Here is a 72,089-nt window from a genome sequence, read left to right on the forward strand (position 1 = left end):
TCAAATTCTAAAACTTACCAAATTGGTCAAATCAAGTCTTTTCATTGATTACACTTTTTAATTGTAGAACTCAATTGCACTTCATGACAACTTTTAGGACTCCATTGTACTTTTTAAAAGATTTAGGACTTAATTATACTTTTTGAAAATTTTAAAACTCAATCATATTTTCATAATAAGTTTTAGAACTTAATTACACTTTTTGAAATTTTTAAGACTCAATTGTATTTTCATAATAAGTTTTAGGACTTCCAATATATTTATTCCTAATTCCGAAGGCCCCTCTAAAAAAATAATTTTTTTTCCTTCCTTTTTTGTAACTCATGCACTTATATAATTGGGACGCTAAAATTGGAAATCGATTGTGCCAAGAAGATTCACAATGTGTATCAATTCAAATGCGCGTTAGATAAAAGATTGGAAAAGCTATGAACAAAAAGGAAGATTGGACATTTCAAATCGCTAACTCAGCTGCCATCTTTGAATTGTGAAAGACAGAAGTCGCTCAGAAATTGTCTAAATAGGTCGTTTGCCGACTCTTAGCAGAAAATGTCCATGAAAAGCTAATTGTTTAAAAAATTCAGACCAAAAGTAGGGGGACATTTTGGCAGTACTTTTTTTTTTTTTTTTGAGCAAATGGCAGTACTTCATGAAGCGGAAACGAGTTCCTTATAAAAAGTAAGAACTTATTTTTTGCTTTCCCACCAAAGCTTGAAGTGCTAATTAAATTTTAGAAAGTTATGAAAAATATGTAGGCGAACGTACGTGCCAATATTTTTAGAAGAATGCAATCATTACCTTTTTTTTGGGGGGTCAGAAAAATAATTACTCAAGATTAAAGAAAGTCAAAGGGCGACAGTAAAAAATACAACAAAGTAAAAGATAAGGTCTGTTTGATCTAGGAAACGATTAGCTAATAAACGTGAAAATTTACTATTTGAGTTAAAGAAATCTAATCATAAATCCATTTAAAAAATATCACCTATATTTGAAATCAGTATCTGAAAAAACCTAGAGTTAAGGAAGTAAAACAAAACTATAATCTCGATTTGTTTGTGCCCATCAAAAAAAAAAAAAAAAAGAGCATAGCGGGGACCAAAAATGGAATATTGGGAATACCAAGGACTAATACCATAGTTTCTGACCCAACCACAGGCAGCGCAGTTGGTGTGAGTTTTCTTCCTCATCGCAAAGGTCGAGGGTTTGAACCCTCTTGTTGCTAAAGTGTTTGAAGTTGGAAGTCCTGGTGTTGGGATCCTGAGCTAGCCTCCCCCAAGGTTTATGTCTAAATAGCAGCTTGCAATGAAGCCTGATGGTGCCACCGGGTACTAGAGGATCGTGTGATCCCCAAAAGATGATCTCCGGCGATTCCTCAATCAAAAAAAAAAAAAATACCGTAGTTTTCTGAATATTTTATATCCATTTAGAAGGAGTTGCATATTGTGAGTTTGTCAAAAGTCAAGTTTACCATAAGGTTCGACCCAAAAAAAAAAAAACAAAAACAGTTGTTTTAGGGTTGACGTAGACTCGACTAGAAAATTCGGTTTTGGTTAGTGCTATCCAAAGATCATTCGACTAGGGAATGTTCTAGGAATAGATATCTTAACTCTTAAGTCAAGCGTAATACATACGAAATTCAGTGGGGGATACTCAGCCTACTTTTTATGCTCCGACAGAGAAACCCTCAGGCGAAAATAACTAAAGTGCGAGTAAAATAAAATCCGAGCCTCATCCGATAAAATAAAATAGGCCTCGGGACATGACCCAGGGAGTGGTAAATGGAAAGTCCGTGGAAGTTTTCTAAAATGACCCTGTTTTTAAGGATACATAAATATGCAGATGTAACTTGCGAAGCTCCTTAAAATGAAAAATTGGCATAATGTAATTTAAATGGAACACAACACTCGAAGAATAATACAAATATAATGCAAATAAATCTAACTATCCCCAAAGGGACCCCTAAACATATTTTTTATGATATTTTTTAAGAAGAAACAAGCCAAATTACTGACATGCAAGAAGTAATTTTTATTTTTTGGGTACTTTTTATTACATTTCATTCATGCAAGATAGCAATAAAAACTACAAAAAAAATGCGATTTTAATGTCCTAAAATATGCATCTACATTTGTGCAGACATTAGATCTTGAGAAATGATATAAAAGAATGCATTTACTAGAAAATCATGTACTAAGTTAACTTAGGCTTCATTTTTATCACGGAAAATTAATGATGAGAAAGCTTTTTAGAAAAAAATTGATTGCTTGTATTGTTTGAAACAATTAGCCAATAAAAAATGTTATCATCATCGCTAACAATTTATTATTAAATATTTTCATGAATGATGAAAATATTTTTCGTATATTCATTTATATAGATAATAGAAATAATAATTAAAAATATTTTTCAAATTATCTAGTTCTCCAAAATAAATGGAGCCTTAAACATGAAAACAACCAACCAAATATCTGGACCTTCCCCTCAATCAACTATTACGTGGGAGCATAAATATCCCTGCCTTTATTTATTTATTTATTTATCTATTTATTTATTTATTTATTTATTTATTTATTTATTTATTTATTTATTTATTTATTTATTTATTTATTTATTTATTTATTTATTTATTTATTTATTTATTTATTTATTTATTATTATTATTATTATTATTATTATTATTATTATTATTTTCTATTATTATATTTTTTTAATGCAATGACACCTTGGATAAACCATGGTGCCGGCATAGAGCACGCCATATTGTCAGCATTTTGTTTTGAGGTAAATCAAAGTCATTCTTAATTGTCTTGCTATTCCCGAAATAATAAGAAATGCTATGCAAAGATAGCCACCCACTCCTAGACCGAGCATTGGTAGGTGAAAGAAAATTGCAATTCATTTTTCACAGTATATTCAAAAGTTCTTCAAAGGAGTAATCAGGATAATCCAAGTGTCGGAGTCTTGTCATATATCAAAAAATATTTTCTAATGTTTAAGGAATTTATTATATTAAATTTGTGTATGAGTTTTCCATTGACCATGAGAATATTTTTATTGAGTCATATACCAAAGCGATCCAAACACCAAAAATTATGGAGAATATTTTCCGATAGAAATTTTTTTCACGTAACAAACAGGTCCTAAGAAATGTATTATGGTAATAATAGTTCAAAAGTTAATGTCAAAAGGAAGATTAAAATTTGTTTAACTATTTTATTTGGTTGATAACAATTAATTACAAACCAATGTATAGGAAATCAATTCAACTTACCATTGAGATACATGATTTGGATTCATTTTGGTGGATCAATTAAGCTGACTTTGAAATTTTGAGGTAAATTTATTGTAAGTGTATCATTTTGAGTTTTTTTCATGGTATTAACCATTTTCTCTATTCTCGTGCTTTCATGGGTTGCATGGCAGGCTGTTTTGGTCTCCCTCGTTCTTTCCTTTTAAATTTTTAATTATTTATTTTTCTCCAGACATTTATATAAAAAAAAAATGCATTGAATAGAAAACCAAGTACTAAGTTAACTTAATTAAACATGAAAACGGGAAACCAAATATCCATGCCCCACCGAGCACGAGCATCGCTCGGCATCTTTTACACACCGAGTGTTCTGCCATTTCCTCTCTGTTGCTCTGCTTTTATGCGCCCCATGCCAGGCTGTTTTGGTCTGCCAATTCCCTTTTCTCTGTTTTTGTCATTTTTATTCGTTTAATTATTTTTTGTTTTTTTTTTTTTGTAAGTGATGACTGACAGTTATGAAAAATTTTGGTATCAAATATGGCTAGCGATGAGGAAAAATTATTCAAAAAGTCTAAATTTATAGCTTAGCAACAAATTCAATTTTAAATATTTTAATTATATTAATTTAATTATAAAATTTTTGACAACTTACCAATTTTAATCGTGTCAATTTAATCTTAAAATTTTTGATGAATTATTAATTTAATCCTAAATCTTTTAAAGACTTCTAAACATTATCGGCAACCTTATGCAATACAACCATGCTAAGGTGGACATTTTTTATAATTTGTAAATTTTTTGAACTTTTCTCTTTTTATCTTATCTTTCCTCTTTATTTTTTTCTTTCCATTTTCCCTTTTTCCCCGCTGCTTTCGCCGGTTTGTCCTTTTGACGCGTGCCCTCTTTTTTTCTCTGTTATTGTGCTTTTATGCGTACATGCCAAGCTGTTTTTGCCTGCCAATTCCTTTTCTTTAATTTTTTAATTAATTAAATAATTATTATTATTATTATTATTATTATTATTATTATTATTATTATTATTATTATTATTATTATTATTATTATTTATGATAATTTTTTATTGCAGGTGACACTTGAAAGAATCTAGTTGCCCACTTATAGCACATTATGTTGTCAATATTTTGTTATGAGATAAATCAAAGTCACTCTGAAATTCTCTCGGATGTTCCAAAAAAGAGTATAAAATGCTACGCAAAAGTAGCCATCCTCTCTTAGACCGAGCATCAGTAGGGGCAAGATAGTCGCAATTCATTTTTCAGTACAACCAAAAGTATCTCAAAGGAATAATCGGGATACTCTGAGTGCCGAAGTCTTGTCATATTTACAAAAAGAAAAAAAATTCTAAGTTTTTAAATAATTTATTTACTAAATTTGAGTATAAGTTTTTACTAATCATGATAATTGTTTTTATTGACTCATTTTCCTATACGAAAAATGACAAAAATTATGAAGAATGCTTTCCAAAAGGAAAAAATTTTGCGAAATAAATGGACCCAAAGTGATGTATTATGATAGTAAAATTTCAAAAATTAATGTCAAAAAGAAAATTAAAATTTGTTTGACTGTTTTATTTAGTCAAAGTTTATTACAAAACAATGTGCAGGAAATCAAATAAACTTACCATTGATATACATGGTTTGGTTTCGTTTAGATAGATTGATTAAGCTAACTTTGAAATTTTGCTTTTGCTAATAAAAAAGATATCAACGCGGCTTCTTAGATTTGATATTGAGTTCTTCTACAAGAGCTTACTTTAACTTTTCGTAAATGGAGAATATTGCGATCATTTAAAAAGCAAAAGTATCCATTAAAGCAACGACAGAAAAAAAAGGAAAGCTTGTTAACCCAACATTCGAGCCAGAGAGAAAGAGAGATTGGCGGCTAAGCGTAATCCCTGGTGAACGTCAAATAAAAAAAAAGACGAGTTACATGCTCCACTGTCAAATAAGTACAATTAAAAATAGGGGTAAACGTCAGTGCCGTCTCAACCATAATAATTAATTCTGTTCCCATTGTATTATGCTAAACTCACGGTTCTGCCTGAGAACCGGTGGTCGAAAGTAGAATCGGACGGAACTAGTGGAGACTTTTCTCTTTCCTTTGTGAGTACTTTTTTTTTTTTTTTGGTCGAATTTGTGAGTACTTGATTCGCTCAGTGATTCCTTCTTTTTTCTTTGTATGTTGCTTGCGGTGGACTCATATAGTGTGCAATTTGGTGGATCTATTTCTGTCCTGCGCATTTCAAGGTTGATAATGGGCATTTTCGTGCCCCTTTTTAGAAAATTGATGGTCTAACTTGTACTGGAATTGCAAATGTTAGTTAATTTCTTGCTGTTTTTACGATTTTTTTTTTTTTTTTTTTGTGTTGTGAGTGTGGTTGCAAAACTCGGAATGCTTAATAAAAGGCCTGGAACCAATCACTAAGCACAAAAGGGAAATAAAAAACTTAACTTTCACATCTGAATTGAAAGAGTTGAATCCATAAAAGAACCTACAGATCAGGGTCTATTTGTTTGGCCTTATAAAAAGTAAGAACAACTTTTTGCTTTCCCATCAAATTTATTATTATTGTAATTTAAATTTTAGAGAATTATGAAAAAACTTTAGGTGAATGTACATGTCAACATTTTTATGAGAAAGTTTCGATTGCTTAATACTAAAGAAAGCCAAAGAGTGAGTGCCACAAAAAATACAAAAACAAAAGTCACTCCAAATATATCTAGGAAAGGAATTAGCTATAAATCAAGAAGTTTACTGTTCGAGTGGAAATCTACTCATAAATTTATTTTACAAAAAAATCATCTTTCTAAAGGTGGGATTTGAGAAGCCCTAGAGTTAAAGGAAATAAAATAAAAATTGCAATCTCGATTTTTTCTGTGTTGCGTTAAAAAATAAAAGTAAATACCACAAAAATTCTCAAATTGATACATCCGTGTCATATTTACTCTAAATTAAAATTCGTGTATAGAAATAGGGCTCTCAAGCATAATATAAACGAAAATTCAGTGGTGGCTAGTCAATCTACTTCTTATGCAAATGCAAAGTGAACGAGCCTTTCATTGATCAGGCAAAATAAAAAATCAATAATCAAAGCAGTTAAAATAAATAAAGTTGGAGTAAAATAAAAACCCAAGCCGCATCTAATAAAATAACATAAGGCCTCGATGTTGAGCTTCAAGGTAAGACCCAGTGAGTGGTGAATGGGAAGTCTGTGCAAGACTTCTGAGATGTATAATGTGTCGAGGGATATATATATATGCGAAATTGCGGATGCAACTTGTCAAAATAAGTTGCTTTCCTAAAAATCCTTCTTATAATTACGAAAATTTAGCATAATGCACTCTAAATGGAAATGAATCTAAATTTCCCTAAATAAACCCCTAAACATATTTTTTTGTGATTTTTTACAATGAAGACACGATCTAAATTACTAACATGCAAGATGTAATTACTTATTTTTATACTTTTCATTGCATATGATCCATGTAAGATAGAGATTAAGACTACAAAAAAAAATGCGATCTTAATGTACTAAATATGCATTTACAATAATTCAAGGAAAATTCTATTCTGAAATGGCAATTATAGTTATGCAACTATTCAATTATCAATGCCTAACTGTGCAAATATGCGCGTCTTTCGATCCCTATGCAGAATCTGTATGAAAACATTAGATTTGAGATATGACGTAAAAAAATGCATTAACTAGAAAACCAAGTACTAAGTTACCTTGAGAATGACAAATTTGCTCATAGAAAAAAAAAAGGCAATTATGCTATGAACTTTTTTTTGGTCTATAAAAAATACTAACTTTTACTTAAATCTCAATCTAGTCTTGTTGACTTGAAATCTTAATTGTCCAATGTGACTATTTTACCTCAACAATAAATCCACATTGCTTGCTACCCGAATTTAAATCGCTATCCATTGTTTTTTTTTTTCCCTTTTTGCCACAACTTGAAAAATAATGGTGAAACTATTTGTAGTCTTGTTCACTTTACTAGCAAGTGGAAAAGACCTCCGAATTGAATCTCTCTGGCTAGCCTCCACTGCTTTGTCATAATATGAAGTTGTGGACGTGGGCCACCACCCATCAAGAGACGTCGTGGACAAGATTTGCCAAACTCATAATCAAAACCTTATTTTCTAGAGCAAGCCCAAGCCCTCCCCTTGAAACTTTGAAATTTACTTCAAATGGACATCAATCGATCGATCTTATTTAATACATAAATTGATTTTGTTAAGAAGTATAGTAAGGGAGAATCTAAAGCTATTGCCTACCAAAGCGCTAGTAACAATCTATAAGATCTCAAGCTTCGATTAACATGGCTAAATTTGAGACTAAATAAAATTTGTGATTTTTATTGACATAAAAAAAAAGGTTCAAGTAAGAATTGTCAATCAAGGTAAACTTTGCATTTTTTTTTTAATTAGCCCTTTAATAAGTTTACCATGTGTCGATAATGATTGAAAATCAATAAAAATAAGAAATGCTATCCAAAGATAGCTACCCTCTCTCACACCCCTGGTCCAAACACGCCCCTGTAGTGATTGAGAAAATCACATCGCCACCAATCAAAACAATGAAACGAGAGACTAGAGGAGCTGCCGACAATCACGGACTGGACCCCTCTCCTTCCGCCCCCAACGCGGGAGCAGACCGTCCCAAAGAAGAAAAGAGAAAAAAAGATCAGTCTTCCCATGACAGGAAAAAAAAAAAAAAAAAAAGTTGTCCGAAAAGAAGATTAATTTGAAGATAAATAAATTAATTCGTCTGTCCTCCAGAAAAGGGCAAAAAAAGGAAATAAACCAAAAACAAAAACGACGTACAAAAACGAAAACGAAACGAACCAAACCAAACCCAACCCCACGACCAAAGCAAGACTTGCAGCGGGGTGAGGGACTCTTCCCTCCCTCCTTCCTATCCTCCCTCTCCCCCACCAAAAAAATAATAAAAAAAAAAACAATCTGGGAATCCGTCTTTTTTATCGCTGAATGAATATACCAGAATGGCCCTGGCACGTCCATCGGAATTTGCCAAGCAAGCGCTCACCATATTCGGTAAGACGAAAGAAAATTGCAATTCAATCTTGCGCTCGCTCACCATTTCCACTGCATTTGCCAGTATGTCCTTTCCCACGCGTGCCAACCTTTTTCTGCTCTCTGTTGTTGTGCTTTTAACCATGCCAGGCTACTTTTGTCAGCCAATGCCCTTTTTCTTTTATTTTTTTCTTAAATTTTATTCATTTAATTTTTTTATTAAATATTTTAATGAATTTTTATTTTTATTTTTATTTTTATTTTATGTAAGTAACTCTTTTGGAAAATCTACCTCTGTGAGTACCTGATTCACGTCGTGATCCCTTCATTTCTTTTTTTTTGTTGCTGCTTGCTTATGGACTCATGCTGTGTGCGATTTCTATTCTAAAAATCAACTTTTAGCCAGAAATAGACTTTTTTACATGTTTGATGATAATATAAAATTTTTATACTTGAAATAAAAATTCATTTGGTAACAACACCAAATTTCTTCTTTTTAGGTGGCCGACGATAATGAGCAGCCGGAGGCGTCCAGCGAGGATGACAGCCAACAGGTGGCAGGAGGTGGCAAACGACGGGTGAGCGGCCAACTAGTAGCGAGGACGAGGGATGAGAAGAGATTTTATTCCTAATTTTTGTTCTAAAAATAGAAAAGTAGAAAATTTTTAATTTTCATTTATATTATAAACTTATTTATAGATTGAAAAATTGTTCCAGAAGTAGAAAAATGATATTGCGCTTCTGGGACAGTTTACATTGTTCCAAAATTGTTCACTCGAAAACAGAAAAATAGAAAAAAAAATAATGATTCATGCGCGCTCTTGGTGGATTTGTTTCTGTTTTATGCATTTCAATGTTGATAATGGCCATTGCTTCGTTCTTTCCATAGAGAAATCTTCCACATGTCAACGTTTTCATGTGTAAGTTTCAATTGCTTAAGTTTAAAGAAAATAAAGATGCGAGCACCAACCAAAAAAAAAAAAAAAAAAAGACAACAGAAAGTCTCCCCAAACAAATCTAGGAAATAAATTAACTAATAGAAGGTGAGAATTTCCTTTTCAAGTAAAAGAAATCTAATAAAAAACTATGTCAAAAATATCACTTAATTTGAAAAAGATACTAGACTTAAGGAAGTAAAATAAAATTGTAATCTCGATTTGTCTGTGCCCATCAAAAAAAAAAAAAAAAAAAAAAAAGCATAGCTGGGGACCGAAAATGAAATCATGGAGAAAACAAGGACTAGTACTGTAATTTCCTCAATATTTTATTTCCTATGAGAACGACTTGCATATTGGGCGTTCGTGAAAGTCGACTCTACAAGAAGCAGAGTCCACTGGGGGTCAAAAAGCCACGCGTACTGGTTACGCCATTTTAGAGTTGACGAAGACTTGAATTGGTTTGCTTTTCTTATGTGAAAAACAGTGGGGAAAGTTCTAGGAAGAGAGGTCCGAAGCGTAATACAAACGAACTTCAGCGGTGGTGAAGTGAACGAGCCTTTCTTGTTCAGGTGCTCCGGTGGAGGAAACCCTCAGAAGAAAATACTTGTGAGAATGGACATGGGAAACGGCTCGGAGGTAGGAATGAGCGGCGGTGAGCCATCGGCGATTGACTTCAACGTCTTCTTGAGTTTCAGGGGACCGGACACTCGCCAAGCCTTCACGGATTGTCTTTATCACCAAATGCTAGAAGCAAACATCCGTGTTTTCCTTGACGAGGAAGAGCTCCATGTCGGTAAAGAAATAGCTGATGAGCTACCGGTGGCCATTGAAAAGTCGAAGATCTACATACCCATCTTCTCTAAAGGTTATGCTTCGAGCACATGGTGCCTTCGCGAACTCACACACATGGTGGAGTGCAAGAAATCCAAATCATCCGAGAAGGAGATTATGCCGATTTTCTACAATGTTAAGCCTTGTGATGTTAAGCTTAAGTCTCAACGGTATGTCAGCGCTTTGGAGGAGCATGAAGAGAAGTTTGGTTGCCAAACGAGGCTAAAGTGGGAGGAGTCCCTCAAAAGTGTAGCCAAAATCAAAGGATGGGAGTTGAAGAAAAAACAAGGGTATGCAGGGGTCCTAAACCACTCCATTAACTTCTGCTTCGGACTTTCATTAATTATATGCCCAAACTTGGATAAATTCTCGTTTAGGTGGTTTGAAATTGAATGAATAGCATGTATGTTTTCAAAATTATTTTCGACAACGGAATCAATTTTGTCATTCATCGAAAACAAATAAAGCAAAAACCGGGTTAGTATTCAGTCAAAGTTCTTTTTCTTTTTTGGTAAGTTTAGAGGTGGGAGATGCGTTAATAAATTCAAGGAGTAATTCGTTTGTACTTTTATGTTTTTGTTTTTTAGTTCTTTCCTTAATTTAGCACTCCATTTTTATTTTTTTTGGTCGAAACTTTAGCACTCCAATTTGATGGTTAGCTTTCTCACGTACTTTACTTTGCTTCTAACTATCTTAAGTGTGAAAACTTTCAATACATTTCTTCTTAGCTATTATCCTAGCTACCAAGACTGCCTTAAAAAGGGATTAGGAATCAATTAGCAATGCCTTGCTTCCTTTAACATGGAAAAATGCCTACATGTAATAGTCTATTCTTTGAATGATAGACAAGAGGGCATTCTTTCATTGATAGATCTAATTTTATATATCTTTGTGCTTGTAAATTGTGGATTACATCCTTAAAAGTTACCTTCTCTCTCCTTATCGATAGATTTTCACATGGAATCAGAGCAGTTATCCCATCCATCCATGTCAAAGTGTTACCATTTCGGAAGCAAATAAATGAAAAAGGTCATAATATTCTGTATGTGATTGTTTGTTTAAATCACAGGGAAGTCGTGTTCCAAACGCACATAAAATGTATTCCTTTTGGGTGCACTAGTCGATTTAATAAGTGGTACTAGTCATGTTGGTTGCAACCACATGTTGAGTGTCGTGAGGTTATTTTTACAATTTCGACTTAGTTGACTCACTCATGTGGCAGGTACTGGGAATTCATTAAATCGGTGATACGTGAGATTGTGATGAAGTTGAAGACAAAAGACAAATACGTTGGCGAGAATTTAGTCGGAACGGACGATCCAGTGAACGCCATTCTGAAGTTGTTGGACATGGACTCGGGGGACACACGCTTTGTGCTAATCCATGGAATGGGCGGAATCGGTAAAACAACTCTTGCTAAGATTGTGTTCAACAAACTAACTTCCTTCTTCAGTCACTGCTGCTTCCTAGGAAATGTCCGGGAATCGTCGATCGGGTTTGGCATCATGACTTTGCAGAAACAACTATTGTCTATCACATTGGGTTCGGGCTTTCGAGATCAAATCGACGATGTCGACGATGGGATCAAATTGATTGCGAAACACCTTTCTAATAAGAAAGTCTTGCTCGTTCTTGACGATGTGGATGACGAGGAGCAACTCCAGAAATTAGCCATCAACCGCATAACTTTCTGCTCAGGAAGCAGAATTATTGTGACAACTAGGAACAAAAGCATCAGGAAATCCGACAAAACTTTGGAGTATGAAGTGAAGCCGTTGGATAATGCTCAATCGCTCGAGCTTTTCAGTCAACATGCTTTCGGAAGGAATCCTCCTCCATATGAATTTGTCAATCTTTCGAGACAAATAATTTCTACGACTGGAGGACTTCCTTTGGCTCTTGAAGTCATAGGCTCATTACCTTGTCATCAAAACAAAGCCTCATGGAACGATGTGCTAGACAATTTGAGAAAAATACCTCATAAGAAGGTCCAGGACAAGCTAAAGATCAGCTACAATGCCTTAAATCATGAGGAACAACAGATTTTCCTTGACATCGCATGTCTCTTTGTGGACAAGGACAAGACGAATGCATTCTACATGTGGAAGGATTGTGGGTTTGGGCCAGATTATTCAATTCAAGTCCTTGTCTACATGTCCTTAATAAAGATAACTAATGACAACAAATTCTGGATGCATGACCAACTGAGAGATCTTGGGAGGAAAATTGTTCGTGGAGATACGAGACTAACCGATCCAAGAAAGCAAAGCAGTTATGGGTTCCTGAGACGGCCAATAATATCATAGGAACAAAAGAGGTAAAAGCATATGTCCGACCATGACCATCAAATTCTATGTTTTTTCTTAATAGTTCATTTATTAATTAGGAGCCCTTTCTTAAGAAAAGGGGGCAGGGGAATGAAGACATTTTTCATTTACACTAATGCTACTTTACCATTGAATGGCAGAGAAAGAAGGCCATTGAAGCAATTTGCTTATGTGAACCAACACGAGTTTACACGAGCAAAGAGTTTTCAAGGCTTCCAAACATAAGGTTCCTCATGTTAGAGGGGGGAAATTTCAATGGAGACTTTAAGAATCGGTTCTCGAGTTAAGATACATGACCTACACAGGGGTCTCTCGAGAGTTCTTGGTCATCAATTTCCATCCAAGCAATCTTGTAGTTCTTCAAATGTCGTCTAGTTCAATCACAGAGGAATGGGCTGGATGGAGTCAATTCAAGGTACCATCGTCGCTATATTTGTTTATCTCCATTAAATTGTCTCACGCAATTTTTATGTTTTTAACTAAAATTGACTAACCCATAACTGAATGGATTTAATCAAGGCCATTCCACAAGTAAAACTAAGCCGATCTCGTAATCAAGGCCATTAAATTAAATTGCACTGAATTGATATATAGGTGGATATATGTGGATCAGGTTGGCTAGGTGTTAGTACTAAACGGATCTATGTGAGTTAAATGAGGAAAATGAGTCAACCCAATTACATCTAGGTTCTAGCACAACCATTTATTAACTCTAAATTCGTATGGAATTTTCCCTTTACTCTCATTTTGCTATTGTAACAGGTTGCTAAAAAGCTTAAAGTTTTGGATATCTCATATTGTAGCAACATGACTAGGACTCCAAACTTCTCCGATTATTTGAGTTTAGAGAGATTGGACCTTGGGGGTTGTGAAAAACTAACTGAAGTTGATGGTTCTCTCAAAAAGCTTAAGTGCTTGATTTACTTCAATGCGAATCGGTGTGAAAATCTTAGGGAGTTGCCCAAAGGGATCGGAGAGTTACAAAAGCTCGAGTACTTGTATTTATGGGGTTGCAAAAAGTTGAGGAAGCTACCCGAATCATTTGCAAGAGTCACTTCACTTGTAGAGTTAAGTCTCTCTGATACGGCCATCACAAGATTACCTGACTCCATTGGTAACCAAAACCGCTTGTCAGTTCTTAATTTGCGATCAACAAAAATCGATGAACTTCCCAATTCTATTGGGAATTTACGAGAACTTAAGTCTCTCTTTCTATCGTATACTAAGATAAGGGAACTTCCGTCCTCGATTGGTAACTTGGAATCTCTACTTGAGTTGGACGTTTCAAACACGAAATGTCTGCGGTTACCCAAATCTATTGGAGACCTAAGTAGATTAAAAATCATCAGGATTTCGGGTACTCGGATAAAAAAGCTACGACGGAGCATTGTCATGCTAAAAGAGTTGGAAGAGCTACATGCCGATAGTTGCTTTGATCTAAAGTGGGAAATTCCTGAGGACATTTGGCAATTATCGCTTTTGAGAAAGTTGCGCTTGCAATTCACCCCCATTAAAAATGTTCCACAGACGATCAAACTACTTCCTCGCCTACAAAAATTGAGTTTAGGGTGTTGTAGCAAACTCAAAGTATTACCGGAGCTTCCCACAAGTTTGATAAGCCTAAGCTTAGGATCACGCTCATTGCGGCAGCTCCCGAATCTCTCAAACCTAACTAAATTGGAGAATTTGAGCTTTGATGATTATGATGAGAACTGTGATCCTTTCTTCTTCCAAGATGGTCAATGCCAACTGTCTCTTGGGGTCCTTCCACCATGTCTTTCAAAATTGTCATTGCAACATCATGGATCGACAACTAGTTTGTCATTTCGTTGCAACTTTAGAAAATTGACACGTTTGTACTTTTTTAACTGTTGTTGGAAGGAAGTTCAACTCGATGGGCTGAGTTGGTCAGACCTCCCTGAGGGATTTGCTGGTCTTTCGAGTTTGAAGAGGTTGAAACTGTTGAGTCTGGACTTATGTGAAAATCTTACTGCCATCCAAGGTCTTGGTTCATTGGACTCGTTGGAACAATTGGAAATATGTTGGTCTCCTAAAATTGGAAGTCTAGATGATCTATCGGATTTGAAAAAGCTGAAGTCCTTGATGATTGAAGGTTGTGAAGAGCTTCAGGTAGTTGAGGGCCTGGATGAACTAGAGACACTTATGAGTTTGACTTTTAACGATTGTAGATCATTGAAAAGCTTCCCTAACGTATTCAACTCGAAAGTACCAGACGAGTGCTTTCTAAATATTAGCAACTGCCCGAATTTAGAAGCGGGATCGTTTGGTGGCACAGTTAGCATGTACAAGGAACGGAAAGTTGGGGGCAAAAGAAGGAAATGAAAGAGAGGAGTGTGAGACTGGAATTTTTAGTGCCTTGGGTTAGTTTCTCACTATTGAATAACAAAGATTTCAAGAATTTAGTGACATTTTTTTTTCTGTAATTGAGTCATCACGTTTTTGTCATTATTATGAAATTTTTTGTAGTGTTTCCGACAATGTTGTCAAAGCCTGGAAAGGCATGTACCTTTTTTTCAATGTTGATGAACAGCAGGTTAGCTACTTGAAAAAACAAATACAGCAGAGTTGGTCACAGGGAGGAACAATATTGGGAGATGCGTTCCCGAATCAAATGGATGCGATGGGGAGACAGAAATACCAGATTCTTTCATGCCACTACAAGTACAAAGAAGAAAAAGAAATAGAATTAGTATGTTGAAGGCTGAGAATGAAGAATGGATTAGAGACCCAGCTCAATTGAAAAATATGACTCTTTCCTTTTTCACAAAGCTTTATACTTCCTGTGGTCCGAGAGCCTTTGAACCGATCTTATCGCAATGTCCTAAGGTGGTAATAGAAGCTATGAATACGACTCTAACAGCTGCCGTTACTCGAGAGGAAGTCAAGTACACAACTTTTCAATTAGGAGCCACTAAAGCCCCTGGACCCGATGGTTTAAATGGTTTGTTCTATCATAATTATTGGGATCTTATTCAGGAAGATGTTTTCCACACAGTCTAGAATTTCTTCATCACAGGGAAAATGCCAGTAGAATTAAACAGAACAGCCCTATCTCTTATCCCAAAGGTCCCAAACCTTGAGAGATTAGATCAATTTCGCCCTATCAGCTTATGCAACTTCATATATAAGATCATTTCCAAAGTTTTGACCAATCGCTTAAAGCCTTGGTTGCCAAAATTAATTTCTAAAGAACAAAGTGCCTTTGTATCTGGGAGGCAAATACAAGACAATGTCCTGCTCGTTCAGGAGGTTATTCATCAGTTAAAGGTGCGAAAAAGAACGAAACGATTTCAGGGGATTCTTAAATTGGATATGCAGAAAGCATACGATAGGGTGGAATGGGATTTTTTAAAAGCTTATCTTGATCAAATGGGCTTTAATGATTGCTGGATTAATTGGCTAATGCAGTGCGTTACTACAACCTCTCTATGCGTTAAGTTCAACGGCGAATTCCTTACCTATTTTCAACCATCAAGGGGACTTAGGCAAGGTGATCCCCTCTCTACTTACTTGTTTATTCTGTTGGCTAACCTATTGTCCAACCTTATCCATCAAGGGTTTGATATGGGTAACCTACGAGGGATCACACTTAATCGTTGGTGTCCCACTTTATCCCATTTATTCTTTGCCGACGACGTTATCTTTTTCATTGATGGAACGACCTGAGAATGTCAAAATCTAGCAAGTATTCTGAATCAGTATTGCCTAGCCACAGGTCAAGCTATAAATAGGAATAAATCAAGTTTGTTTCTTACTAAGTTTTGCCTTCCTACTCTAAAGACTAACCTGGCTAGCGAACTCCGAGTACCTCTGATGGATAAAACTGGCAAATATCTAGGGCTGCCTTCGATTGGGGATCCTCAAAACGGGATATGTTTGCCTGGATTTTAGGTAGAGTCAATGCTAAGCTGGAGGGCTGGAAAGAAAGCCTAATTTTTAAAGGTGGGAAAGAAATTCTGTTGAAATATGTTGTTCAGGCTTTACCTCAGTATGCTATGATGACTTTTAAAGTTCCTGTTTCTATATGTAAAGCTGTTGAGAAAAAGATAGCTCATTTTTTGTGGAGAAACAACAGTAACAGAGCTGGAATTCACTGGAAAAATTGGGATTTTCTGAAAGAGAGTAAGGAGAAGGGAGGGATGGGCTTTAGAGACTTAATATCCTTTAATAAAGCTTTACTGGGGAAGCAAGCCTAGCGACTCTATCATGATCCTGAATCTTTATGGGGTAGTGTCTTTAAAGCTCTATATTTTCAATCTACAACCCTATGGAAAACGGATAAGGGAACTAGACCTTTTTGGGGTTGGAGAAGTCTCCTTATGGGCAGAGATTCTATTCTAGATGGACTTCAATGGTCTGTTGGCAATGGCAAATCAATCAGTGCTAGAGAGGATAAATGGCTTAGCGTGGGTATTCTCGGTGGACTAGTTAACAGGGAGGAACCAAAGTTGGTAGTAGGGTATCTTCTCCCTGAGCAGAATGCATGGAATGTAGAGCTTCTTAATCAGACATTTCAGCCACGGATAGTTGAGGAAATTCTAGCTATTAATTTATGGACAACATCATCTAAGGACAAACTCTGCTGGACAGCCACACAAGATGGCCACTACACTGTTAAGAGTGGATATCATAGCATTAAACAATCAGCACCCAGTAAGTTACATTTTTAGGCATCCTCTTCTTACACTCCCCCAACAAAGCTTTGGAAACAGATCTGGAAGACCAAGACAGCCCCAAAGATTCCCAATTTTCTATGGGCATTATGCCAAAATGCATTACCTACCAAAGCCAACCTATTCCCAATTTTCTATGGATCCTTTTCTCAATTTTCTATGGGAATTTTGTCGTTGGTTGGTGAACAACTTCGACCCAAACTTATGCGACATAAGAACGAACGATAGAAGAATGTCATAGAATCGTATTCGGTGACCATAATCACAACATCATAAATAATCGTTTAGAATAACTTGTACTACAATCCTACAATTACGAGCTCTTGCTATAGAAGAACCTGTACTACAATCCTACGACTGCGAGCTCTTGCTATAGATAATTTTAAGAGGGCTTCTATGCTGTTAGCCATCCGCAATCTGTTTATATTCCTTAACCAGTTTGTTTTGCCCAATTGATATCTCTTCTACGTGTTGATTAAATCGAGAGAAACAAATTGGGCAGATCTTGTATTAAAGGCTCCGAATGAGTCCACAAGTAATGCTAAATTCAAACTTCACACAGCATTATGCACAATTCAACACATTTTCCCCATTTTTGCATTGGACAATCTATACTGTCCCTAGTCTATTCAGGGATCGGTTTTCAAATTTTGAAACACATCTGAAACTGTAATCAGTTACAAGATGAATCCGGAGCATTGGAAATGTAGGGGCCATCAACAACTCCACATAACAGAAAGATAACATCACAAGGTCAATGTGCCAGAGAAACAGTAAAAAGTTGGAGAAAACAATCACCTGAATTGATTACTTTTCGTGTTTCTTTAGAAGGTTCAATGTACTAATGAAACGAACCATATGGAATTGCGGAAGTTATACATCTCGTGAGGTAGAAGTTACGTAATATTTGTATTTAACCGTGCATCATTAAAATGCCTGAATGACCTCCACTTTGATGCAATTTGTTTTACCAAACTATCAACATCAATTCACAGGATTTACACATGAAGCTGAGCAAAATCTGCCCCACCTCCATTGTCAATTATCATCAATCAAATTGGTCGGCTCACTCAAAACGTACTTGGGCAATTCGTACTTCGCACCTGCAACAATCAACATCGCATGGATTAGATGCTGGACAAGACAATAGAGATGGAAAATATTTCTAGGCGGTGGTGGGCGAGAAGCGGGTGGGGGACCGGGAGAATAGATGAATACAACACCTCTTTCATCACAGCAAATTGTCAAGTCAGCTCTCTGAACAATCACGCCTGCACTATCCACAATTGCTTGGGCAAGCGTTAGATCTGCTTCTGCTGCTGCATGCAGAGCATCCCATATCTCTGAAAGCAGAATTAAATTGCTTTACCAGTCTACAACAGTGATATGAAATGAAAGGTAGTGAGACAGAGAGAGATTTAATTACTATAGAGATTTGAGGGGAAGTCAGGCAATGCACAACAGAAAACATAACTACGTCATCAAGATATTGACATGCCAATTCACGTCAGCTCCTTAACCATCCTCAGTCTCTCTAAAAGTTTCACCACTGAAAATGCACAGAAGATGAGGCCTGAACTTGTGCTCCAAATTACATGCTTAAGACTAGTTTATACCATCTGCACCTACAAACCAAACTACCACACACGCCCGCCCGCGCCCCCTCGCTTTCCCTTTTCTGGGGCTCCCTCCCTCCCTCCCTCACTTCATGATGGCATGCAGAAGCAGGTTGCTATGGAGGTTTCTTAACTGTAGACAAGGAAGATTGATGTGCAATGCTTCAAAAATCCCACAAGCTTTAGGGAATGTGCGTTTCTCATCACATTACTAAACCGGCACAAACTTATGCTGCAATACATCTGGTCAGTCAATAACAGAACTACTACCGCATTGTCACAAGTGCAAAGCATTGCGACTCAAAGCAAATTAGCATTGGCTACAGTGAGAGCTGAAGTAGCCTCAGCCTATTTTTAAGGATAACATGCTTGGTAGTTTTTAGGCCTTTCACCAACTGAAAAGAAATCTCTTGATAATTATATCGACAAAGTATCACTTATTAATGTTAGTCGACGATATTAATAGCAAGTTATTTTTTGACTTACAAAAAACCTTTCATTTTACGGGTGACCTTTTGATATTTGATATGTGCCACATCTTCTAAATAGGATCATACTTAAGGCGTCTTACGTAAGCATGGGTCTAAGCAACTTGTAGTAACAAGCATACCCTCAAGACTTGTCATCCCACACAATCATTTCAAAAGCAAAGAAAGTTCATTTCATGTAATAGACTGCCTCGTTCTGACATGCAAACAACCCCTCACTCACCCCACCCCCCTCCAAAAAAAAAAAAAAAAAGAAAACAAAAGAGGGTCCCCACACCACCACATACAAGAATTCCAGAAATCCCTCTTTGAATCGTTTAAGAGAGACAAATGAAGTGCAAAACCTACTAAATGTTCAAATCACTTGGGGTAATCAAAGATGATAGTGTGTAGGAGAAAGACTGTAGCTTGACAAAGGCAAAGCAAAACAGTGTCAGCCTTCAAGTTAGAGGATAGACTACTCAAGCCGGAAGTGTAAAAGTATAACCCCACTGAAAGTTTAAAAATGACTGAATAAGTAGGCCGATAAACATTATAATTCATCATAGTTCTAGCCGTTACAGGTTTCAATATGAAAACTGAACAGGTAAGCACATTCTTCGGAAAGGGATCCCTAATTCTAAATAATTCATGCAATCCACTTTTTAGTGATAAGTATTGTACCACTCATAAGGTACAAAAAGGCAACTGCGACATTTAAATGGATGTGCTTCATCCAACTGCTGTTCTTATTTCAAGTCATTTTAATACTTGATGAACGAGCAGTAAAACGTGGGAAACTTTACATTTCACAACCATCTTTCAATAAATATACATAGAAGAGAATTTGCAGCTAGCAAGTTTCCCTTGCAGCAACAATGTCACTAAGGTAACTTATTGCATTGCTGAGTTAAAGAAAACAACATCACCAATACCAACATCTAGGGTCAAAGTATAGTGACCACTTTCTAAGGAATAGACGAGCGCATATACGCCATGGTTACTCCAATCTCATCCCTCCCTCTATAGCTATAAATACAACTGCAATCCTTGAGTATGGCAAATACCAACTCTTAACTGAAAAAGTCCAGAAGAGATAATTTATTGATATATACAGATCAAAACTAAAGGGACATTTAGGAAATACTTAATCAAGAGAAAATCAGTTCCCATGTTTTTAACATTTGAAAATAGATCTAGTCGCAAGAAGACCGCAAATATCCGATGAGTTCCCCCAAAATAAGAAGGTAAGCCATGTCCGGCTTTCTTATGGAAAACATGTTTCTCATGCAATGTGCATTTTCTATAGTTTTGTACTTAACAGCAGCATGATAAATATGCTACACAGCACATTTACACAAGAAACTTAATAATTCAAAAGGAAATTGCTCAAACGTGTTCCAACAAAAATAGCACTTACGACTCACATAGTTATGATCTACCCATTGTGCAAGGCTTAGTTTTCCGCTCTCCCCCACAGCACTGGGTGTTGGGTGAAGATAAAGGATGGTGACCATGCATTACGTTAACACCATCTTAGCTCGCTAAGGCACAAGAAAAGAAACTCGATCGTTGCCGATATAGGCGTTCTAGGTCACACAGCCAACGCTCCAGCAGCAGACCGAATTCAAAGACGCCAGCACTCGAAGAACAAAAAGATCGATGGAACCCGACAGGAACGGCGACACGGAAAATCCAGAGCCGCGGAGAGCGATCGGGGGGCACCATGACGACGAGGCTGAGATCAGAGAAGACGACCAATGAACGAATAATCTTCAAGCACTTCAAACTCCATGGCCGAGAAACAGGGGCGAACAGAGGAATTACCACCGTGGCCGAACCGGCGATGGCGGAACGGCTACGGCGGCGGTTGCTGGCGGATACGGGATCACTGAAGGGAACGAAGATGAAGAAATCCACTTGGACCTGATCTATTCATGGGCTTAATTAACTGGGTCGAAGTAATGGTCTGTAGCGAATCGGGCTTGGTTAAGCTGATGTGGGCTGGACTAGGTCCTTTAGAAAAATGACCGTATTGGACTGGGGTTCTCTTCCTTTTTATTATTTAACTTTATTATTTTTTTAACAAAAATTCATGTCCGTTTTACCTGCAAAAATTCAGATGTGAACAAAATAAAAATTAGTTTTTTGGTCATGCATTGTGCATAATTTAATGCACTTTCCCTGTTACGCAGTTGGCTAATGTGGATATTGCCAAAATGGTATTAACCCAGCATGATCAAAAGCTACCTTGAGTGATTGATTGCACAAAGAAAGTCGTTCATGCACAAACTTTTTTGATGATGCTCATGCATCACTTATTAATACACACAAAAAGATGTACTATTTCATGTCAGGAAATAGGCAAGATATTTTGTGTGACAGTTAAAGTTTGTGATAAGAACTTATGAGATGTAGCAAGCCAACCGAACGTGAATATATCTAATACTTAAGTGCTAAATAAAATGAAATGTAGTCATGCGGACAACATGATCAATGCGACCAACGTAGAAAATTGCTATTGTTTGACATGTTCTTCATGCTGCTAGGAGTTCATGGTCGTAGCAAGTTTCCAATTTCACTTCCCGCGACCTTTCGGATCAGTTTGTTCATTGCACACTACCGCTAAAAACAACACGAGAAACCGAGTTTAATTTAATTAAACCACATGGGGGAAAAGTATCGCTGCCATTTTTTACGCACTGCACGCTGCACCAGCGTTCTGCCATTTCCCCTGTTTCCGCTGCTTTTGCCGGTTTGTCTTTTCTCGCGCGTGCCCACTCTTTCTTCTCTCTTGTTGTGCTTTTTATGCGTCCCATGCTAGGTTGTTTTTGTCTGCCAATTCCCCTTTCTAAAAAAAGTTTAAACTTTTTATTTTCAATAATTTTATTTATTTATTTATTCATTTATTTATTATATCTTATAATGATTTTTTCATGTAAATGACACTTTAGACAAATCCTGGTGCTCACATATAGCACGCCATATTGTCAGCATTTTGTTTTGAGGTAAATCAAAGTCATTCCTAGATTCCCTTCACAAGAGAATTACTATCCAGAAAGAATGAGAAATGCTATGCAAAGATAGCCACCCTCTCTTAGAATAAGTCATCGTTTAGATAACTTCTTCCTTGCCCTAGATTTCGATCTCAATTTGGTGATGCATTTTTCAAAACAGAGTCTCAGAGCCTTTGAAGTCAGCATAATCAAAGTACTGTACAGCCTGTGTGCATTGGACGACGGAAGGGGCATCTTTGGAAAAATAAAAATAATGTCACGCCACATGTGAGGGAGTCTACGTGTGTATAGTTTAGGAATACTTTATATACTAAGGTCCATCGCCTCTCTTTCTAACAATTATAACTTTTAAATGAGTTCTTCCCTATCCTAGAATTTGATCTCAATTTAGAGGGAATAAAAAAATTCATAAATTTATTATAATTATGTCAATTCAGTTATAAATTTTTTATTTGGCATGGAACGAATTGGCATAATTGTAAAATAGTTAAGATTAAATTGACCATGAAAAAAGTTTATGATTACACGACTAAAGTACCAATGTGATAGTTGGGTTTGGCCCACCAAACTCTCTCGGTTGCTTTGCCTCTGCATTTTAGCTGCACGACCGAAGTTCCTTTCCCGCCAGCTTTTGGTGAGAAAAAAAAAAGATTTAAATATTAGCATAATCAGGACAAATCGCATGACTAGATGTGGCAGTTATTATCGGGAATAAGGCATCAAACTCTTAATTTTAAAGAATAATGACTATCCTGAATAAGTTCAATGCGAAGAAATTCTTGCCTGGGCCCGGATGCATGGGACCGATAAAATCACGGTCGTTGTTTTCGTGGGACCCATTGGTGGGACTCATTTTTCGGTGTCCATAGTAGGACTTAAAAAGGAAAGAGGGCACACTTACAGCAGGATTGGCTTACACGCTTTTGTATCAAACTAATTGCTATTGCCTTCGAAGTGTACAATGTTAGACTTTGAGTAGGGCTTCCCCTACCGATCGTTCAATGTTGGTTGACTCATTTAATTATCGAATTTCAAATTAAGTTTTAAGATTCATCACTAATCTATCATATGCTGATTAAAGACCAAATAAAATGGGTGACATCCTTTTATTTCTACAAACCAAAGGTTTAGGCACAAGGACTTGGTTATACAACATTAATCTAATGCCTCATTGGTACATTTTCTTGTTATGAAAACTTTTGCATGCAGTCTTCATCGACTTCATTACCCTAAATTGTCTTACATGTGAAAAGTGATTATGCATGATACTTAAGTAATTAAAATAAACATTCAATAATCAAAGCAGCTTTATTCGAGTAAAAGAAAAACCCTAATAAAATAAAATATGACCCCGTTATTAAACTCCAAGACAGGAGCCTGTGAGTGGAAAATGGAAAGTTTATGCAAATTATAATTATGCAAATATTCTATTATCAATGCCTAGTGCGAATATGCATGTCATCTTTATGGATACATTAGATTTGAGAATGATAAACAAACAAAATGCAATGACTAGAAAAACCAAGTACTAATTTAATTTAATTAAACATGAATACAGGAAACCAGATATCACATGGGAGCGCGAATATCATTGCCATTTTTTGCGCACTCCTAATAGCGTTCTGCCATTTCCCCTGTTTCCGCTGCTTTTGCCGGTTTGTCTTTTCTCGCGCGTGCCCACTCTTTCTTCTCTCTTGTTGTGCTTTTTATGCGTCCCATGCTAGGTTGTCTTCGTCTGCCGATTACCCTTTTTTAAACTTTTTATTTTTTATTTTTAATAATTTTACTTATTTATTTATTTATTATCTCTTATGATTTCTTTCTTTTTTTAATGCAAGTGACACTTTAAAGAATTCTAGGTGCCGACGTATAGCATGCCATATTGTAGCATTTAGTTGTAAATCAAAGTCATTCCTAGATTCCCTTCACGAGAGAATTACTATTCCAGAAGGAAAAAGAAATGCTATGCCAAGATGGCCCCGTCCTCGAATCAGGTGTAAGCGTGATTTCATGAGATAACCTAAAATTTGAGAATAGGATTAGTGGGAATCTATCCAGTTTTAGGTTTCAAGATATCATGCTTTCAACAAATAAGTTCCAAATTCTAAGTTAGTGGAACATATAACTTAGAATTTAGAATAAGTTTTTGTGTTTTTCTCGGTTTATATCTTCACGTGATCTTGCGATCTTTTTTAGCGTTTGATAATGAGTGTATAATCTGAAACCATTAATCTGAGTTTCAATTTCATAACTGAAACTTTTGCTTTGTTAATACTTCATGTTTTTTCGTGTCTTTAAATATAAATTATAATTAGTAAATTGTAAAAATAATTGGTGATTATTAAATGTGATAATTTACTTCAATCATTCAATTGATAATATATGTAAAATCTAGATAAATCTTGGAATTGATCCTAATCCTGGAACTTGGAATTGCTCTCCCTATTTATAATAAGTTATCATTTAAACGACTTCTTCCTTGCCTTGGATTTCGATCTCAATTTGTAGATACATTTTTCAAAAAAGAGTCTCGAGGTCTTTGAAGTCAACATGATCAAAATAATGTACAGCCTGTGTGCATTGGACGACGGGAGGGGCATCTTTGGGAAACTAAAAATAATGTCACGGGGCATGTGAGGTAGTTTACGGGTGTATAATTTAGGAACACTTTATATACTAAGGTCACATGCCTCTCTTTCTGACAATTATAACTTTTAAATGATGTCAATCTCAATTTACAGATACATTTTTAAAAAAGAGTTATGGGGTCTTTTAGTCAACATAATCAAAAAGAGTTTTTACACACTCGCAAACATTTCACGCACTTACCCCACGGCAGGCCTACGTAATATTTTTATTGAGCTGACTATGAAATTTTGCTTTTGCTAATAAAAAAAAAGATCAATGCCGCCTCTTAGATTTGATATTAAGTTCTACTACAAGAGCTTACTTTAAGTTTTCCTAAATGGAGAATATGGCGATTATTTGAAAAGCAAAGTATCCATTAATTTAATTGTTGAGATATCTACAAATATAAACTTTTAATGCTAATACAAAAGCAAAAACAGAAAAAAGGAAAGCTTGTTAATCCGACATTCAAGCCAGAGAGAGAGAGAGATTGGCAGGCTAAGCGTAAGTCCTGGTGGAATCTTTTGACTTTTGTAATAAAAAGACGAGTTACCTGCTCCATTATCAAATGAGTACAATTAAAATTAGGGATGAACATCAATCCTGCTTCAATCCCTTGAATTGATAATAGTTAGTACGGTTCCCAATGTATTGTGCTAAACTTACGGTTCTACCTAAGAATTGGTGATCCAAAGTAGAATCGGACCGGACTAGTGGAGATTTTTCTCTTTCCTGCATGAGTACTCAATTCGCTCCGCAATTCCTTCTTTTTTCTTTGTTTATTGCTTGTGGGTGGACTTATCTAGTGCGCAATTTGTGGATCTGTTTCTATTTTGCGCATTTCAAGGCTGACAATGGGCATTTTCATGCTTCTTTTTTAGAAAATTGAAGGTCTAAGTTGTACTGGAATTGTAAATGTTAGTCAATTTCTAGGGGTTATTACGAAGACAGGGTTTTTATCTAGAGTGCAATTTGTGGATCTGTTTCTGTTTTTTTGCGCATTCCAAGGTTGACAATAGGCATTTTCATGCTTCTTTTTAGAAAATTGAAGGTCTAACTTGTACTGGAATTGCAAATGTTAGTCAATTTCTAGGGGTTATTACGAAGACAGAGTTTTTTTTTTTTTTTATTTTTTTATGTTGTAATTGTAACTGTAGTTGCAACACTCGGAATGCTTAGTAGAAGGCCCAAAACCAATCACTAAGCGCAAAGGGGGAAGGAAAAACTTAGTTTTCACATTTGAATTCAAAGAGTCAAATCCATAAAACAACCTAGAGATCACGGTCTGTTTGTTTGGGCTTATAAAAAGTAAGAACAACTTTTTTGCTTTCCCATCAAATTTAGTAATATTGTAATTTAAATTTTAGAGAATTATGAAAAAAAATTAGGTGAATGTACATGTCAACATTTTTATAAGAAAGTTTTGATTGCTTAATACTAAAGAAAGCCAAAGTGCGAGTACCGCAAAAAAATATATAAAAAAAAAAGTCACTCCGAATTATCTAGGAAACGAATTAGCTAAAAAATCAGGAATTTACTGTTCAAGTGGAAATCTACTCATAAATTTATTTTACAAAAAAAAAAAAAAAAATCACCTTTTAAAAGTAGGATATGAGAAGCCCTAGAGTTAAAGGAAATAAAATAAAATTGCAATCTCAATTTCTTTGTGTTGTGTCAAAAAATAAAAGTAAATGTCATAAAAATTCTCAAATTCATATATCCGTATCATATTTACTCTAAATTAAAATTTGCGTCTAGAAATAGAGCTCTCCAGAATGATACAAACGAAATTTAGTAGTGGCTAGCCAATCTACCTTTTATGCAAACGCATAGTGAACGAGCCTTTCATTGATTAGGTGCTCTCACGAGGGGAAAGCCTTGGGCAAATAAAAAATCAATAATCAAAGCAGTTAAAATAAATAAAGTAGGAGTAAAATAAAACCCGAGCCGCATTTGATAAAATAACATAAGGCCTCGATATCGAACTTCAAGATGAGACCCTGTGAGTAGTGAATGGGAAGTTTGTGCAAGACTTTTGAGATGTACTAATGTGTCAAGGATATATATAAATATCCGAACGCCACTTGTCAAAATAAGTTGCTTTCCTAAAAATCGTTCTTGTAATTACGAAAATTTAGCGTAATGTAATCTAAATGGAACACAATCCTTGGAGAATAATACAAATATAATGTAAACAAATCTAAATTTCCCCAAATAAACCCTTAAACATATTATTTTTGTGATTTATTTAAATGAAGATAAAATCTAAATTACTATCATGCAAGTTGTAATTACTTTATTTTTATACTTTTCATTGCATATGATCCATGCAAGATAGAGATTAAGGTTACAAAAAAAAATGTGATCTTAATGTACTAAATATGCATTTACACTAATTCAAGGAAAATTCTATTCTGAAATGGCAATTATAGTTATAAAAATATTCAATTATCAATGCCTAACTGTGCAAATTTGCACGTCTTGCGATCCCTATGTAGAATATGTATGAAAACATTAGATTTGAGATATGACATAAAAAATGCATTAACTAGAAAACGAAGTACTAAGTTACCTTGAGAATGACAAATTTGCTCACAGGAAAAAAAAAAAAAAAAAAAAAGACAATTATGGGAAGAACTTTTTTTTTGTCTATAAAAATTAATTTTTACTTAAATCTCAAATCTAGTCTTGTTGACTTGAAATCTTAATTGTCCAATGTGATTATTTCACCTCAGCAATAAATCCATATTGCTTGCTACTCGAATCTAAATCACTATCCATTGTTTTTTTTTTTTTAGCCACAACTTGAAAAATAATGGTGAAACTATTTGTAGTCTCGTTCATTTCACCGGCAAGACAAACAGACCTCTGAATTGAATCTCTCTAGCTAGCCTCCATTGCTTTGTCATATTATGAAGTTGTGAACGTCGGCCACCACCCATCAAGAGACACCCTAGACAAGATCTACCAAATTCATAAACAAAACCTTATTTTCTAGAGCAAGCCCAAGCCCTCCACTTGAAACTTGGAAATTTACTTCAAATGGACATCAATCAATCGATCTCATTTAATACATAAATTGATTTTGTTAAGAAGTATAGTAAGGGAGAATCTAAAGTCATGCCCTACCAAAGCACTTGTCACAGTCTATAAGATCTCAAGCTTCAATTAACAGGGCTAGATTTGAGACTAAATAAAAGTTTGATTTTTATTGACATAAAAAAGATTCAGGCCAAAATTGTCAATCAAAGGTAAACTTTGCGTTTTTTTTTTCTTTTAATTAGCCCTTTAATAAGTTTACCATGTGTCGATAATGATTGAAAATTGGTAAAAATAAGAAATGCTATCCAAAGATAGCTACCCTCTCTCAGACCCCTGGTCCAAACGCGCCCCTGCAGTGAAGAGAAAAAGATAAGTCTTCCCATGACGGAAAAAAAAAAAGTTGTCCGAAAAGAAGATTAATTTGAAAATAAATAAATTAATTCGTCTGTCCTCCAGAAAAGGGCAAAAAAGGAAATAAACCAAAAACAAAAACGATGTACGAAAATGAAAACGAAACAAAGCAAACCCAACCCCATGACCAAAGCAAGACTTGCAGCGGGATGACCGACTCTTCCCTCCCTCCTTCCTATCTCCCTCCCCCAAAATAATAATAATAATAATAATAATAATAATAATAATCCGGGGATCCGTCTTTTTTATCGCTGAATGAATATGCCAGAATGGCCCTGGCACGTCCATCGGAATTTGCCAAGCAAGCGCTCACCATTTCCACTGCTTTTGCCGGTATGTCCTTTCTCACGCGTGCCCACCTTTTTCTTCTCTCTGTTGTCGTGCTTTTAACATGCCAGGCTACTTTTGCCTGCCAATGCCCTTTTTCTTTTATTTTTCTTAATTTTTATTCATTTAATTTTTCATTAAATTTTTTAATGATCTTTTTTTTTTTTTTTTTTTAATGTAAGTGACTCTTTTGGAAAATCTACCTCTGTGAGTACCTGATTCACGTCGTGATCCCTTCTTCTTCTTCTTCTTTTTGTTGCTTGCTTATGGACTCATGTTGTGTGCGATTTCTATTCTGGAAATCAATTTTTAGCTAGAAATAGACTTTTTTACATGTTTGATGATAATATAAAAATTTTATACTTGAAATAAAAATTCGTTTGGTAACGACACAAAATTTCTTCTTTCTAGGTGGTCGACAATAGTGGGCAGTAGGAGGCGGCCAGTGAGGGACGACAGCCAATAGGCGGCAGGAGGTGGCAAGCGACGGGTGGGCGACCAGCTAGTAGCGAGGATGAGCGATGAGAAGAGATTTTTTTTTTTTTGATGACCCGGAACCCGCGCACCGTACCAACACTGGACGGCCTCCTGCAGTTCCGGTGACGGGGTAAACCCTAGGGCCCACGGAGACCCACCACCCCGTGGAACGGGTAAGACGCTGCGTCTCCGCGGAGAGTCGAACCCTCTCCCTCCTAGAAGGGGTCAGTGGGTCCCCCCACGGTGGGGAAGACTTAAGCGATGAGAAGAGATTTTATTCCTAATTTTTGTTCTAAAAATAGAAAAGTAGAAAATTTTTACTTTTCATTTTTATTAGAAACTTATTTATAGACTAAAAATTATTCCAAAAGTAGAAAAATGAAATTATCTTACTAGACAGATTTCTATTCCAAAGTTGTTCTCTCGAAAACAGAAAAATAGAAAAAAAAAAATAGAATGATTCATGCGCGCTCTTGGTGGATCTATTTCTGTTTTATGCATTTCAATTTTGATAATGGGCATTGCTTCGTTCTTTCAATGGAGAAATCTTCCACATGTCAACGTTTTCATGTGTAAGTTTCAAATGCTTAAGTTTAAAGAAAATCAAGATTAGAGCACTACCAAAAAAAAGACAAAAGAAAGTCTCTCCAAACAAATCTAGGAAACAAATTAACTAATAAAGGGGAGAATTTCCTTTTCAAGTAAAAGAAATCTAATAAAAAACTATGTAAAAAATATCACTTAATTTGAAAAAGATACTAGACTTAAGGAAGTAAAATAAAATCGTAATCTCGATTTGTCTGTGCCAATATTATATATATATATATATATATATATATAAAAGCATAGCTGGGGACCGAAAATGAAATCATGGAGAAAACAAGGACTAGTACTGTAATTTCCTCAATATTTTATTTCCTTTGAGAACGACTTACATATTGGGCGTTCGTGAAAGTCGACTATACAAGAAGCAGAGTCCACCGGGGGTCAAAAAGCCACGCGTACTGGTTACGCCATTTTAGAGTTGACGAAGACTCGAATTGGTTTGCTTTTCTTATGTGAAAAACAGTGGGGAAAGTTCTAGGAAGAGAGGTCCGAAGCTTAATATAAACGAACTTCAGTGGTGGTAAAGTGAACGAGCTTTTCTTGTTCAGGTGCTACGAGAGAGGAAACCCTCAGAAGAAAATACTTGTGAGAATGGACATGGTTTGAGGCAAGGTAAGTTTGTGTGTGACGCATGTTTAAGACGCCTTTGAGTGAATTCTCATCCTAATCGAGGTTTAGGGTATTGACTCATTGAGATTTATTCTCACCCCATCATGGTTTAAAATTTTTAGGTCTCTAGGATGGAGAGTCCGAAGCCCGAGGAGAAAGGGTCTGGAGTGTAGGTGGCCCAGTAATTTTTTTTTGAGTTAAACCTTCTGTATATAGACTAATAGGGCCAACCTGATATGTTTATAAAGTGCAGTTTGTGAAATAAAAGCATTGGCATGTTTTTAGACTATCCCTATGTTTAATTGTTGTTTGAGGTTTATGAGTTCGCTTCTGCATGTGCATAAAATAAATGGGTCGGCGACACATTTTGGGAATGTTGCAAATTTTAAATCGACCGCTGAGGGATGCGCACGTGCTTGGAGTTCGGGGCGTGACATACAAGAAATAGGAGGTTCTTTCGGTAGGAAAGAAAATGATATTTAACAAAAATAAATTAAAGGAAAAGGAAGGAGGCTCCCAAAGGAGATGAACTATTCATTTTGTAAATATGTTTATTACAATTCTAAAAAAGCCAACAAGGTACTCCTTTAACTTAGCATGAAGATATATTTGTAATTCACTATGGTGTGACAAAAATGCAACAAAATAACAATTCATTATTATGAGTAATCCATCACTAATTAAACAATCAATGCTCACCATTTTAAGAATTTATCTTTTAATAAAGGGTATATATCCTCCAAGAAAAGCATTTTAGATAAGGGTTAATACTTTGAAAAACTCTAAACTTGACAAATTTACCACAAACTAATTTTTTTAATAATGAAAAACCCCAAACTGGTACACTTGTGACAAATTTACCTCAACTAATAATAAAAAACCCCAAATTAGTATACATATGACAAATTCACCCCAACTTATCATAAAAAATCGCAAACCGGTACACTTGTGATAAATTTACCCCAAACTAATTTATTCGATAGCCAAAAGTCCTAAACTAGTATGTCATATATCATATGTTAAATTGGATTAATATCACAAAAAATAATATAATTTTTTATTCCGGTTCGGATAGTTTCAGTTCGATGAATGGAAAATAGCATCTCTTTTTAATATTACAATTTACACAATTTCTTTTTTTCCCACTAATTTTTTTAATATTTTGAAAAAGAAAATTGAAAAACCAAACCGAACCAAAAGTTTTAGTAGTCTACTTCCGCCGAATGTGAGTTGACCGCGTCTTCTCTTCTTCGGAGTTGCCACTTACGGGTCAAAACACGCCCTGTCTCCTGTCCACCTCCAATCTGAATAATAGACATCCAGAATGTGTTCATTTTGTTAATGACCTATTTTTAGAAAAGAGTTTTTGTCAGTTATTCTTTTATCAGTTAGTTTGCGTTATAATTTGAGAGGTTACTCTTCTTCTTTTTCATAAAATGAAACAAAAAGAGGCTGCCTGGGTTACGTAAAAATCATGTACCAAAGAAGAAATATATGCACAAAGAGTTGCGTTTCTATTGTGAAATGCAGAGGGAGGTAGAGATCGATAGAGCATGCCGCTTCGAGCTAACAGCTTCAGGAACGGAACTCTATCGTCTCATTGGAGTAGCTGAGATTTTCTAGTAATCGCTTATCTCATAGAGAATGAAGCATTGTAATTGCAACCATGGATGCATCCTTCTTCAAAATCGGTGAAAAAGAAAGACACTGTAATATTTATACTGTTAGCAGAGTCAAATAGTACAATAGGTGAAATTTCTGTACCTATTCTGAATTTATAACATAGCACCGATTCGGAAATATATTTCTACTTTTGAAATCTGCTAATAAGTAATAACTATCTATCAAAAGATTGGTGTCAAAATTGATTTGAAAAAAAAAAAAAAAGAGTTCAAGAAAAAGAGATGATTCCTCCTATTGAAGTTCTATATTGATTAAAGAGGTAGGAAGGTCAAACTTACTGAGAATGGTCGATGTCATCAAAGGATCATGTAGTTAAATCATGAATGCCTGGTTCTTTATATTTGATAGATATATGCCTCAAAAAGATCATGAAAGACCGTTAGGAAGCTGGGAGTCAAGATGATTGATATGGCAGTGATATTCTGGGAAAAAATCAGAACTTTACTAATGATAAACTTCTCCGATTATCTTTATCGGCTCTAATGATGATTTCGCGAGACACACTAAATAGCTAATTAAGCTCAAAATGAAGATGACATGGAAAGAAGATTCATTGAGTCCGAAGGAAATCAGGTATTGGGAACGAAAGATCAAAACAGGTACGGATGCAAGTAATGGTAAAGCTACCGAAAGACACTGTCGAGATATAAAGCTCCGTAAGTAAGATTCTCTACTATGCTTTTTCTGGTCTCTATTGTGGCCAAAGAAAACGTCATTTCATGCCTCCCCATCACATGGGTTTGGTACTACTCTAAATCAGGTAACCAGTGTGAGTATCCAACTTCGAGCTACGTGCATTGCAAAAATTATGCCGCATCTTCAAATTTTTAGTTTAAAAAATGAGGTCGTTTATGATTTCCTTGGAAAATTGTCGGAAGGCGAATTTGGAATGAAATTCGTTTTGAAAGAAGATATTTATTATTATTTATTATTGTTGGGCACAGAAGCACGCCAATGATAACATGAAAAAATTACAACGAATAACTCAGGACTTACTTATTTGAAAATGCGATATTAATATGACACACAAATGAAAGGTCACCCAGCTATCAGACACATTATTTATGATTGGTAGAGGCTTAGACATACAATTACGATTATTTTTCTCACATGACATGAAAAAAGACTTAGAGCTAAGCAAACTCTTTTTTATTTCTTTCCCGTTCGAATTAGCCAACTCTTTCTTTTTCTCCTAGTTTGGAGCTCGCAAACTTTGAAAGAATCTGAGCTTTCACGGATGGCTTCAATAGCTCCTTATCTTCATGTTCTTGCGAAAGCATCTATCTATTGTACATCTCCCAAATAACTCCCTACTATTACCTTTATTATTTCCTACACAGTAACTTTCACAAGTAGACGTTGATTTCTAGTAATTGCTTTCGTCGAAGACAAGAATTACGGTATCCCTTGTCAATTTATGAGCGTTCTGCACAGAACTTGAATAAGAGTGGATTAAGGGAACATACTGATTTTTTTTTTTTGAGCAAGTAAACTAAGGTGCATTAAGGGAACATACTGATTGATGTGGGTTCTTTTTTTTTTTTGGGTAAAGGTAAGATATGATTGATGTGGGTTCTTTAAGCCTCTTTTTTTTTTTTTTTTTTTTTTTCTTTTGAACAACTGGAGGCAACCAGCGTGTTTCACGTTAAAGCCAAAAGAAGAGGCTCGGGCTTTGGGACGATGACAACCATTCTCGTTCTTAAATTGTTTTTAACGAAATAGATTTTTCTATTTCTATTTCTAGAAGAGTTTCTAAATAAAAATAACCGTTTGATAACAACACAAAATTTTTACTCTAAAAATAGAAATTCGTTTGATAACAACACAAAATTTCTTCTTTTCGTACGGCGGTGGCGACGACCGACGCGACCTTTAATAAAAAAAAATAAAAATAAAAATGATTTACTAACAAAAAAATAATGAATAAAATAAAATAAAATAAAATAAATCATAAAAATATCATTTTATTTTAAAATTAAAATATCATTTTATTTTAAAATAAAAATATAAAAATAAATTTTATTTTATTTATTCTATTTTATTTTATTTTATGAATAAATTTATTTTAAAATGAATAAAAAAAAAATTGAATTGGCAAAACACTCAAGGCAAATAATAATAAATTTATTTTTAATAAAAATAAATTATTTTTATTTATCATAAATAAATTATTTTTAATAAACTAAAATAAAATGATAAATAAAAATAATTTATTTATTTTAATAAATTTATTTTATTTTTAAATGAATATATTTATTTTTATTTATTTTTATTTTTAATAAAATGAGGAGAGGCGGAGGAAGAGGAGGAGGCAAAGACGTAGAGGAGATGAGGGAGGACTCACCAAAATTAGGGTTTAGTGAGAGAAATTATTTCGATTTCTCTTCCGAAATCGAAGTATAAAATTTTAGGGTGCGCATGTTTTTATTTCTCGTTCTTTTTCTGTTTCCTGAACAAAAATAAAAAAAAATGTTTCTGTTCCTGAACAATTTTTGAATAAAAAACGCGTTTGGTAAACTTGTTTCGGAAATAAAAAATAAAAACGAAACATATTTGGTAAATTTTATTCTTTTTTGTTTCTTTTAATTTTTTAATATTTTTATTTTATTTTTCATTTTTCCTTTCTTTTTATTTTTCTTTTTTTCGGCCGCCCGCCCTCCGGATCGGCCCAACGGCGCGGCCTCGCCCGCCAAATGACGCCGAGGCTCGCCGCCGGGCGAGGCCGAGCCTCGCCGTGGTTAGGCGAGGCTCGCCCGGCGCGGCGGTGAGGCTCGGCCTCGCCGGGGGCCAAGGCTCCCACGCGAGGTCGCCGACCCTCGACGGCGTCGCCGCCCTCGACGGCCGGTCCCGGCCATGGCCGAGGCCGGCGACCGCGAAAGAAAAAAAAGAAGAAAAGAAGAAGAAAAGAAGAAGAGAAGAAGAAGAGAGAGAAGAAGAAACGTTTCTTCAAAATTGTTTTAACAAACAAGAAGTAAGTTTTTTTTGTTTCTTTTTTTGTTCTTTTTGTGTTCCTAACAAAAAAACAAAAAGTGTTCTAGAAACACTTTTAGGAATAAAAACATGCAGGCCCTTAGCTTCGATTTCTCTTCCAAACCTATTTCTAATAATTCTAGAAATAGAAAAACCGAATAGGTTTATCAAACGGATTTCTCTTCCAAAAGCAGTGCTCCTAACGGAAAACTATTTCTAAACAGAAAACTATTTCTGGAACAGAAAAACTATTTCTGGAACAGAAATTTTAGGTTGTCATGCACCCCCTTTGCAAACTCGAAAAGAAGAGCGGTGGGGACGGATGAGGAAAGCGACAAAGGTCCTTGGAGAGCAGTCGATCAAATATTATGTGTGATTCTTTACAAATCGCTCAAGCACTGTGAATTCACAATGAGACAGAGGGACAGCGGGTTGGGTAGCGCATGCAAACGCTTCTTCGGGAAGAGTTTTCTTTCGAAATGGTTCTTTCTATTTTTGCTTACCTGGAACAATTTCGAAAGTAAAGAACCCGTTTGATAACGACACAAAATTTCTACTCTTGGAATAGAAAAAAAGAATAGAAATGCGTTTGATAACGCAACAATTTCTTTTTTGTATTTATTCATTTTTTAATCTTGTCGACAGATTGCGCCTCCGCTTTCCCCGGCCGCCGTCTCCCGGCCGTCGATGCTGCCTGCCGCACGACCGCCGGCGGTCGGCGTGGCAATAGCTGCGGCCGACGGGTCGGAGACGGCGACGGCGGACGGAGGCGGCGGCGACGGCGGGTGGCGGCGGCGACGGAGGTCGGAGACGGCCGCCGGCGGCGGCGACTGGCGGCCGCGGAGGAGGCGGCGCCGGGCGACCGGCGGAGGCGGCGGAGGCGGCGGAGACCGGCGGCGGCGACCAGCGACCGGCGGCGGCGACTGGCGACCGGCGACCGGCGGCGGTGGCGGTGGGCGGTCTCCGGGCGGTTGACGGTGGTTGCGGCAAGAAAAGGAAATAAAAGAAAATTAAAAAAGAAAATCAGCTTATTTCTAGAAGTTGTTCCTGAACAAGAAGTAACTTTTTTGCTTCTTGTTTCTTCCCAAACCATTCCCCGGCTAAGTTTTTATTCCCTAACAAAAACAATGTGGCGTTAGCAAGAAACGTTTCTGTTCTTTTTTTGTTCTGGGGAACAAAAGAACAGAAACCATGAGAAACAGAAACGTTTGCATGCGCTACCTCAGTGAGTGAAGTAGAGAGGTTTGTGTGTTTCTCTGCATCTGTTTCTCCATTGGACAATAAGCAGAAAAGGAAAGGAAGAGAGAGAAAGAGAGATAGATCTGCGTCCACGATTTATGAAACAGAAAGACCGATTTTTCCATTTGCGGAACCCAATGATAGAAAAAGCAACCGACCGATGCAGTGCCAATGTAATTACATGTTGCAATGCATTGCTTGTGACTCTAATCACGAAATTACGATTCCTCATCCTTCACCAGATTAATTGTGAATGAACTGGTTTTGGTCATTTTTCATTCAGACCTAACTGAGATACAACCTCACTTGTGACTTGTGAGGTGTAATTTGGGGTTATTTTCCTTTTTCCTCTCTTCAATTTTCTTCTTGTTGCTGTTCTTTCACACCCAAACACAACCTTTTTTTAAATAATTTTCTTCAAGAAAATCCACGATTCCTCCCCCTCTTTCAAGAAAATCCACGATTCTCCCCCCAGGGCCCTCTCTTTCTCTCTCTGGCCACTCACGAAAAGAGTAGTAGGTTCTTTCGGTAGGAAAGAAAGGGAAAAATAACGAAAATCAATTAAAGAAGAAGGAATTTTTTTGGGGGAGGGGGGGCGGCGGGGGAGGGGAATTTGAAAAGAGAGCATCAGAAAGGAAATGTACTATTCATTTTTTAGATATGATTTCTCCAATACCAAAAAAAGCCAGGAGGTGCTCCTTTAACTTACCATAAAGATGTGACGCGAATACAACAAAATAATATCTCATCATTTTGAGTAATCCATTACCAATCAAACAATCAATATTTATCATTTGGAAAAGCATTCTATATTATATAAGATATGTAACTTATTTAGTCCATAAAGACACGTGCACTATACATGTTAATGGAAAAAGGTTAGCGGATGACGAAATACAAGTTTGGGTTAGACAGAAGAGGGACGTGGTTTTTTGAAGTTCGAGATTTGACATGCACCAACTCTAAAGTTATGAAGGGTGGAATGAAACACTCCCTAAAATGTCGGAATGAGATCTCACATTCTTCTTCCAAATGCATTGAGCCTAAGAGTGTCATTATAATGTATCTAATTTGAAGTGATTTTCCTCATTAAGCAATGTTACTTTTTCCTCTGAACCTAGTTGGAAGAAAGTACCTCCAACTATATCTTTGATCGGTGGATACCAATATGTAAACTTAACTAAAATTAAATATAAATGATATCTATATTTGTAACTCACCAAATATAGTTACAAATATAGAGAGATTGCATATAGTTGGTGCATGGGGAGGGAGCCTATAAGGTGTAGACATGTGGCCACTCAACTCACTTTGCTTTTTGTTTTCTCTTTTTTTCTTCAATTTAAGATGATGTCATATCTTGTATCGCTTGCTTCCTTTCAAAAAATGCAAATTGGCACAAGAAAAATTATAGACAAGTGGAACATGAGGTCCCAAAATTAAAACTGTTGTCATCAAAAAGTCGAAAACCAATATTACTTGGAATGGTCGGGCTAAAAGTTAAAGCAAAGAAGCAAGAACATTTCTTTCCCACGCGGATGGACGAGCTAACTCTCTTTTTCTTTCCATTAGTCAAGCTTTGCATGCTGAAGCCTCCTAATGCCCTATTTATAGGCACCAATCTACTGCTTTTAGGAACCTTAGCTTTTGGAACGAAATTTTTTGAAATGTGTAGCCAAAATTCCTGAACAAAAGATTCACATGTTTAGCCACGAAGATTGAAGCCCACAAATTTTGAAAGACAAAATCCTGAACTTTAAGAACCTTAGCTTCACATACAACATCAAGAGCTCCTCATCTTTTATTTTCTTGTGAAAGTTTTTAGGGTTAATATCCTGAAAAACCCCAAATTGGTACACCCGCGACAAATTTACTCCAAACTATTTTTTGATCGTGAAAAACCCCAAACCGGCACACCCGTGACAAATTTATCCCAACCGACTATAAAAACCCTAAATTGATATATTTATGACAATTTTACTCCAAACTAATTTATTCAACCGCAAAAACTCCAAACCGGTAAATTTGTAACAAATATACCATTCGCTAAATTGGAATAATACCACAAAAAAATCACAAAAATTGTAAATTGTAACAAATGGAGCGTAAAATCGCAAATTGGTATACCAATCAATTGTCACGTTTCATTTAACTTAATAGTTTGACAATAAAATTTAACGAAAACTAACAGAAGGTAAATTTGTCACAAGTGTACCAGTTTGGAGTAAATTTGTTAAAGGTATACCAATTTGGAGTTTTTTATAGTCAAAAAAATAGTTTGGGGTAAATTTGTCACAGGTGTACCAGTTTGGGATTTTTCACGGTATTAACCCAAGTTTTTATTGTATATCTCCCAAATAGTTCCCTACAATTAAGCTTACTATTCGCCCCACAATAGCCTATAAACGTTGATTTCTAGATCCAATGATGCCCCCGCTGCACGGTTCAATTAGAGGACAAAAGCTTCACACGGACGTTTCTGAGAAATTGTGTCGGTGCTTTAAGCTTTCCCTTTCTCTTTTCGACTGGCAACTAGTGCTTTCCTCATTGACCCTAAAATGTAGAGGTCCATGATGCCCTGGAGACTCGGAAAGGAAGAGCGATTGGGACGGATCAGAAAAATAATTGATGAATGCTTTTCCATAGTATGATGGTGATTGTCCTCTCTATCTCATCCCCGATTCAATTAGAAAGTTTGGAATAATTGACTGAATTTAACCTGTTATGTACAAGCATTTAGGAAACACTTGAATTCATTAGGGATTTTAAATATAAGAAAATTTTACATATTGCAGAAGGAGAGAAATTGAGTAAATTTTACGTATTTTTGAAAGGAAAATTTTATGTATTAAAATTGTGTGTGGGTGTGTGGTTTTTTTTTTATTTTTTTAGTTTATTATTCTAAATTGCATATAGTGTGGGGATTAGTACTTGATTGATGAAATTATTTTGATGCTGCTGGCAAAGTGTTAGTAGAGTTGTAGATAAGCACTATCATGACCCAATCTGAGTTATAATTTTCTCAAAGCAATTCTTTTGAAGAATGATTTGCTTCCTCTTTTTAAAATGTATGCGGTTCTGTTTATTTCCTTATACAAATTCTTTCCATTTCATATTATCCATGGGGATGCTCAACTGGAAGAACAATTGCTTCAACTAACCCATATGTTTATTTTTTGGTCAAAATCAACTAACCCATATGTTCTCTTCAGCAAATTCCTAAGTTCGGCTATCTCAGTCCCTTAACAGTTCTTTTCATGGTAAATTATTAGTATGTCAAACTTGACCAAGTGCAGAATATTGATCAACTACTATATTTTCTTCAAAAAATTCCCCAGCCATCTTGGATTCCTTAATCAGATTTACATGTCAAACTTGACCAAGTGCAGAATATCGATCAAATTCAATTTGTCTAGAAAAATCATGTTCTGATTTTATGTTATGTTCATTCAAGTGTCAGAATATAGTAGTTGGGGCTCAAAATGTATGTGAAGTTCAAGTTGAGGCATTGGACCAAGGTAGTACACACAAGCCCCCCGAACATTCACTGTGTAGATAGGTTTCTTGAAGGTTCACACGCCTTAACCCCAGTCAAAAAATATCTCTGGAGATGGTCCACAAAACGCGTATTTTGAATTGAAGTGGATGCCATCTGATTTCGCATTGCCGGAAACGCAAATGATGGTCAAGACATGATGCAGACAAGGCAAAGTGGATCCCCCCTTGTCACTCTCCCCAATAATTCTCCACTTATATTTGCTTTTCTAACTCGTGTTTGTACTTCATCCAAACAGCCACAGACCGAGCTTTCACGGACAGTGCGTTGTCCGCCCATCCATATGAATGCATTCCAAATTTTCAAAATGACTCCAAAGAGCAAATCTCGTAAAGGCTTTCAATAATTTCAGCATTAGCATCACATCACTATTATTGCATCACGCGTGACTTCCAAAAATAATCTCAGTAGAATATAACAATTTTATCAATTTAATCTTAAATTTTGACGCAAGATATTAATATAGTGTTTACAATCAATTTCCATCAAGAATAACTGATGTGGTGATCTAGTTGTCTTGGGTTGTCATAAGTGGCACATCATTACACTAGTGCTTTCCATCAATAATTGATCACAAGAACAACATTGAAATATCGCACAAAAATTTAAAACTAAATCGGCGAAATTATAAATTTAGGACTAAACTAACATTCATATAATAAGTTCATGATTTATTGGATGATTTTCCCGATATGATAATTGATTTAAATACAAAAAACATTCACAAGTATGACATCCATGGCATTTGGTATGATGCATGTGATCCTGCCTACCCAATTGTTTTTCTCACATGACACGAACAAACGCTTAGAGCAAACTCTTATATTTCTTTCCCGCACCAGTGAGCCAACTTTTTTTTCTTTTTCTCCTCGGTTTGGAGCACGCAACCTTTGAAAGAACCTGAGGTTTCACGGATGACTTCCATAGCTCATCCTCTACATTTTCTTTCGGACGCATCTATGGTACATCTATGTCAATTTCTCAATCTAGTGGTGCGCGTGCTGCACGGAACTTGAATGAATAAGAGTGAATAAAGGCTACTTGGAGAATACTTGGAGAAAACCTCAGCCGGACGATTCGGAGAACGTACTGATTGATGTGGGTGCTTTAACCCTCTTTTCCTTTTGCTTTTGAACAGCTGGAGGCAACCGATGTGTTTCATATTGACCCGCCAAAAAGAAGAGGTTCATGGCTCTACGGAGTCAGAAAGAAGAGCGGTGCGGACAGATGAGGAAAGTGCCAAAGGTCTCCAATTCATGAGATAGAAAAACCAATTTTTTCATTTGCGAAATACATGACAGAAAAAGGCCACCAACCGTTGCAAGGTGTAATTACATGTCAGGATGCATTGCTTTGTAACTGTGAATGGAGTGGTTTTGGTCGTTCTTCATTCAAATCTAATTGAGATTAGACACCATTTTTGACTTGTAAGATGTAATATATGACGGTCTCTACCACACGTTCCCTTCCCAAGTAAAGTTAAACTCTTGCTTCCCATTCACACCTCATCTTTATATCTTTTGCTCTCTTTTTTTCTTTTTTTTCTTTCAATTTTCTTCTTGACGTAGTTATTTCGTACGCAAACACAACCCTTTTATTTCTTCAAGAAAATATACAATTACTGACTCTCTCTCTCGATTGAAAGGAATACGAGGTTCTTTCAGTAGGAACGAAAAGGATATTTACCGAAAATAAATTAAAGGAAAGGGAAGGAGAAAAGCGAGAGAGGGTGGAAAAGAAAGCGTCCGAAGGAGATGACCTATTCATTTTGCACGCGTGTCTATTACAATGCTATAAAAGGCTAATAAGGTACTCCTTTAACATAGCGGGAAGATATATTTGTAATTTATTATGGATGTAACGTGAGATGTGACATCTCATCATTATAAACAATCAAAGGAAATAATTAACCAATAGAAAAAGGTGACTCTTGGGAGCCAAGAGGAGTGATGGGCCGGTTGTTAAGGCCACTAGGAGCAATCCAAGGAAATAATTAGCCATCACATGAATATATTTCCTGTTATTTATTTCGCAGGTCCTTTTCCCTTCAGACTGCGTAGCAGCCAGTATAATGGTAATATAATATATTCACAAAATATATTTGCTCGGATGGTTTTATCATTAACTAATTTCGGCAAACAGTGAGTCGACGTTCTGGGTGTCACACTGCAATCTTCTACTAATTAAGCTAAATTATTAATTGATCAAATGATCGGTAGCCCGTTGCTTTTAAAGTGATATTAGAGGCTCAAAATGCACTGTTAGCTTGTAGCACCTTGCGACACTGATAGGCTAACATTGTGCAATGGCAGCTCACGGTCTCGCCTCTACTGCGTACTAATCTCCTCCACCGGACGATCACTCTCCCTTCTTGATCAACTCTCTCAAAACAACTCCTAGAACCACCGCAACCAAATGGAGGACCAGCCCCGCCAGCAACGCCAGGCTGCCGCGACCCAGGAGCTTAGGGACCTCTCCTCCTCCACGAGGGGGCCCTCGACCACCCAGGTCCTCAGGGTCCTCATGCTCGTCCTGCTCAGCGGTGTCCTCCTTCTCCTGGCGGGCCTCTCCCTAGCGGGCACCCTCATTGGGCTCGCGGTCACGGCCCCGCTATTCGTCCTCTTCAGCCCGGTGCTCATCGCTTCGGCGCTCACCATTGGCCTCGTGGTCACTGGGTTCCTGATGTCGGCGGCATTCGTGCTCATGGCGCTGTTTTTCTTCATGCGAATGAACTCCCTATGGACGAGGATGGGGGAGCAATGTACAATTTCTGGCGGAGAACGAAGGGATTCTGGGCCATCTGCTTCCGTCGACAATGGGAATGGGAAGTCTGTCGTGGCCGTGGATCAACAGCAACTGGTGATAGGAAACAATTATTATGTCTTCTTGAGCTTTAGAGGCCCTGATACTCGCAAAGGCTTCGCCGATCACCTCTACCATAAACTCAAAGACGTGGGCCTGAGGTTCCATCCAAACTTCGTGTTCAGAGATAATGAGGACCTCCCCTTCGGCGAGGACCTTGGTGCAAATCTTATCAGTGCAATCATGCACTCTAAGGTTTCGATCCCAATCATATCCAAAAATTATGCTAATAGTGAATGGTGCCTCCGCGAGCTCATTGGTATAATGGAGTGTAAGGAAAGCAGAGGACAGATAGTCTTGCCCGTACTTTACAAGGTGGAAACCAAGGATGTGAGATACCTGAAGGGGAGCGTTAAACATGCCTTCGAATCCCGTAAGTATTGGTCTGACGAGGCGGTCAAGCAACGAGGGAAGGAAGCTCTCAGCAAAGCAGCTGAATGTAGAGTATACGAATCAGAGAATTTTGCTGATGGGTACTTCCTTGTTGGAAGAAGAATATTTCTATTTATCATCCTTAATCCTTGTTTTGTGGAGCCATTAATAAGTTCTCATGGATTATGTTGTTTGACAGGCATGAAGCGGAACTAGTAGATGAACTTGTAGCAACTGTAATGCGCAAGCAACAAGAAGATTTTCAACCATATCTTCACGAGAACTTGGTTGGCAATGATGATGATGTGGTTGAGGTTATGAGATTGGTGGATACTGCTTGCCCCAATACTCGAATTATTGGGATTTATGGGATAAGTGGCATTGGTAAGACAACTCTGGCAACAATTGTATATGAAAAACTTTTTGACAAATTTGATTGCCGTAGCTTTCTCAGGGATGTTGGAGAAAAACTTAAAAGTAATGGCATCGAGCATGTGCAATCTCAACTGATCTCAGATATACTGAATAAGCCAAAATATAAAGTGCTTGATTCTAATGAAGGAATTAAGATGATCCAAACCAACTGTGCAGAAAAGAAGGTACTTATTCTTCTCGATGATGTGAATCACCAAGACCACCTCAATAAATTGATTGGAAATGGTAAATTCATGCGAGGAAGTAGGATCATAATTACATGCCGAGATGAGGCCACGTTGAAGTCTGAATATCATAAGTATAAATGCAGAGAATTGAATTTCAACAATTCTTTGCGTCTGTTTAACATACATGCATTTGAAGGAAAACCACCTCCAATGGAATTGGCAAGTCTTTCCAGTGAGATTGTTGCCACCACAGGAGGACTTCCCTTAGCTCTCATAGTTATTGGTTCACTTCTCAAACGCACGAAAGATCCAAAAGCATGGGAAGAATATCGAGATAAATGGACGAAAGAACCACAAAGGGAAGTAATAGACAGGTTGAAGATAAGTTACGATGCATTAGAAGAGGGCACCAAACAAATGTTTCAAGACATAACATGTTTTTTCATTGGAACTGACCATAGAATTGCCACCTACCTATGGAGTGATCTTCAATTGTACCCAAGATCTGGATTGCAAAAGATGATGGAACTTTCGTTGATAAAATATGATGATAATAAGCTAAGAATGCACGATCAATTAAGAGATCTAGGCAGATGTATGGCCCGTCCTGCAAATAAGAAGCATTGGGACTATAAGAGACTATGGGATGAGGAAGCCATGAAAGTTCTAGGACGCGAGGTAACACTTATGTCTACTTTTGGTCTCTCACATGTTATCTAATGGTAGTCCCTCAAATTACTATTGTTATTGTTCTTTTTCTCTATATCTTTGATCATTCTCAGCATGCTATTAGCATTTTCTTAGTAAAAGCTACATCCAATTTGGGCCTCTAGTTCATGAAAAGTTTTGCGCTGGTGATTATGAGGCTCAGAAAAGGGTTATTAAAATTGTGTACTACTAAGTCTATCTATTTTGCTCTTTTGTCGTTTTCACATCATTTTCTAGCAACAGCATAAGGCTATTCTACCGGCGTTCATACAATATACTTGTGTTCATACTAATGCTATGCACGGATCTAGTCGTAGGTATTTTGAGCACATAATTCAACATTAACGAATGTTGTGCAAAATCAAACAACAGTAAAATACAACCGAAGAAAATAACTAACAACCAACGTATGATTTTGTAAATATTCATAGAAAGTAATTTCCATAAAAAAACTGAAAAAGCAAATATCGAAATTAAGAAATTAAATGATTGTAGGAAGTAAGTGATGGAATAGTGAAAGGCGAAAGAAATTGTGTTCTCGTTTTATCTGCCTTTGGTGTGACACAATATCCATCTCTATGCGCACACACCGACAAAGTGGTGACAAAAATCTATTGTTGTTAGTGAAAAAAAAAAACAGATAGTTAACCTATCAAATAAGATAACTGAAGGAGCAAAAAATAAATGTTAGAATGCACAAAAAGGAAAATGATAATAATTGCTATCCTTTATTTACTAATCCATATATTTTTATATGAATGGGTGAATGGCAAAAAATGCACCAACAAATTCTTAAGATGAGGTCAAATTTTATGACTCACTGGGGCAAATTCAATGATGACTAATTGACTATTGCGCTCATCTTAGGAGAAAATTAACCAATTAGTACTAAATCTATTGTGTGAATGTCCATTTCATCATAAACTTATTAATTTTGCCAATTTAGTCTTTAACCTTTGCACAAATTTGAATGCAGTCCCTCTGACTAATTTTTCATTGCTTTCTAATCATTTGCAGTTGTCCTGCATAGCACACAACCACATTAGCAATTTCCCGCAACGTTAGCAATTTCTTGTAAAAATTAGCCAGAATAACTATAGTAGAATTTCACTCAAAGGTTTTAAGAATTGCAAAATTGATAAGTTTTAGATCAATTAGACAATTTCTCCCTCATCTACATATTAGTTGTTGAGCTTTGAGCTTGAATATCCAAAAATGGAAACTCAAGTTCAATAGACCAAATTCTCATTTCGATCCAGCCATATGCCAAAAAAACCAACAATATTTTATGAATGGGAAGGGAATGAGTTGTCATGCTTTATGAATTCATAAGTCTGATTACGTACTTATTGTTTTTCAAAAGTGTGACAATTTTCGCATATTTCAAGACACCATATATAGTCTGTTGTCAATACTTGCAAAATTTAATTTCAAAACTTTATAGAAAACTAGACTAATTTCATATAAGAATTTCACATAAAACATCAAAACTTGGGGCATACAAGTGAAGATCAACATATTACATGATCACATAATTGTAGAAGATCACGTATATTTCTTTTTCCTATAAGTGTAAACAAAATGCTTCGGCTACAATAACATGTAGAGTATACTAATAGAAGATGGTTGAATGGTATTTAGAATCCTCATTTTTATTTTATTTTTTGTAGGAGGAAAATGAAAATATTGAGGCACTATGTTTGGATGAAAGGGGCTCTAGAGAGTTAGTGGAGCGAGAGTGCTTCAAAAAAATGCCTAACTTGAAGTTCCTTCATGTGAATGATGTGGATTTTGATGGAGATTTTGGAGGATCATTTTCTGAATTAAGATGGCTAAAGTGGGAGGGATGTCGTGACTCTTTTGAGGCGACAAACCTTCATTTGCAGAAATTAGTCATACTTGATTTATCAGATAATGGTATTAGTGGAAATTGGAGAGGATGGAGTTCAATTAAGGTAAAGATGAAAAAGGATTTTTCTTTTGTTACATTTGATGATAAATCACTCTATTTCTAATTGCTATCATGGAACATGTTTCTTTCTTGTAGATGGAGAGGTTGAAAGTTCTCAATCTTTCATGGTGCTTAGAATTAAAGAGTACCCCTAATCTCTCTGCATTTAAAAATTTAGAGATGCTAATCCTAGAACATTGTGCCCATTTGGAGGAAATCAACACTTCCATTGGAGATGTCAAGCGCCTCATTTCCTTGAACTTGAGCAGCTGTAGGAGTCTCGAGAAGTTACCCAAACAATTGGGCGAACTAGAAAATTTGGAGGAACTTGTCATAGACCGGACTTGGATAAAAGAAATCCCTCCATGTATAGGATCTTTAAAGAAGCTGAAGAGGCTTAGTGCCATGTATTGTCTTCTACCAGCTGAAGTTCCTAGTCCGGTAAGTTCTTTGTTAGCGGAATGCTACAAGTTGCAACAGATCCCTTCTTCAATTGGTAAGTTGGGAGAGTTGGTTGAGTTGGACTTGTCAAATACATGGATTAAGGAATTACCCGAATCCATTGGGGAATTGAAAAAATTGAAAATTCTAAGGATTTTTTGTAGTCAGATAGAAGAGTTACCAAGCTCTATTGGAAAATTGCAAAGCCTCCAAGAGTTCGATGCCGACGGATGCTTTTACCTGAAAGCAGAAATTCATGTTGATAAAGGCGGATTGTCTTCTCTAAAAACCCTTTGTTTAGGCAGAGCAAAAATTTCTTGCTTGCCGGAAAACTTAGATCAGCTTTCTTCTCTCGAACACCTCAATTTACTTGGCTGTAGAGACCTTCAATCACTCCCAAAACTTCCTTTTAGCTTATCATGCCTACGGCTTACCCATGAGAGCAATGAGCTGCCATCGCTCTCTCACCTGAAGCATCTAAAGGAGCTTGTCCTTTGGCTTTGCAAGTCTCTTCAAAGCATCCCAGAGCTTCCCTCTTGCATACGAAAGCTTTGTGTTGAGAGATGTCCCAAATTGGAAAGGTTGCCAAAGCTTTCCGATTTGGAATTTTTGTCGGAATTAGGACTCGTGGGATGCAATGGGCTAAAGAAATTGGATGGACTGGAAGCTTTAAAATCCCTTGGAGAGTTAAACCCATCCAGAGAGTCAGAGTTGTTCAACCTCGACGACTTTGTTGCAAAGGTAGATAAACTCCATGCAATACCGGGCCTTGAAAAATTGGGATCCCTGGAAGTGGTGGATATCTCAGGGTGCAAGCACATTGAAGTACTGGACCTTTCAAAGTCGAAGGATCTGAAGGAGTTGATTGTTAGGAATTGCGAAAGCTTAGTTGAAATCCATTGCCCTAGTAATTTTCTGGAGCACTTTGATAGGCATGGATGCAAGTCACTAAAGAAATTACCGGCCTTTTTACCACCTGATAGGGCACGATTCAATTACCGGACTTTTACCACATGTCCTCATGGGTTTGTCATTTACCTTCTTTTGATTGATTCTTGTCAGAAGAAGAATTCTTCTATTTATCATCCTCAATCCTTATTTTGTGGAACCATTAAAAAGTTCTCACGTGTTGTGTTGTTTGACAGGCGCAAAGTGGAATTAATAAAAGAAGAAGTACGAGTAATAGCAGACGAGTAGCAACATGATTTCCTATCACCTCGTCTTGAAAACTTGGTTGGAATTGATGATCGTGTGGCTAAAGTTATTGTGATTTGGGGGATTGGTGGCATCGGTAAGACAACTCTGGCCACAAACATCTACAATAAGCTTGCTAAGAAATTTGAGCTACGCAGCTCTCTCATGGATATTAGAGAAACAATTAATCGCAAGGGTATGGAGCATATCCAATCTCATATCCAATCTCTATTGATCTCAGATATAACCAAAAATCATGAAAGTAGAGTGCGTGATTCTATGATGGGGATTGGAAAGATCCGATTAAGTTGTGAAAAAAAGAAGGTACTTATTCTTCTTGACGATGTGGGTCATCAAGACCACATAGATAAATTGATTGGAGGTTGCAATTTCGAATCAGGAAGTAGAATCATTATTACATGTAACGCCTTCTTGAAGTCTGAATATAAGCATTATGAAGTCAGAGAAATGAATTGCGAAGACTCTATGCTTGTGTTTAGCTTGTATGCATTTGAAGCCAATCAACACAAACTTCATGATTCTTTCTAGTGATATTGTTGCCACCACAGGAGGGCTTCCCTTAACTCTCAAGATTATAGGTTCATTTCTTAAAAGAAAAGATAAAAGCATATGGAAAGAGATACTAGAGAAATCGAGGAAGGTGCCTCATCAAGATGTACAAAAAAAGTTGAAGATAAGTTATAACGCATTAGAACATAACGAGAAACATATGTTTCTAGACATAGCCTGCTTTTTCATTGGAATTGACAAAAGAGTGGTCACCTACCTATGGGAGGATCTCCAATTGTACCCATATTTAGGATTGGCAAGAATGATTGAACTTTCGTTAATAAAATATGGTGATAATTATGAGCTGAGAATGCATGATCAATTAAGAGATTTAGGTAGAGCTATAGCCCGTTCACTACATAAGAAGCCTTGGCATCATAGCAGACTATGGGATGAGGAAGCCATGAAAGTTCTGAGATGCAAGGTAACAATTATGTTTACGTTTGGCCTCTCACATGTTATCTAATGGTAGTCCCTCGAAGTGCTATTGTTACCGTTCTTTTTCTCGATATCTATGACCATTCTCAGCATGCTATTAGCATTTTCTTGGTGAAAGCTACATCCAATTTTGGCCTCTAGTTCATTGATTTTGCACTAGTGATTATGAGGCTCAAAAAAAGGGTTATTAAATTTGTGTACTATTAACTCTTATCTATTTTGCTCTTTTGTCGTTTTCACATCAATTTCTAGCAACATCATAAGGCTATTCTACCTAGCGTTCATAATAAATACTTGTGTTCATATTGGTGCTATGCACGAATCTAGTCGTAGGTATTTTGAGCACATAATTCAACATTAACGAATGTCGTGCAAAATCAAACAACAGTAAATTACGACTGAAGAAACTAACAACCAACATATGATTTTGTACATATATTCATACAAAGTAATTCGATTAAAAAAACTGAAAAGCAAATACCGATATTAAGAAATTAAATGATTGTAGGAAATAAGTGACGGAATAGTGAAAGATGAAAGAAATTATGTCCTCGTTTTATCTGCCTTTGGTATGATACAATATCCATCTCTATTATGTAATGAGTGAGCGTTTCTTGGTACAAATCAATGAAGCCTTTATTCACACACACCAACAAAGAGGAGACAAAAATCTATTGTTAGACATTACCGCAAAAAAGACAGATAATTAACTTATCAAATAAGATAACTGGAGAAGCAAAAAATAAATGTTAGAATCCAAGAAAAGGAAAACGATAATAATCACTATCCTTTATTTACTAATTTATATATTTTTGTATAAATGGGTGAATGGCAAAAAAAGCACTAACAAATTCTTGAGATCAAGTTGAATTTTGACTGATTGGGGAAAATTCAATGATGACTAATTGAGTAGTCCACTCATCTTAGGAGAAAATTACTCAATTAGTCCCAAATTTATTATGCAAATGTCCATTCAGTCATAAACTTATCAATTTTGTCAATTTATTCTCAAGCATCTACGTAAAATTTCATTGTAATCATTCCGATCAATTTTTGCGGTGATGCAATCATTTATGGTTGTTCTATATGGCATGCCATCACGTTAGCAATTTCCTACAAAAACTAGCCGGAATGACTACGTTGAAATTTCATGCAAAGGTTTTAAGATTAAATTGCAACATTGATAAGTTTAGGATTTATTGGTATTTCTCCCTCATCTAAGGATTAGTTGTTGAGCTTTGAGCTTGAATAAGGAAAAACGAAAACTCAAGTTCAATAGACGAAATTCTTGTTTTCATCCGACCATACGCCAAAACCAAAAATATTTTATGAATGTGAAGGAAATGAGTTGTCACGTTTTATGAAACCTAAAAAATTTTATGAACGGGAAGGAAATGAGTTGTCATGCTTTATGAATGCTTAAGTCTGATTAGGTAATTTTTGTTTTTGAAATGTGTATCTAGCTTCTCACACATGTCAAAGGGACACCATATTTTGCTAGTCGTTAATACTACGTATGTTACAAAATTTAATTTCAAACCCATACTAATTTCATATAGGAATTTCACATAAAACATCAAAACTTGGGGCATACGAGTGAAAATCAACATATTACATGATCACGTAATGGTAGAATATCACATATATTTCTTTTTCCCTATAAGTGTAGACAAAATGCATCGGCCACAATAAGATGTAGAGTATACTAACAAAAGGAGGTTGGATGGTATTTAGAATCCTCATTTTTATTTTATTTTTTGTAGGAGGAAATTGAAAATATTGAGGCACTACGTTTGGACGAAATGGGCTCTAGAGAGTTCGTTGAGCAAGAGAGCTTCAAAAAAAATGCCTAACTTGAAGTTCCTTCATGTGAAGGATGTGGATTTTGGTGGAGATTTTGAAGGATTATTTTCTGAATTAAGATGGTTAAAGTGGGAGAGACGTCGTGACTCTTTCGAGGTGACTAACTTTCATTTTGAGAAATTAGTCATACTTGATTTATCAGACGGTGATATTAGTGAAAAGTGGAGAGGATGGAGTTCAATTAAGGTAAAGATGAAAAAGGCTTTCTCTTTTGTTACATTTGGTGATAAATCATTCCATTTCTAATTGCTAATCTTGGAACATGTTTCTTTCTTGTAGATGGAGAGGCTGAAAGTTCTCGATCTTTCGCGGTGCTCTAGATTAAAGAGCACCCCTAATCTCTCTGCATTTAAAAATTTAAAGATGCTAATCCTAAAAGATTGTGCTCATTTGAAGGAAATCGACCCTTCGATTGGAGATGTCAAGCACCTCGTTTCCTTGAACTTGAGGTGCTGTTGGAGTCTCAAGAAATTATCCGAACAATTGGGCAAACTAGAAAATTTGGAGGAACTTGTCATAGACCATATCGGGATGCGAGAAATCCCTCCATGTATAGGATCTTTGAAGAAGCTGAAGAGGCTTAGTGCCTCGTGGAGTTGGCGATCGACTGAAGTTCCTAGCTCAATAATCCATCCAGTAAGTTCGTTGTTAACGGAATGCTACAAGTTGGAACAAATCAATTCTTCAATTGGTAAGTTGGGAGAGTTGGTTGAGCTAGACTTGTCGGATACAGGGATTAAGGAATTACCCGAATCCATTGGGGAATTGACCAAATTGAAAATTCTGAGGATTTGTAATAGCCAGATACAAAGGTTACCGAGCTCTATTGGAAAATTACAAAGCCTCCAAGAGCTCGATGCTGACGAATGTCATAACCTGGAAGGGCAAATTCTTATTGATGAAGGTGGATTGTCTTCTCTAAAGACTGTTCGTTTAGGTTGTACAAAAATTTCTGGCTTGCCGGAAAACTTAGATCAGCTTTATTCTCTCGAACACCTTGATTTAATTGGCTGTGGAGAGCTTCAATCACTACCAAAACCTCCTTTTAGCTTATCATCCTTGCGGCTTACCTGTCGGAGCAACGAGCTGCCATTGCTCTCTCACCTAAAGCATCTAAAGGAGCTCACCCTTCATTTTTGCATGTCTCTTCAAAGCATCCCAGAGCTTCCCTCCTGCATACGGACACTTCACGTTTGGGGATGTCCCAAATTGGAAAGGTTGCCAAAGCTTTGCGATTTGGAATTTTTGTCGAAATTAGGGCTTGCGGAATGCAATGGGCTGAAGAAATTGGATGGAGTGGAAGCTTTAAAATCCCTAAGAGTGTTGGACCTATCCAAAGGGCGAGAGTGGTCCATCCTCAACGACTTTGATGCAAAGGAAGATAATCTCCATGCGATACAAGGCCTTGAAAAATTGGGATCCCTGGAAGTGGTGGATATCTCTGCGCGCAAGCACATTCAAGTACTGGACCTTTCAAAGTCAAAGCATCTAAAGACATTGATTGTTAGGGATTGCAAAAGCTTAGTTGAAATTCGTTGCCCTAGTAAATTCCTAGAGCACTTTGATAGGGATGGGTGCGAGTCACTCAAGAAATTACCTAACTTTTTACCACACGGCGAGCTATGGTCGGATCTTGATGAGGAAGCTTACTGAGGTTTGCGGGCTATGGTCGGATACGAGGTTGCGGAGGACGTGGTGCGATTCTCAGCATTGGGGTAAGAAGAGGAGGAGCGTGGAAATCAAGTAGAGAGAGAAGGGGAAGAGATTGAGGGGTCCAGCATCATCTGGTGGTCTATTTCTGTCTTCTTCCGGTGGACGACAATGGGATGACTGATTCGAAAGTGAAATTCATGCTTACATGCTCTGCTAGCTGAGAAATGGAATTCGACTTCTAACCTCACCCTCTCACCGATTGCTTGAAATGGAGCAACGGAGGAGTTTGACGATGGGGTGATTATGGAAGAGAGAATGTTGGAGGCAAGGAATCTGGTGAAGGATCTTCATGTTGGGTCTTCATTGCTTCTGGTTGTCATATCTTCAGAGTCCAGGTGATTGGACCCCTTTTAACATTAATCCATTCTTGTCACCAATTGATTGGTTTATTCATTGGTTGATTCTTGGCATGATTGTGCATGCGCATTCTGGTGATTCGAGGTTTTGAGATGCTATTGTTGGTCCGATTTTGGATGTTCGATGTCTACACACGGAGGAAATGAAAAGAAATTAATTCGAGCTTTTCTGCATATTCAGCGAAGCATGTTTAGCTGTCCCGTTATATTTATCAGCTTGTGATTCCTGTTAGGTGTAGAGATCTGCTTGGTTTTTCTCTTCTACCAGTTTGCTACGGTGTAATGAGATAACTATAACGGCTTTTGATTAGGTTTCGTGTCAATGGTGGTAAATTTTCCTTATGTTATCTGAGCAATCGTAGAGCATGTATAGCAGGATTATCCAGACTTATGAGTCTATTACAGGTTTAGGTTAATTTTATCACCCTGTCTAGGTAGCGTGGAAATTGACTACAGAGTTGTCCAAAATAATGTGAACTAACTTCAGGTTGAACGGGAAGATGACCTTGATTGATGAGGTTCTACTTCCATAGCCATGTCTTTCCTGTTCTTGGATCTTGAAGCACCTTGAGGGGTGATGAGAAGTGGAAAGATGAAGAATCTCATGTGAACCATTTTGTTTGTGCCTATCATCCAAAGTAGCATTTTCTCCATGAGTATGTGGAAATTCCTTCTCATAAGATTCTCCGAGGATGTCCTCAATTATCCCAGTTATAATTAATAATGTAGTGAAATGGTGTTGAAGGCTACTAATTTCACACGCAAAAGGATGCTAGTGTCTTAAATTGTTGTGATGGTGATATGGCTTGTTCATTTTGTCCTTACTTTTTCTTTGCTAGCTTTCTAGTTGAATGGAATTGCTCCTTATCTCCTTCTAATTGTGGGAAAATGCAAAAGCTTGAGCTGCATTGTGGTGTGTTTGGAAAAACTTTTGCTTTTAACTTTCATCTAAACTATTGTTTTTAGCATTTGCAATGTGTCTTTTGTTCAATACTCAGTGCTTCAAACCTTCAGAACATAAAACTTTGCATTTTATGGCCAATTATAGCAAAATAATTCTTGTCTTACTGACTAGGTTAGGAAGTACCTTTTGATTCCTAATGTTGAAACAGAAGCTCCATTAAATTTGTTTCTATTTTCATGGTTGGTTTTCATTCTGTCATCCTCTGTGTGAATCCTCTTTAATGTGATGGTCTTGTTTTTTGAAGGTTACAAACTCTATGCTAGTTGATTGTTGCCTGCACCGATGCGACATTCAGAGTACAAATGACTGAATCGATAGTAAGTGGCTTTTCTTTTAAGGTACCTGAAGATTTCAGTTCACAAAAAGAGTAGACGATTTCCACTGTATTGTGGATAATAGTGTGAGATCCAGACTAGAAGTATGGAGGAAGTCCTTAAATCAATCATATTGCTTTCACGTTTTTGGGATAAACATGACAAGTAATCAATGGGTGGCTAGAAAGGTGATTTGCTTAGGTCCTTTAATGTTTGAGAGCTAATCTAGATCTCTAATTGCCATCTTTTTTTTTTTTTTTTTTTTTTATCTACAGCTCAAATCCGAATGTTTTGCTATAGCTGCCATTGAATGGAATTGGAAAGTCACTCCTGCAATAATTGTGGTTTCAGCCAAATGTGCACTATTTTTGGCTTGGCTAATAGTGGGGACAAAAAATCTGCGGAGCTCCGGTACCACCCTACCGTTTATGGCTCTGAAAAGGTGGGAGTTGTGCATGTGATTTTTAATTCTGTGGAGAGCTTAATTGGTACTGCATCGGAAGCAAGGATTTCCAACTACAACCGTAATGTTGACTTAGGAATAGCTCATTAGCAATATTAGGAGTACAAAATGACTTGGAAGATACTAGTCATGTTCTTTTATTATCATTTGCAAAATAGCTAATGTGTGTCTGAATCCTGACGAGAGAAATCATGCTCTTTTATTTTCACCTACACAGAGAATACCAGAATGATGAAAAATATTTGCATGACAACAGCACGACAGAGATCGGATTCTGGAGATCATCCGTGTTTCCTGGTATATGTAAACATAGCAGTTAAAGTATCATATTCAGTTGAGAGTACCTACTTCACATTAGTATTTTCAGTTTGGCATGGGGCTTTTCGTGTCGATGTCTTACTGTTTTCCTCTTATTTCAAGGACTCTTGAGGAAATTGGTCGACCATGTGAATGTGATGCTTCAGCATCATCTGGCTTGTTATCCTGGTGGGAAAGAAAATAGATAACAATGCCTTTGAAGTACATGACATTGCATGTCATTTTTCGTCATCAGTCATGGAGTAAGACTGTTCATCCTTGACATGACATGAATATGTTCTTATGCAAACAGAGTATTACCTTTTTCCAAGTTCTATTAAAGCCAACTTCCTAGAGCATAGGATGTTTATTATGTGATTCTTTCATTCATGCATGCATAACTTCATTCACTATTAGCAAAAGTTCAACCAAAATGTTAAAAGTATTAGTTAGAGGTATACTGCATGTATATATAACCCCTATTGATACCCTTTATTCAACCAATGTGGAATAACACTTCTAAGGATTGATTGATCATAGCAACTACTCATGTTTATGTGGTTTCAATTGCATTTTTAGTAGCTTATGTCCACTTATTCTGTCATGGATTAATAAGCCACTGGAGGCAGCATCATGAGATTATTACTTTTCTCAAATCCAAGACACCGATGTTGAGATGATGAATATCCAAGGATCTATTCCACTTTGTTTGTCAATTGAAGTGCTAATACATAGATTGCTCAATCTGATGGTGGAGTTATGGCCTTGATTCTGTCAAAAGTAACATCCTGTATGGTCAAAATCTAGTAGGAATCATGTCGTGCTCCTTATTTTTCATCAAGCCTATATCCAACATGTTCATACCATCAGTGTCTTTACATATCGAATTTGCATCCTTCTGTTCGTTCTTTATTTGGTGATGGCGATTCTTCATGCTCTTGATGCTTTAAATGACCAGGAGCTTCACTGTAATTTTGGCAATGGTGTGAGATCTGAACCAAATATCTGGGATATGGATGCAAGAGGGAAGTTCTCTAACCCGATTGTGTTGCATCAATCTTTATGAATGGGAGCTGTCCGTCATAGTAATGAAAACAGGTGCTTCATTGCTGGGACGTTTGAGAGCTTATCTGGATCCATGAATGCCCATCTTTTCTTGAACTATTACTTAATCAGATTGGATACTTCGTTAGAGATGCCACCGCAGCAGACAGAATTGGAAGTTTGACATACTAAATACGAGAGGACTGCGGAAATGATCAACTATAGTCCCAGCTAGAAATGTCTACTATTTCAGTTGTAATGATACTTAGTAACTTCTCTCTTTTTTTTTTTTTTTCTCTCCCCTTTGAAGGATGCTAATTTTCCTCAAAACTTTGGTTACGTTACTTATAAATTTTTCATAATTATCATGATTTTGGCTCTTAAAGTGTACTTTATGATATTTATAAACATGCATATAATGTTTGCAATTGATCTATTGTGTAACTTAGACTAACAATACCTACTGGTCAATAGTTTTCCCATAAGATCCCAACCCCTCTCAATCAGCCATATGTACCCAACGATCATTAGCACCTCCTCATTCTTAAGCACAATAATCCTTTTTTCTTCTGCCGATCCTTGCCATGTACGGAAGAAGTATATGTTTTCAGTGTAAATATTCATGGAAAATTGTGTAAAAAAGCGAAAAAGAAAACGAAAGAGGGAGTAGAAAGCGGCATTGGAAGCTACTCTTTCCTTATATACGGTCAATAAACGAGCCATTTTACTCATTTTCGTGAGTCTCGCGCGCTCTGTTCTGACGTCCCAAAAACTCAATAGATGTAGGAGAAGGCAAAGAGATTTGCAGAGCACACAACACTTGGAGACAACTACTTCAGGATCGAAGCAATCTCGTTGGAGTAGCTGAGGCTTTCTAGAAAATGGCTTTAACCCCTCGAGAATGAAGTTTTGTAATCGTTGCAATCGATTCGTTTGCTCAGAAATCGATCAGTATGCTTGGGGCATGGACATTACTATCCGAATGACAACTTGTCAGGTGCTTGAAGAATTTCGAACATCCCATCTTAAGAAAAAATACTTATTGATTAATGGATTTCGTTAAGAAGATATATGTCATTATGATTGAGTTGGGCTCCCATAGAAATTTCATGCGACGCTTTCCTCAAAATGACTCTGCGAAGAAGCTCGAGATGAATAACCCTACTAGATGCCCGAACCTCGAGAAAATTGTCCAGAAAATCCTAAACCTATCCAATTTAATCCCAAACCTTTAAATTTTGTCAATTCAATACTAAACTTTTTTCACATTTTGCCAATTCAGTACTAAACATTTTCATTTCTTAACGATTAAGTTCATCCAAGCTAATTTTGGCCAAAAATTGCAAACATTGACAACGAGTGTTGACGTGGCACTTTTAACATAATATCTTAATAATTTTATGGTTTTTCTTTTTTTACTTTATTTGCCTTTTCTTTTAGGTTATTGATCTGACTGACAAGGGTTGCTGGCCAACCCTCGCCGGCCACGAGTGAGGGTCAGCTGCCCCTCACCGGCTCTAGGGAGGGTGTCATGCCCCTTGCTAGCTTTGGGCAAAGGCTGTGACGGCCTCACCAGATTTGGTGAGGTGGGGGCTTGGCGCCTTTTGTTGACCCCAAGCATGGGCCCCAAGCAAGGTCGCCGCCCTCACCTAGTGTCAGCATAAGCAAGGGCCAGCCGCCCCTCACCTATGACCAGCGAGGGTTGTTGCATGTCAAATCAAAAGCCAAAAAAAAAGAGCAAAAAGGTCAAAAACTTCAAAATATTACTAAAAAGTGTCACATTAGCGCCATCAATCTATGTCAGCAATTTCCAGTCAAAATTGACCGGATGGACTCAATTGGCAAGAGGTGAAAATGTTTATGATTGAATTGACAAAATTGGAAGATTTATGACTGAATTGATAAAAGTGTAATATGTTTAGGACTTTTTGGACAATTTTCTCCCTGAGCCTCACAGCGGATCCTACATCATCAATAAAACGCGTGATCTCACCGATACATGAAAAATACTTTTGGGCATGACATGAGGGCATTTTCTCGGAAAAATAGTTAAATTGGATAGAAAGCAAAAGGTGATTCGAGCAATACTCTCATCCATGGGTCGAAAAGGATTCGGAAGTGGTTTCATTGGAGTTAAATTTGTTCGAAAAGTATACATCACTTATAATTCGATGGTGCTAGGTACAAAAGCATGGTGGCCGTAACATGAGAAAATTATAGTAGGGGATTTGGGACATACATATATGAAAAATGAGGTACAAATAAAACACATTGATAAAATATCTATTGCACAAACTATTGCGCACATTATTTATGAATAGTAAAAGCTCACCCTTACTACTATCACGATTGCTTTTTTCACAAGACACACAAGAACACAGAGCAAATAAGCTTATGTAAATACGCGCTCGAAGGACGAGCCAACTCTCGCTTTTTCTCTATATTTGGGAAATGCTCTAGGCTTGCATTATGAGGGTTTCCAATGCCCTAATTACAGGTAGGGGTGTCAGAATCAAGCCGGAACTGAAATCAATTCGAACCGAACTGAGTTGAATTTTCATACATTTTAGGTTTGATTCAGGTTTGGGGTTGGATCATGAAGAAATAACCATTTTTCTTATTCCGGTTCGGTGAATGAAAAATAGCAACTCTTCTTAATATTACAATTTACATAATCTCTCTTTTTCATTAAACCTTTTTTTAAATATCAAATAAGAAAACTGAAAATCAAACTGAACCGATTGTGAGTCAACGAAGAATTGGATAGAGTTTTAGCAGTCTACTTCCACCGATCATGAGTCGACTGCGTCTTCCCTTCTTCCGAGTTGCCACACGCGGGTCACAACACTCCCTGTCTCATGTCTACCTCCAATCTGGATAGTATACATGCAAAGAGAGTTTTTGTCAGTTATTCTTTTTATTAAGTTAGTTTGCTTTATAATTTGAGAGATTGTTCTTCTTCTCTTTTTCTTGTTCTTTTTAAATAAAATGAAACAAAAAGAGGTTGCTTGGGTTACATAAAAATCGTGTACTGAAAGAAGCAATGAATGGACAAAGAGTTGCAGTTCTATTGAGAAATGCAGGGGAAGCCAGAGATTGGTAGAGCACGCCAACTTGGGCTATCCGCTTTAGGATCAAAACTCCGTCGTCTCGTTAGAGTAGCTGAGATTTTCTAGTAATTACTTATCTAGCAGAGAATAAAGCATTGCAGTGGCAACCATCAACGCCTCCTTCTTCTAAATCGGAGAAAAAAAGATCGTGTAATATTTCTACTATTAGAAGAGTCAACTTACCAAAAAAAAAAAAAAATAGTACAATAGGTGAAATTTCTATACCTGTTCTAAAATTATAACATAGCACCGCGTTGGAAATTGTATCTCTACTTTGGAAATTTGCTAAAAAGTACTAACTATCTATCAACAAAATTATGCTAGTGGTGTCAAAATTGATTTGGAATATAGAGTCCAAGAGAAAGAGATAATTCCTCCAAGTCAAGTTCTGTTTTGATTAAAAATGTGAGAAGGCTAAAGTTATTGAGAATGATTTGTATCATCAAAGAATCACATAGTTGAATTATTGAATGTCTAATATCTCGAAAAGGTCATGATACATCATTAAGAAGCTAGAAATCAAGATGATTAGTCTAGGATATATCAGAAATTGTCAGTAGAAATAAAGATAAAAAAATTATCAACAACGAAATTCTCCAATCATCTCTATCGGTTTTAATTGTTAATTCTTAGAACACACTAAACAGCTAGTTAACCTCAAATCAAGATGACATGGGAAGAAGAATCATTGAGTCCGAAGGAAATCAGGTGTTGGAGCGAAAGAGCAAACCAGGGTCGGCTTGGAGTAATAGTAAAGCTGCCGTCAAGAGCTTTATCTCTTGTAATGAAGCAAGCAAACCATGCTTTTTCCACTCTATTTTGGCCAAAGAAAACATCATTTCATGGCCCCCATCATGTCGGTTTGGTACAATTACAAATCAGGTAATCCATGTGCGAATCCCAACTTTGACCAATGAGCATTGCAAATTATACCATTTCTTCAAATCCTTAATTGAAAAAAAGAAAAGAAAAGAGAGATCGTTAATGGTTCCGTTGGAAAATCCTTCGAAAGTGAACCTGGAATGAAATTCGTTTTTAAAGTAGATATCATTCATTTATTATTCATTGTTGTTGAGTACAGAAGCACGGTAATGATAACACAAGAAAATTGTAATAGGCAACTTGGAACCTACTTATCATAAAATATAGTATGTACAAAACACACAAATAAAATAGCCATCACACAATTATGGGAAAATTCCAAATAAGGACCCGAAGTAGGACTATTTTCTCAAAAGAGGGCTCGAAGTGGAGCTTGTGTCAGATAAAAACCTGAAATGACCACATCTGTCTCAGATAAGGACCTCACCTTGCCGGCCGGCAAAATATTATGATTTATGAAAGCTTACACTTACTATTGCAATTGTTTTTCTTGCACGACAAGCAAAAACATTTGGAGCCAACTCTCTTTAATTTCTGCCCCGCGCAGATGAGCCAACTCTTTCTTTTTCTCCTCCGCCTGAAGCTCCTCACGAACTCTAAAAGAACCTTAGCTCATCATATGACTTCAATTGCTCCTCCTCTTCATGTTCTCGCGAGAGCATCTATCTATTGTACGTCTCCCAAACAGTTCATTACTATTAACCCTTACAATGCTTCTAAGCGGCATTAACATCAAAGACAGATTCGATGGAAGATGAATTGGCACAGGCACATGATATTCATCACCTTTCTTCGCTTCGTTTTGAAAGTTGTTGACCAACGAAAAGAATGGGAGAAAGATGCATAAAGAAGTGAAGCTCGACAACAACACAAGAAAGGCTAGTCACGGAACACATACTATATTTCACTTGTCTTGCAAAAGACGATTCGATTCACAATTCAACAAATGGTCTACACTTTCTTTCTCTATCTTTAGATACACAATTTCCCCTATTTAATGAGGAATGGGGAACTAAGCAAAGTTCCCGCATAGAGAGAGTGAATCCAGGAATGGAATTGGTGACTAAAGCCAATCCCTCTCTTCAAATCCTATCACGTATAGAAGATAGTTGATGCTTTCTCTCCAACTCCCTCTCTTTCCATCGTAAGATGTCTCGCCCGAATGAATTAGTTGGTACTAGAAATGTTAGAAAAAGTAAATGAAAAGAGTAATAAGAAGTGAAAAGGATAGACACTTCCCAACCAGAAAGCAAAGTGGTAGACCATTTGTTGAATTGTGAATTGAATCGTCTCTTGCAAGACATGCGAAATATAGTATGTTTTCCGTCACTGGCCTTTCGAGTGTTGTTGTGTTGCTTCACTTCTTTATGCATCTTTCTCCCATTCTTTCCGTTGGTCAACAACCAACCCAAATTCTTTCTCGTGTTGTTGTCGAGCTTCACTTCTTTATGGTTTTCCAAGGAAATTGAAGAGGGGAGAACGAGTAGACATCAACAGCCCTACCCATAGCTACAATTACTGGTGCTTCAAAAGGCTTGTATGCATAAAAAAAAACCCCAGATTTCACGGGGTAAATGCATTAAAAAATGACAAATTTCAGCGGATGCTGCTGCTACAGTTGGTGGCAAATTCGCTTTGGGTAAAAATGTATTAGTAGCTTATCTGCCATGGGAAGGTTACAATTTTGAAGATGCAGTACTCATTAGCGAGCGTTTGGTATATGAAGATATTTATACTTCTTTTCACATATGAAAATGTGAAATTCAGACTCATGTGACACTTTAGTACTGCCTTCCATCCACAAACAGATGGACAATTTGAGTGAGTTATACAAACATTAGAGGATATGCTAATAGCTTGTTTAATGGTTTTCTAGGCATAGCGCTTGAGAAGGTGCGAAGCCGCCCCAGCCCCTGCTGTCACGGCATTCTAATAACTTGAAGTTCCCCGCTCGTGCTCCTGTCAAGTGAAGCCCATAGCTCGCAAGCCCCCCAGCTTGCATTTGCAGTGTGGGTTTTCCAACTTCGTTAAGTTACTAGGTGACATAACCGTTGGAGAAATCTCTCTAGAGTGTTTTGAAGCGACAAAACGTTTCTATCACTAGTCTAGGGAAGGCTGTGCGAGACCCTTGTACTTTGAGTCTCAAGACTTTCGAGATCACCGGTGACTCAAAGACACAAGACTCAAGACTCAAGACTATTCTCATTGACAGTTTCTAATCTAGCGACGAAGACGATCCAGAGCTAAAGTGTTTGGTTAGGGATTTGGTCTTATCAACTGGAGAAGATCTCCTGGCTGGATTTGATACAACGGATTATTTATTCGAAATCAAGATCGTTTGAAGATCCGATGATTGACGAAATATTCTTGGAAGGTTCTATTCTTGGAAACCAAGATCCTGATTGTATGGGCGAACGGGATTGATAGGCTATCGACATGTTCCTTTAATAGCTCGAATGACCTTCTTAATTGATTCGTCCAACGGAAGATTGGAAGAATTCCTTTGGTAAGTGCCAACGGGTATGATGGCATAAAGGAGTATAAAAAGAAGACGCTCCAGTTATTCTAGGGTGTGCTCGATAGAGAAATTCCAGTCCGAAGCTCCTTGATTATTAGTTGATTCATATTGAGCGAAACCGTACACACAAAGAGAGTTTATACTTAGTGATACCTTGAGAGAGTGTGGTAGATCTTCTACACCAAGAAATCAAGGAAGAACAAGTCTGTAATATCTCTTTGTTCATAGTGGAATCCAACCAAAGTGGGCTGTCGGTGCGTAAGAGTGGACGTAGGCTTGAAATAAGCCGAACCACTATAAACCTCGTGTTCAATTTTCTCTTCCCTACTCTCGCTTACTTTGATCGTTGTTTGTTTATTGACGAGGAAAAGTTATCTTATTTCTATCAACTGTCTAGTATTGTGCGATTATCATTAGAAATTACTCGTTATACCTATTCACCCCCCCTCTAGGTACTTATACTAGCTATATCAATTGGTATTAGAGCTCGTGTACTCACTTTATTTGAAGTGTTTTACTTCAGAGTAAAAGATCCATGGCTAGTATGCTAGCTCCAGGGCTGGTGGAAGGTCAAAGCAATACCAGACCTCCTTACTTTGATAGAAAGGACTACAACATCTGGAAAAACAAAATGAAAGCATTTCTTCGATCAAAGGATCCTCTCGGAATGGGACGTTGTAGAAAAAGGAATCACTCCTAAAGTTGCATCCGTCTCGAAAGAGGGAAAGAAACTGTTGAGACCAAATGGAATGTCTCGGAAGAGATAATCAAGAGACAAACTCTTGATGCAAAAGCTATATATTCTTTATATTGTGCATTGTCACCCCCTACCGAATATAACATAATATCTTCTTGTGTTACAGCAAAAGAAGTCTGGGATAGGTTACATATCACCTATGAAGGAACCGATCGAGTAAAAGAAACCAATCAACATCCTTCTCGGTCAATATGAAGCCTTCAAAATGAGGCCCGGAGAATCTATAACTGACATGTTTAGCCGTTTTACGAAATTGTAAATGGTCTTGAAAATCAAGGACAACCAATTTCTGATCCCATGAAGGTAAACAAGCTACTTGCGTGGACTCTCCAAGGATTGGAATCACATAAAGACTTCAATAAGAGAGACGTAAAGAATCATGCCACTATCTGTCGATGAGCTGGTTGGAACTCTTCAATCTTATGAAGTGGAACGAATTAACGAAGACGAAGATCCAAAAGGTAAGAAATCCATTGCATTAAAATCAAATGATGATTCGATGTTACAAATTCTGAAGATGATATGGACGATGAGGAGCTTGCTCTCATGATAAGAAGATTCGAAAGCTGAATAGAAAAGGAAGAAGATTCAACTCAAAAAACAAAGCTTTCAAAGACAAATGCACCAAGTCTGTTGATGATGATGAATCAAACAAAGATATAGTTTGCTTTGAATGTAAGAAAAAGGGACACATCGTACCTAACTGTCCTCTTCTAAAGAAGAAGAAAGGAAAAGCTGAAAAGACTCGAAAGGCTCTCAAAGCCAAAACCCAGGTGATACGAGTGCGAAAAAAGTGATGATGAATATGCCAATTTGTGTCGATGGCGCAATCGGACTCGAGACTCAAACTCGAATCAAACTCAGACAGTGAATTTGAGGTAAGTAATTTTAAAATTCCTGTCAAGGTTTCTAAGTATATTGATGAGCTGTGTTTTAGTCTTAAGACTTCTCTTAAAAGGATTTCCGAACTTAAAAGGAAAATACTGTTCTAAAACAACAGAAAATGTGTTGAAGGAAAAAGTTAAATGTTTAGACATGAATGTTTCTACTCTTAAAGAAAGTGAAGAAAATCTTTTGAAAGAAAATGCTCTTTTAAAAATTGACTCATCAAATATTTCAAAGAAATTTTCAATAGGGTCCGAGAAACTTGAAAAAATTCTTTCGGCTCAAAGACCTTATTTCAATAAATCTGGTTTAGGTATGACTTTGCGAAACTATTCCCTTGATTGATTTTCCTAAAGTAAAAGAAAGAATTAAGCAAAGACCCTCAAGAGAGGCCTACAAAAATCATTTCAAGAAGGTTTTTGTAAAGTCTGTAGGTCGAAATGCTCTCAGGTGTTCAAAGTGCAATAGCCCGGATCATTTTGAAAAAGAGTGCCCTATGGTTTGGAAACCTGTTAAGAAAACATGGGCTAATACTGTTTATCTTACTAACACCAATGGACCCAAGAAAATATGGGTACCAAAGAAAGCTTGAGACTCTCTTTTAAATGCAGGTCTCCGTTAAAGAAAAGGTAAAGTGGTATCTGGACAGTGGATGCTCAAGACATATGACAGGAGACTCAAATTGCTTTATAAAGCTCGTTCAAGTAAATGGTGGAAAAGTCTCATTTGGTGGAAATAGCAAAGGAAGGATTGTGGGATTTGGAACTGTGAAAATTGGAAATCTCACAATAAGTAATGTTTCCCTAGTAGAAGGACTCAATTACAATCTTCTCAAAGATCGCCCAACTATGTGATACTGGTTTTAAGATCTTCTTTCAAGAAGGAATATGTTCTGGAACCAAGAAAGACTCTACTCGCCTTTCATGGGTCGAAGGCATGGAAATATCTATCTTCGGATGTGAAACCGGATGAATCGCGATGCTTAATTTCAATTCAAGACGAAGCAAGCTTGTGGCACAGAAAGCTTGGTCACATTAATATGAAGCAGTTAGCCAAAATCTCATCAAAGCAGCTTGTTCGTGGTCTACCCAATTTATCATACCAAAAGTCTGATCTATGCACTCCGTGTATATTGGGAAAGGTAAGAAATTCATTTAAGCCAATAAATCATGTCTCTACTAATCATGTACTGCAGCCGCTGCATATGGATCTCTTCGGACCAACCGAACCCGAGCATTGGAGGTAAGAAATATTGCCTAGTAATCATGGACGATTACTCCCGATTTACTTGGGTATATTTCCTTGCAAGTAAGTCTGAAACCTTCTCGTATTTTGAAAAATTTGCTAAAAATGTTCAAAATGAAAAAGGATATGTTATTTTAAGTATAAGAACAGACCATGGAGGTGAATTTGAAAATCAAGATTTTACAAACTTTTGTGATGAATCGGCTTCAAGCATATGTTCTCCTCTCCATACACTCCTCAAAGAAATGGAGTTGTGGAAAGAAAGAATAGATCTCTTCAAGAAATGGCTAGAACTCTTTTAATTAAAAGTAAGATTTCTTCACAATTTTGGGCTGAAGCTGTTTCAACAGCATGCTATATCATAAATAGAGTCTTTTTAAGACATATTCTAGAAAAAACCCTCTTTTATTTATAAGCTCTATCGTGCTTTGAAAAGCATAGGTACACCACCGAACTATGTGGATGCCTTCCTTAAAGACAAAGGGTATAAAATGAGTATATCTTTTTGCGACGACAGGTGGAGGATTTGGGAATTGCTTCCAAAGGAAAGGCCGAGGAAGCACTTGCGAACATTCCAAGTGACCCTCATGTAGGGGGATTTAATCCAACGACGGGAATGACGATGATAAACTATTTAGAGAATTCCAACCCGGATGAGTGTTGCTGCGAAAGTGAAGGGAAAAAGAACGGAGTTGTTCAAATCAAAGGAACAAGGAGGATCTGTTCTTCAAATTGTTGAAACGGGGGTAATAAACCCTAGGAGCGTTGATTTTGATTTTCTTCGGATGCCATCAATGTGAACTTAAAGGAAAAGTTCAATCTGCTTCAACTAGAGCAATTTTGCTCCGACACCACAGACGGCTATGCACAATTGACAGCATATTTCTATTCGAATCTCAGCTTTTTAGATGCGAATAGAATATCCTTCAGTGTTCGAGACCAAGACTATGAGGTAGATGTGGACATGTTGGCAGACATAATTGGAGTTGAAAGAGGACGATATCAACCGATCAAGGTTTCAAGAAAAGAAGCAGAGGAACAAGAACAGAGAGAAGCAGAGGAGAAAGAAGAGAAAGAAAAAGAAGAAGAGGAGAAAGAAGTTGAAGAAGAAGAAGAAGAAGCAATCAAAGAAAAGTCTGCAGATGAAGCTGGAGAGAAAGGCAATCAAGATTCTACCGAGCATGACCATTCCCCAAATGAGGCCTTAGAAACAGGGGGAGATGACGAGCAAGGAAGGACTACACCATATCCCGATCACAAAGTGAAGGTGTGAGTCGCCGCAAGCAAATCCGAAGATATTCAAGCTTCTCAAATGCCTGAGGAAGGACATGACACCTCAACGCCAAATTTGCGCAATTACACCGAAGTTCCATCGTCTGCCTTTACTCCATCTGATAGAGCAAATGCCAGCACGCAGACGGACAATACCGCAGATTTTCGTCGTATCCTTGATCTTCTTCTGGCAATGCATGGTCAAATATATGCTTTGGAATGTGAACTTCAAGTCCTGAAGAATTCTGGACAAGCGTCTTCTCGTTACCCCCGTCGGATCAAATGCAAGACCTCGCTCATCAAATTCAAGCAAATGCCAAAGGAGTAGAGGTGGCACGTCTACGGGAAGACTTGAAGAGGCTGGAAGGTGTCGTACGATCGATGGGAGATTTCAGTTGTGTGCGTTCCCAAGCGTATTTGACTCTTTCTCACCTTTTAATGATGACAAAAAGGGGAGAATTGCCACTTTGAACCGAATCAACTTTGATTTTGAATTGTCTTTAATTTCAGTTTGTTTGGATATTTATTTTTGAGTATGACTTGGGTGTAGTAGACTTGGTGAATTTGACTGACTTGAGTATGTGGATTTGAAATTGATTGTTGCATTATTGTATGGCTTTACTCATGAAAGACTAACCTATTTTCTGTGGATGCAGAATCTAGTTGAGTTATTAATCTTTATGAGATATCCATATTGTTTGAGTAATGTTTTTGCAGGTCAAAGTTGTTCAAATCTATAGGAATGTTTTGTCACCATCAAAAAGGGGGAGATTGTTGGAGAAATCTCTCTAGAGTGTTTTGAAGCTGACAAAATGTTTCTATCGATCTAGTTTGGAAGCCGTGCGAGACCCTTGTACTTTGAGTCCGAAGACTTTCGGATCACTGCACTCGAAGACACAAGACTCAAGACTCAAGACTATTCTCATTGACAGTTTCTAATCTAACGACGAAGACGATCCGAGCTAAAGTGTTTGGTTAGGGATTTGGTCTTATCAACTGGAGAAGATCTCCTGGCTGGATTTGATACAACGGATTATTTATTCGAAATCAAGATCGTTTGAAGATCCGATGATTGACGAAATATTCTTGGAAGGTTCTATTCTTGGAAACCAAGATCCTGATTGTATGGGCGAACAGGATTGATAGGCTATCGACATGTTCCTTTAATAGCTCGAATGACCTTCTTAATTGATTTTGTCCAACGGGAAGATTGGAAGAATTCCTTTGGTAAGTGCCAATGGGTATGATGGCATAAAGGAGTATAAAAAGAAGACGTTCCAGTTATTCTAGGGTGTGCTCGATAGAGAAATTCCAGAGTCTGAAGCTCCTTGATTATTAGTTTATTCATATTGAGCGAAACTGTACACACAAAGAGAGTTTATACTTAGTGATACCTTGAGAGAGTGTGGTAGATCTTCTACACCAAGAAATCAAGGAAGAACAAAGTCTGTAATATCTCTTTGTTCATAGTGGAATCCAGCCGTGGGGCTGTCGGTGCGAAGAGTGGACGTAAGCTTGAAATAAGCCGAACCACTATAAACCTCGTGTTCAATTTTCTCTTCCCTACTCTCAGTCTTACTTTGATCGTTGTTTGTTTATTGATGAGGAAAAGTTATCTTATTTCTATCAACTGTCTAGTATTGTGCGATTATCATTAGAAATTATTCGTTATACCTATTCACCCCCCCTCTAGGTACTTATACTAGCTATATCAATAACAACGAGATAGGTGCTTTGTTTGGCGCAAAGTGAGCTTGCCTGCCGCTTAGGGGCGGATTCTCCCGCTGAATTATCAAAAAATTAGACCAAGTCCGGTCAATCAATCACGGTATCTGCTGACATTTTCGCTATGTAGTTTATCTTAGATTGCTTCACATGTTTTTGTCGCTATTATGAAACCTTCTGAAGTGCTTTCAACAATGTACACTTCTTTTTTGTCTTTTTTGTATCCGCAGAATTGTTTTTCTAACAAGGTTTTCACCGTCTATCAAGTTCTTCACTTTTTTCGTTACCACTATACAAAACTAGCACAAACTCATGCTGCAATACATCTTGTGAGTCAATAACAAAGCTACAAACGTTGTCGGGAGTGCAAAGAATCGTGACTCATGGCGAATTAGCTCGGGTACAAGGAGAGTGGAAGTGGCCTGAGCCTATTTTCATGCACAACATGCTTGTCAGTTTTCGCGCACTTCCACAAATTGAAATCAATCTCAATATAATCATATCAGCAGGCTATCATTATTTAATGTTAGCCGACAGTATTAGTAGCGAGTTTTTTGCTGACTTACTAGAAACTTGTCATTTTTTGGGGTGCCCCTTTGATATTCAATATGTGCCGCATCTTCTAGCTTAATGCTAGGATTACAGGTAAGGTAATGCTAGGGTTACGGGTAAGGCGATGGACATAAGCATGGGGTCCAAGCAACTTGATGTGATGAGCTTCATCTGATTGCTTTTCCTTAAATAAAAGTCATTTCAATCCTTGACAAACGAGCAGTAAATAGATAGGTAACCCATTACATTCCTGAGTTAAAAGAAAGCAACATCACTAATTACCCACTTCTAGTGTCAAAGGTGAAGTGACCATGGTTACTCAAATTTCATCCCTCCATCGCTAGCCATAAAAGACAACTGCAATCCTTGAGTGCCGCAGCTCGCTAGACCCTCCCGAGCTCGAAGTGCACATAGGCAAGTCTAGCCATGCGGTTCCTCTTTCGGTCTCAGCCTATATAGACCTCACCCGGTTTTATGTGTTTCACTGAAAAGGTGAAAAATGTAGTATAGAGATGGAAATTGTTGGATTTTTATGAATGTGGATTTGTTGTTGCCTTTCGACAGGAAAATAAATGGTTTTTCAAAGTAAAGGTATCTAAAGTGTAATTACTAGCAATTTCTTTTAAATTGAATGATTACTAGCAAATTAAAGGGTACGAGAATGATACAAATGCAGTAATTTATGACCGCTGAAGAGCAAATTTGGTGGAATAAAAAAAAAAAGTAACTGTGTTGGCATCTGAATTTTTACCGGCAAATTGAATATTGGAGTTTCGTTCAAATTTAAATAAAGATATAATAAAAGATAATAAATAAAGCACCCAGCCCATCGGGTCCCTAATCCAGCCCATCCATAAAGCCCGATCACTGTAGCTCAAGTTGGGCTCGGCCCGCCAAACTCTCTCTCCGTCGCTCTCTCTCTGTTGCTTCGCCATCTTCCTTTCTATGGAGCCGTCTTCTTCTCCGCAACCACAACCTCCATACACGAAGCTCCTGTCGCTTCATCCCTGCCGCACTCTCAAGCTCAACAGCAGGAACTGATCCATGATTCGCTCCACGTGCGACCGGTACTACTAGGATCTTCCTAAACGAAGTCAAAATCACTCATTCTGACATTGTCTCTGTTATATCTGCTTCGAGGTGTCAGGAAGTTATTCTTAGCTATTGATCCATTGCGGCCAAATGGATAATGCACGGTGACTGTTTAATGACATGCCTCAAAGGAATTTCTTCAATTGACACATGATAATAATCATCTGTTGGTGTCTTCCTCGGCTTTATTCAAGGATCATAAGTCTGGTGCACTTAGGCAGAAGAAGCTGGATAAGGAGATTGAATAGGATTTTGGTCTATCATTAACTGTGGATTTGCATGCTGAGCGTTTTGGTGGACGGGATGAGCTCGAGAGGAGCAAAACTTCCTAGGGAAGTCACCTTGATTCCATGGAGACCATGGAAACCATAGATGAACATTGGCAAATATAGTAGAAAATTGAGTAGGGACGATGTAACCCCTGATTCCAGAGCCCTTGTAGTGAAGTGTTCTTGTGATTTGGTTAAACTAAAATTTGAGTACACCAGCCGTTTTGCTTAATCTTGCTTAGTTCGGAATTTGGAAAAAGTTGCCACCTAAGGTCGGGAAATATTTGCCTGTCGCTATTTGATGATTTTTCTTGTTGAGGGTCACGTGCTAAAGCTGTGACAAAGAAGAAAGAACTGTCATATTTAGGGGTGAGCGGGTCCAGGGTGGGTAGGGTCTAGACCTGGACCCTGTTCCCTACCCTGTTATAACCGTTCTCCTTTTCTGGACCCTGTTCCCTACCCTGTTTTTATTGGACCCTGTTCCCGGCCCACCCTGTTTTTCCGGTCCAGGAACAGGGTTGACCCTATTTATATTGGAACCTGTTTTGCATAAAAATTAACCTTAGAAAAGCAAGTCTAGATGAGTTATCTGCTAAAACAAAAAGGCTGGACCAAGCACATCCTTCGACCAAACTCATTGGGAACATGTATAAAATTTGGACTCCCCTTGAAGAAAACAACATATTAGTTTTCATAGTAAATCAAATCTCTATAATTCCCTTTGCTTCCTTGTTGCTGCTCTAAATTCAACATAGAACTTTCACGTGGGTTTGACAGTTCATAATAAGATCATAAGCTGATTAAAAAATGCTAAAGTTCTTCACAGATTCTCCCATATCTGGTCTTATCGGCTTCAGCAATCACATATATCATTAAATAGAATCTAATCAAGTTCACAATTAATATGCCAGGAGACACTATATAGAGACACCAAGCAATTAAAGTTTAATTGTAACTACCGATTTCACCCTCAATTCTTCACCCAATTGCTTCTTTTTCATCTCCTAGCATGCAATCACAAAAAGATCAGCCTCTTCACACAGCCACCCCCAATTGAGCAAAGAAACTTTAATCAAAATTCTAACATCAACATAATAAATCATGAGCAAAATGCAAGCTTTCTTCACAGTAATTCGCACTTCTGAACATGCGAAAAGCATTATAACCATCAATTTCCACATCAAGCTATAGTACCTTTTCTCTAGGCTTGGGGCTGGTGAAGACAAAGTGGGACCTGGAGAGCAGGCGGGCCTAGTCGGGACGGGCCGAGGACGGAATCGCGGCGGAACGACGGCTTTTGGCGTGCGGTCGCGCCGCGGTGGCGCCCGGAGGTGGTGAGCGAACCAACGGGGCGTCGGCAACGAGGCTCGGGCGGAGCAAAGTGAGGCGGCGGTAGCTTCGCGAAGGGGGCGGTAGATCGACGCCAGGGGAGCTCGGGAAACGGCGCGTGGTGAGACCGTCGACTCCTCGTTGGGCGAGGAGGTCCCGCCACGGGCGAAGGCGATGGAGAGCCCGAACGTGCCGGACGGCGAGAAGACGACTCGCGGGACGCCGCGGGCGCGGGCGAAGCGGTGGGTCCACCCGAGGAAAAAGTCGGAGACGACCGCGCAGGGCGGGGAGGGGTGGGATTCGAACCACCGGGAGATGAGCGGGAGGTGGAGGTCGCGGAGGGCGCGGACTTTGGCGACGGCGCACCCGCGGCGGTGTGGCGCGGCAAGACGAGAGGCCGGAGCGACGAAGAGGAGGCGAGGAAGGGGTCGAGCGGTGGAGGTTGTCGGGGGTGACGACGACGGTGACGGTGATGGTGACGGCGGGGCGGCGGGGCGGGGAGGAGGAGGAGCTTGGCGGCGGTGGTGCGAGCGCGAGGGGAACCGGGAGAGG

General features: G+C 37.3%; 4 protein-coding genes and 1 long non-coding RNA gene across 5 annotated transcripts; 4 read left to right on the forward strand and 1 right to left on the reverse strand.

Moving 5' to 3' along the window:
* Positions 1 to 9,861: 9,861 nt before the first annotated feature.
* On the forward strand, positions 9,862 to 12,256 carry LOC104428528 (disease resistance protein RUN1-like). Its single transcript, XM_039313689.1, has 3 exons — positions 9,862 to 10,370; positions 11,303 to 12,192; positions 12,249 to 12,256. Exons 1-3 carry the CDS (start codon positions 9,862 to 9,864, stop codon positions 12,254 to 12,256), a joined length of 1,407 nt encoding a protein of 468 aa, XP_039169623.1.
* Positions 12,257 to 17,986: 5,730 nt separating this feature from the next.
* Positions 17,987 to 21,094, reverse strand: LOC104428522 (ubiquitin domain-containing protein 2-like). The gene is made up of 3 exons (XM_039314055.1): positions 20,605 to 21,094; positions 18,325 to 18,444; positions 17,987 to 18,204 (listed from the first exon to the last, which is right to left on the reverse strand). Exons 1-3 carry the CDS (start codon positions 20,699 to 20,701, stop codon positions 18,140 to 18,142), a joined length of 282 nt encoding a protein of 93 aa, XP_039169989.1. The 5' UTR covers positions 20,702 to 21,094; the 3' UTR covers positions 17,987 to 18,139.
* An 8,986-nt stretch (positions 21,095 to 30,080) lies between these two features.
* LOC120294113 lies at positions 30,081 to 30,590 on the forward strand. The gene is made up of 2 exons (XR_005551594.1): positions 30,081 to 30,304; positions 30,424 to 30,590. It is a non-coding gene; the product is annotated as an uncharacterized LOC120294113 (long non-coding RNA).
* Positions 30,591 to 42,060: 11,470 nt separating this feature from the next.
* Positions 42,061 to 44,418, forward strand: LOC108958313 (disease resistance protein RUN1-like). The gene is made up of 3 exons (XM_018870518.2): positions 42,061 to 43,084; positions 43,183 to 44,263; positions 44,368 to 44,418. Exons 1-3 carry the CDS (start codon positions 42,165 to 42,167, stop codon positions 44,416 to 44,418), a joined length of 2,052 nt encoding a protein of 683 aa, XP_018726063.2. The 5' UTR covers positions 42,061 to 42,164.
* A 2,006-nt stretch (positions 44,419 to 46,424) lies between these two features.
* On the forward strand, positions 46,425 to 52,403 carry LOC104436174 (disease resistance protein RPV1-like). The gene is made up of 3 exons (XM_039313690.1): positions 46,425 to 47,710; positions 50,651 to 50,936; positions 51,030 to 52,403. Exons 1-3 carry the CDS (start codon positions 46,425 to 46,427, stop codon positions 52,401 to 52,403), a joined length of 2,946 nt encoding a protein of 981 aa, XP_039169624.1.
* The last annotated feature ends 19,686 nt before the right edge of the window (positions 52,404 to 72,089 follow it).

This window comes from Eucalyptus grandis, chromosome 5 (genome assembly GCF_016545825.1).
Source record: "Eucalyptus grandis isolate ANBG69807.140 chromosome 5, ASM1654582v1, whole genome shotgun sequence".
In the NCBI taxonomy this organism is placed as follows: domain Eukaryota; kingdom Viridiplantae; phylum Streptophyta; class Magnoliopsida; order Myrtales; family Myrtaceae; genus Eucalyptus; species Eucalyptus grandis.

Bases quoted from the DNA above. Each gene is read 5' to 3' on its own strand.
- LOC104428528 (XM_039313689.1), top strand. From the start codon at position 9,862: ATGGACATGGGAAACGGCTCGGAGGTAGGAATGAGCGGCGGTGAGCCA. The intron at 10,371-11,302 runs GTATGCAGGGGT...CTCATGTGGCAG, and splicing joins GAGTTGAAGAAAAAACAAGG to GTACTGGGAATTCATTAAAT.
- LOC104428522 (XM_039314055.1), bottom strand. From the start codon at position 20,701: ATGGTCACCATCCTTTATCTTCACCCAACACCCAGTGCTGTGGGGGAG. The intron at 18,445-20,604 runs GTAAGTGCTATT...TTCTGCTTTCAG, and splicing joins AGATCATAACTATGTGAGTC to AGATATGGGATGCTCTGCAT. The intron at 18,205-18,324 runs GTGTTGTATTCA...TGATTGTTGCAG, and splicing joins AATTTGCTGTGATGAAAGAG to GTGCGAAGTACGAATTGCCC.
- LOC108958313 (XM_018870518.2), top strand. From the start codon at position 42,165: ATGGAGGACCAGCCCCGCCAGCAACGCCAGGCTGCCGCGACCCAGGAG. The intron at 43,085-43,182 runs GTACTTCCTTGT...GTTGTTTGACAG, and splicing joins TCAGAGAATTTTGCTGATGG to GCATGAAGCGGAACTAGTAG. The intron at 44,264-44,367 runs GTAACACTTATG...GATCATTCTCAG, and splicing joins TGAAAGTTCTAGGACGCGAG to CATGCTATTAGCATTTTCTT.
- LOC104436174 (XM_039313690.1), top strand. From the start codon at position 46,425: ATGCTAATCCTAGAACATTGTGCCCATTTGGAGGAAATCAACACTTCC. The intron at 47,711-50,650 runs GTTTGTCATTTA...TATTTTTTGTAG, and splicing joins TTTACCACATGTCCTCATGG to GAGGAAATTGAAAATATTGA. The intron at 50,937-51,029 runs GTAAAGATGAAA...TCTTTCTTGTAG, and splicing joins GAGGATGGAGTTCAATTAAG to ATGGAGAGGCTGAAAGTTCT.